The sequence below is a fragment of the Lactuca sativa genome, chromosome 5 (genome assembly GCF_002870075.4).
Source record: "Lactuca sativa cultivar Salinas chromosome 5, Lsat_Salinas_v11, whole genome shotgun sequence".
NCBI lineage: Eukaryota > Viridiplantae > Streptophyta > Magnoliopsida > Asterales > Asteraceae > Lactuca > Lactuca sativa.
The window spans coordinates 155002572-155074660 of record NC_056627.2 but is presented as its reverse complement, the minus strand read 5'-3'; the positions used below and the strand labels follow the sequence as shown (position 1 = coordinate 155074660).

The following is a 72089-nucleotide window of genomic DNA, read 5'->3' as shown; positions in this document are numbered from 1 at the left end:
TTTGGTTGGAGCAAGCCAGGCATAATTTGTAGGCCCCAGGGGCAAGACAGACTTATGTTGTAGGCTCAAGAGCAGGTCAGATATGAGTTGTGGGCCCGTTTGGCAAGCCTAACTCATACTGTGTGCTCAAGGTAATCTAGTCTCTTAACTGTGGACCCAATGCATGTTGTTATTTATATACGTTATCTGCTTGTGTGTATGTTCTTATAATTTTTTATGGTTTCAGGTTTTCAGTTGATTCGTGGCAAGGCTAAGGCATGACCATACACATCCTCGGTTTTACAACAGAGTGGATCTTAGTAGACTCTGATTTTAAATCATGTTTTAGAAACAATATTTTTATAAATACTTTTTTAATAAATGAGTTGTTTTGAAAAGTTTAAATTTGTTAGGATTTTTAGGTTGTTACATGCAACCCCTTCCCCCCACCCCCACCCAGACACACAATTAATTAGGTAAGTGGTCCACTCTTCAGCTGTATGACACTCCTATGATAGATCATAAAAGCTTAAATATTATCATAATAATAGATAGTTTCCATATTTCATTGTGTCATTGTCATTATAAACACGCATTTTTCTAATACATGAATTGTAACATTCAAACACACACAAACAAACATGTCTTGGTAATGAAAGTATCACATATTCATAAATAAAAAAACATAATTACCCAAATACACGTATACAAACGTACAAAAAACAAAATATTGTAACTTTTGAGATTTTTCATTGTCTTACCAAATGGGATATTGTATTGAATTATAAGACGGTCGTCACAAAATATTACGATAGTAAATGACTGCTCGTTCAAGATTTGGTCTTTATATTTTGATAAGCCAAATTTGATTGTTGCTGATTTCGAGCTACCAAAGGGTAGTTCACACTCTGTTAAGGCCCCGATTAATAGTTCCTATTTGGTGGCTCAGACCAACTGCCAATCCGATTGAACATGCAACAATGGAAGTAATGCCCTCACAGTGGTGGTTTTCAAGTTTTGGGCCAATAACTCACTTGATGAGTATTATATACATAACATACGTAGCTTTTACTTGGCATCATCTAAGGAAGCAATTGTTAGGTCATGTTGATATTACATATAGTAGTGCCAAGGATGTGAGCAATTGGTGTCCAGAGGAACTCAGAGTGACGAGAGGAAAAGGGTGTCAGAACGCATGCCAGATCTTTAAGTCGCGATAATATTGTCAAGATCGTGGGTTGAACATGCCTTCAAAATGCAAACCTAAAAATTACGCAAATCCATTTGACGAGGCGAGCCCGATATCTCACGTCCTCCCCTATAGTCATGATATATAGACCAAGACTTTTACATGTAAAGCTGCAGATTACACCGTTAGGTTTTGTTCATCTGTCGGAACATTTTCTATGATTCGACCCGTTGGCCAACTCAGGTCAACTGACAGACTTGTTTTCCCCAATGGCAATTTCATGGCAGGTTTCTATTGAGAAAGAAGTAGATTTTTGGGGATTTGGCACAACAATGCTCAAATTACAAAGGTGTGTATAGTTGATATATTTGGGTTAAACATACCCACCTCAAATGACCATAACCTCTCCGTCAACACCTACACCAGGGACTTGATTGTCACTGCAGGTGGGAAAACTGTATATAATATCACTGATCTTCAAATGGGTCAATAGCCACATGTGACGGCAACCTTCACGAAAGATGGTTATATTCTTTTGATCAACACAAACGGAATATTTTTTTGGAAGACTTCATTTACCACAATCATTCAACCTAATAAGTACTTGTAGTTGATTTATAATAGGGAATATGGCCTCCAAATCTAACACCAACTAATAAGAGCAGGAAAAATAATTTGATTTCCATTGGCATTCGGTTTTTCTCTAGTTATTGTTTTTATTACTGTTAAACTATATCGTCAACTAGATGGTATGCCATTTCAACCATACATTTAATGTGCTTGCGATTTTTATACTTATTTCACTCTCTAATCCATGATTTGGATTATTATAAAGAAGCAAACAATTAGGATGAAGAACATCATTTTAAAGGAAACAAATATTAGATGGCTCACCCATCATTCGATCTCGACTGTACCAGATTCTTTTTTAAATCAAAATAATATCAGAAAAGGTGGCTTCAGTCTTTGTAAATAGGGTACTTTTTATACGAGTCTTGTTTTTTTTTTTTTTGGAATTGGTAACTGTTTCACCAGAAAAAGCTATATGTTTTGTGCTTGTGGGAAGGGAACTCTTGATTGAAATGAAATTGTTGTGAAAACGCATAGTCCAAAATCATCTCAAGAGATTAAGGAATTTGAGCATGAAATAAAAGCAATCCTCAATGCCAAACATACAAATGTTGTGTCGGTTCGAGGTTATTGTGTCCATGGAAAAGAGTTGATGTCAGTGTATGAATATATGCACAACATTAGTCTTGTATACCATCTTCATGGTAAGAAAAGATATTAAACTAATTCACTATGATGAGATTAATCTGGATACAACTTTGTCTAATTTGCAAAAACATTTGTATAGATGATAGTAAGAGGGGGAGCTAAATTGGGTGATACGAAAGAACATCATTCAAATGGTTGCAAAAAGCTTATTAAATATTCACCAGGATTCTAATAAGCATATCATTCATAGAGATCTTAACCCCGAGAATATCTTGTTAGATAGAAATATGAATGCAAAATTGTATAATTTTGGATAAACCGATATTTTGGATTTAAATGAGATCGAGGCATGTGCAAACAACCCGGATGAGACATCGTAAGAACACCTTCTCATTTTTTAGATTTATTCCAAACGTTTAATGACACTTCACTTTTTGAATGTTTATATAAGTTAGTTAAAATTTTAGTTAGCTTTCTGATTATTATTGCTAGAAATAGTTTATGATATTGACATAAATAAATATTCAAACTGCTACATATATAGGTGTGAGATGTCATTATTTTATGTTTAGAAACTATATTGAATATTTGTGTATATATACACAATGCGTACCAGACTCCGGAGTATAGGAATGATCATATCGACTCGGCCAAATCTAATCTCTATAGCTTTGAAGTCATAATGCTTGAAATACTTTAGAAAACTTGCAACCAACCGTTATTTTCATAACAACGCCCTAGAAAATTATGTAAGTCAAGCTTAAATATAATTTTTATACATATGTCGTATTTAGAAAACAATTCATCCGACATCTTTTATTGATTGAATCTTAAAAATGGTTTTAGGCATGGGATCAAAAGAAACAAGGACAAAAGGATAAGTTGAAGGATCCGCTGCTACAACTAAATGATGAACGTGAAATAGGTGAATTGTCAAGGTTTATAGATATATCATACTTTTGCATCCAGCAAAAATCAAACGACGGACCAACAACGTCTGCTATCTACCAATTTATTACCAATGACGTGGTATTACCCAAACCCATGTTACCATATTATCTTGCCAAATCCTCCAGCAGATCATCCCATCTTCAGGAAAATGTACCCAACAGATCCCTTCCTCAGTCATATGTGCCTGAAGATAGTGATATCAACCCCAAAGGATTCGTATCTATTGAGCTTCAACCGTATACTAGAGAAGAAATTGAAAGTGATGACGAAGGCATATACTAGAGGAGCAACTGAAAGTGATGACGAAGGTATTTTGATGAGAGAACCATAAATTGCTAATATTAGGGATCAAAATATGTTTGATTGGGCTTAGAATTAATACATGTTTTCTGATGAGAATGTGTTTTTCCCGGATAAATTGCTAATATTATGGTTCTCACATTAGAATGCCTTCATCTTCAACTTCACTTTCAATTTCTCCTTTAGTATACAGTTGAATCTCAATAGATGCGGATCCTCAAGGGCTGATATCAGTAGCTTCAAGCACATATGACTGAGGAAGAGATTTGTCGGGTACAATGGCGTACATTTGCCTTAGGATATGATGATATGTCAGGTGATTTGGCAAGATAATACAGTAATATTGGTTCGGCTAACACCACGTCATTGGTAAGATATTGATAGATATCAGACGTAGTTGGTATGTCGTTCGATTTTTGCTGATTGCAAAGTATGATATATCTATAAACCTAGGCAATTAAATTTCTTTACATTCATCATTTAGTTTAAACAGCAGATCCTTCAACTTCTTTTTTTTTCCTTGTTTACAAATATCTCATGCCTAAAACCATTTTCAAGATTCAATAATTAAATGATGTTGGATGTATTATTTTTCACATACAACATATGTATACAAATTATATTTAAACTTAACTTACATAATTTTCTAGGGCGTTATTACAAAAATAAGGGTTGGTTGCAAGTTTTTCCACCTAGTATTTCAAGCATTTGACTCCAAAGCTATAGAGATCATATTTGGTCAAGTAGATATGATCATTCCTATACATCGGGTCCTGGTACGCTTTGCGTATATATGCAAAAAGATTCAATATAATTTTTGAACTTCAAAATAATGACACCCCACACCTATGGATGGTTTTAAATTTTAAGCATAAAACTAATGACAACGCCACCCCTCATTTTTAATATTAATTTATGTCAATATCATCAACTATTTCTAAAAATGATAATCATAAAGCTAACTAAAATTTTATAGACATTCAAAAAAGTAAAGTGACATTGGGCTTATGAAATAGATCTAGACAATGAGAAAGTGTTCTTAAGATATCCCATCCAGGTTGTTTGCCCTTGCCTCGATTTAGATCCAAAATCTCGGCTAATCCAAAATCACAGATTTTTGCATTCATATTTCTATCTAACAATACATTCTCGGGCTTGAGATCTCTATGAATGATCTGCTTATTAGACCCCTAATAAATATTTAATAAGCCTTTTGCAATTGTTTGAATGATGTTCTTTCGTATCACCCAATTTAGCTCCCCCTCCTACCATCATCTAGACAAATGTTTTAGAAAATTAGACAGAGTCGTATCGAGATTTATGTAATCATAGATAATTAGTTTAATATATTTTCTTACCATGGAGATGGTACGTAAGACTTTTGTTGTGCATATTTTCATAAACTATCATCAAATCTTTTCCATGAACACAATAACCTTGAACCGACACAACATTTGTATCTTTGACGTTGAGGATTTCTTTTATTTCACGCTCAAATTCATTAATCCCTAGAGATGATTTTGGAAAACGTGTTTTCACGACAATTTTGTTTCCAACAAGAGTTCCCTTTCCACAAGAACAAAACATATCGCTTTTTCAGGGAAGAAAACTATGAACAGTTCAAAAAAAACAAGACTCCTAAAAAGTAACAAGTACCCTATACCCTATACACACATGACCGAAGCCACCTTCTCCGATCTTATTTTTGAGCTGAAAAAGAATCTGTTGCAGTTAAGATACAGTCACAGGTGAGCCATTTTATATTTTTTTCCTTTAAAAATGAAGTTCTTTATCATAATTTCTTGCTTCCCTATAATAATTCGAATCATGGCTTAGGGAGTGAAATAAGTATAAAAACTGCAAGCACACCAAAGCAATGGTTGAAATGGCATACTTTCTAGTTAACGATAGAATTTAACGATAAGAAAAGCAATAACAAGAGAAAAATTGAACGCCAATGGAAAAGGAATTATTTTTCATGCTTGCTTTAGCTGGTGTTAGATTTGGAGGCCATATTCCCTATTATCATAAATCAACTACAAGTACTTAACAGGTGGAATGATTGTGGTAAATGAAATCTTCCACAAAATTGTTCCGTTTATGTTGATGAAAAGTTATATAACCATTTTTCGTAAAGATTGGCGTCACATTTGGTTGTAAACCCATTTGAGGATCAGTGATATTATATATAGTTTTCCCACCTGCTGCAACAATCAAGTCGTCGGTATAGGTGTTGACGACGAGGTTATGGTCACCTAAGGTGTGTATATTTAGCCCAAATATATCGACTACCCACATCTTTATAATTTCTTTTAATTTAAAAGGGACGTACATGGTCCCACCAATTTTACACAAAAAAAAATAATAAAAAAAAAAAATACAAAGTTTAGGGAAATTGCAGTTTCCGAAATTATATGGATTCCTTCTTCCCGAGTGAGTGGTGGTATTTTTGTCATAATTTTTTATTTTTTTTATTTATGGTTAAAAGGAGTGGTGTCATTCTTAACACCTTGCCACGTAAGCATTTTAAATACCACATCATTTTTCTCTTTTTAACACATATATTTAACATTTGGTAAGGAGTGCTAACTCTTAGCATTCAATTTTTTGTATTTTCTTTTTTCTAATTTAATTTACTTACTATATTTTAATAAATATATTTTTTGTATTTACTTTTTGTAAGTTAATTTAATTAATTTATTTTAATAAAAAAATATTTTTATTTAATATTAAATTATATATATATATATATATATATATATATATATATATATATATAGAATAATAATAATAATACACAAACAATTTTTTAGTTAATTAATGATATATTTTTTTTAACGAAAAATATTTCATATTAAATAAAAATGATTACAATAACTTAAAACACGATTTAATACTACTTAAGACATAAAACATGATTTAATACATAAAAAAGACACACTTCATTATTAAAACTCACTTCATAAAAAACCACACACTAAAGCAAGGGGTCTTCCTCCGAATACTGGTCTTCCAATTCGTCTACCGGTGGCATATTTAGATCAAGATTGTCCATCGTCCAAAGATGATCAGTAAAATGGCGACAAAGATCGGTATGGATTACTGCACTCTAAATTATCCTCAATCTTTACATCCATTCTTGACCACCATATTTTAGTGGTTGTGTCTCCGGGGTGACTTTATTCTCGTCGTACACACATATCGCGTTTCCTTCATGTTCTATTATCATATTATGCAATATGATACATGTATACATCACCTCTGTCATATTAGAAATATCACAAAACATGGATGGTTTTGCAACTATCTGCCAACGCTTTTTTAGCGCTCCAAATGCTCGTTCAATATCTTTTCTTGCTTTTTCTTGGACTTTTTTGAATTTGGTCATCTGAGGGTCATCCGGACATGACAAACTTTTAACGAAAACAGAAAGGTTATCATAGATCTCATCGACAAGATAGTATCCAAATTTGTATTCTATTCTTCAGAGTATAAATGACGAATCTGGGGCAGTACCGTCATACACCTTGTTGAATATTGGTGAATTATTGAGAATATTAATGTCATTAAGCGAACCGGCACTACCGAAAAAGGCATGACAGATCCATAAATCTTGTGACGCTACAGCTTCATGTACGACCGGGGATAATGATAATTGCCCTTTGTGTATTGTCCTTGATATGCGTTAGGACACGCATTCCATCTCTAGTGCATGCAATCGAAACTTCCGAACATCCCAGGCAAACCATGCACATTTACATGATGAGGATACCATTGTTGTATGTCATAAACAGTTGGCCGACGCAAATATCGTGGACCATACAAAGACATGACACCTATATGAAATTCATGGAGACTTTCTCGGGCAGTACGTGCAGACATTCTAAAAGTCTCGTCTAGTGCATCAAGGGGGTGGCATATGCAAGCATACGAAATACAGCAATACATTTTTGAATTGGATCAAAGCCTAATGTACCTCTTGCGTCTGCGCGTTGCTGCATATACTCAGACACTGAAGTCACACCTTCTACAATACGCATAAACAAATCTTTATGCATCCGGAACCGTCTGCGGAAATAATATCCTTCAAAGAGAGCATTCTCGTCAAAATAATCTTGCATAAGACATTTGTGGGTCGCTTCACGTTGTCTTCGAATATATATTCTTCATTTACGTTGATCGTTGCTTGATTCAATGTTGTTTGTAGCTTGTTACGTACGGAGGCGACCGACTGCACTACACTATCAAATACATTGTCCGATGAAGATGATGAAGACGACATTGAAGTAACATTTTTTCTTTGATACAACTTAATTCAATGTTTGAATAGTTTTGCTTTGTTTCAAGATAATGTGTTAAATAAATCAACTGATTTAATGAGAAGTGACTTGATTATATATTATTTGATTCTCTGCAAAAAAATATTCTCTACAAATATTCCATGCATATGAAGACAAATGTGCATATATTTCATGCATATGAAGACAAACTTGCATAGATTTCATGCATATGAATCCAAAATGGCATAGATTCCATGCATTGGAGCCAAAGTTGAATCAAAAAGGGTGGCATCACGTGATTACATATAAGATGATTATATATTACATTTTAATTTATATATATATATATATATATATATATATATATATATATATATATATATATATACATATATATATATAACTTGTAATTTTTATCTTTCTTTCGTATTATTGTGCTCTTTTAATTATGTATATATATATATATATATATATATATATATATATATATATATATATAATTTTGGGTTTTAGCGTGAAACCAGTGACGCATTCATCCTCGGATAAGTTACTACAATCTTGAATTAGAATTTTCATACATGGGGATTTTACTTTGTTGAACTCTTGTTTCTCGCCAAATGACTAATATTCTGTGAGATTTTAATTTATCATCGTCATCTCCACCCTCAAAATTTATATATCGTCCGAATATACCCGACACTTGTACCTTTTTGTTTTGCTTTAACACTTTCATTGGGTGGGGAGGTGGTATAATATCGACTAAGTCATCATAAATATTGAGGTCAAACCCGATATGATCATCCGACGAAGTGGAAGAGGTATTAGATGTTTTTGTTCCTTTTGTACCACATGTAAAGTTTTCTGATATGTGGACTTCATAACACTTTTTGTCATTGCTGGCCATTAAGTCTTCGGATACATCAATCCACGCCAACGCCAAAGCTTTTTTTCCGTCGAGGTCCAAGCAATGTTAGGGTATTCGGTTGGGGCTCGGGGTCCGAGTCGGATTGATGGACCCTTTAAGATGTCATGAGGGCCATGGCCCCCTCGTTTTTTTGCCTTATAATACAAAAAATATATATAAATTAGCATATTGGTTTATGGTATATACTAATGTTGACCCCTCATGATTTTTTGGTAACTCCTACTATTTTTTCAAAAGTATAACAAGAGAAAATAATGTATTCATTATAATAGCTCAGTTGATCAATATTTAAAATTAGAGTAAATTACATGAATCGTCGCTCGTGTTGGCGTCAAAAGAAAATTTTGGTCCTTATTTTTAAAACTTAACTAGGATGTAATATCTCAATATTAGGTATTATTATTATTCTTTCCCTTAACTTTATTAAAAGTTTCACAATTGCTCCCTTGAGGAAAAAGGCTTGCATTTTTGGTCGTATGTCGAGCGTACTTGAGGGTACGCCCAGCATACTCGTGCATTATGGAAAATGCGGATGATCCGCTAGGGCGTTGGGCGTACGTGTGGTACGTCGAGCGTACTAGCCTAGACTCCAAACCTTAGTTTTAAGGGTTACTCCATATTTAAACAATCTTATATCCCCTTTGGACCATCCTTATCAGCCGTCATTCCCTCTTTAAACCCTAATTCTGAGTCTAAGTTGTTTATATGAGTTTTGGGAGCTTATTGAGTCATTTTTGTGCATATTGTTGAAGAAGGAGAGTAGAGAAGAATGAGTGGTTGCTTGAAAGCATGTAGATCCATAAACCTTTCCTCTTTGTGCATCTTTTCAGGTATCAAGTTTATTCCTTGATGAGTTTTCTATTTGATCTTCATGGTTGAAGTTGAATGAGCTTTTTGTTCCCAATATTGGACCTTTATGATTTTGGAGCACTCCATGGAATTTTATCTGTCCTTTCATGCATTTTAGGACTTGTAGATTTATAAAAATAGTTGCATGATTGTTCCTTTTGGCTCATGCATGAACAAAGTAGCTTAGAGTGTGTTGGAAGTTAAAGTTTGTTGCATTGGTTGCTTCCTAGCCATGCAAAGGCTTAAAGTCGACGAATTTATGTATTAAGACTCCTTAGAATGGTCATATCAGAAGTCGGGTTCGATGTATTAAATATTAAGACATAAAGTTGGTGAAAGTGGAAACATACGGATTATGTCAGGCGTACTCCTGGCTATGCCCTGCGTAGCCAGTTTCGTCCCTAATGAGTCATTGGTCGCGTTGTATGCCCGCATAAGGAAGTGTACGTCCAGCATATGTGTTGGGCAGTTGACATTTGTTGACTTTGACTTTGACTTTGACTAGTCGGAGTCTAGTTCCGACAGTTCATGTTGAGATTTACTTGTCATCAGTATCAGGTGAGTCTCCTCACTTATTCTTTCTTATGTGGTAGAATAGTTGTATCTGTGATGATCAACAAGGTCTACTGTTATTCTGTATTATGTTGTTATGTGTGACTGAGATTGCGGATAGCCTCCATGGTTGCTGATGATCCATAGGGCGTGTTGTTGCCCACTGGGACCACCGATAGTCCCCAGGGTTGCCGATAACCCCTAACTGTTTTTTTGTGTTGTTTTCTATGTGGTATCTTGGGGAACTCACTAAGTTTCGTGCTTACAGTTATTGATTTATGTGTTTCAGGTACTTCTGAGGACCACAAGAAGGCGAATGTCTGATCGTACACACTTGTTGGGAGGATTGTTACTGGGAAAGTTTGAGAAACTCTGATATTTTGTGATAATGGTTGTTTTGGATAATTATGTGTTTGATAACTTGATTTGTCAAACTTGTTTTTGGTAAATTTAAAATGAAAATTTTGTTCTACGATTTGAGGTGTTACACGGACCGTCCTTTTTCTTTGGTTAAAAGGTGCATGTTTTATCCCTTATAATTTTAAATATAAATGCTTCCTCCTTTGTCAAACATAAAATGACTTGGCTTAGAGGGTTGTGCGGTGAGCTATGTGATGATTTCTCATGCGCTACAACTTATTGCAACAGTTAAAGTGCGATATGCCTCACGGAGGATTCGATGTTCCACGAACGAATAAAGCATATTGATATATGACGCCATTACATCGGAGATGTCATTACCGAATGAGATATTAAGGTGACAAAGATTAACACCAAGGATAACCCTACGACGAAGCCGGTTCGGACCACCAAACTTGAACATTGTTCATAGTTGGTTGGTATTTCAAGTTAAGTCCTTAGGGACTTTTGAACACTGTATGTTTCTTTTATTTCACTCGATGGATGAAAGTTACGTTGCTGAAGTTTTGGTTGCGTCTCAAGGTGGAGACCGTTGAATATGATCTGAACCAAATGCATGCATGAGATTTCTGTTTTGTGACACTTTCTAGAAACTGTCATTAGAGAGTATGGCAAGCTGTCATAGCTTCTTTGTTTACTAAGGCTGCCGCTTTTTTTCTTTGTCTCCAAGTATATTTCTATTAGGACTCTTATTAGATTCTTATATATATGGTATATTAGATACAATTTTAATTATCTTTCCATTCCCATTTTACGCAAAAACACAAGCCATTTTAATCCTTGCAACTATTGAGATTGATATAGTGTTCATTTATAGTGATTTTTCCCGATTTGAGTTTCCACTTTATATCATGGTGCTTGTGCGGTTATTCTATTAAACTTTTTGCATTAATAGTTGATCTATTTTATAACAAGAATTACAAAGATAATATGGATCAATGTAAGAATCTGAATCAATAGATTCAAAATTTATGGAATTAGAATTTGAAGGAGTAGCCATTGAAATAACGATGATGAAATGCAATAATCAGAAAAGAATTAGAAGATGATAAATAAACAAAGACGATTGAATAAAAAATCATGATGGAAGAATAAACAAAGCATACCATATTAACTTGTTTGAGAAGAAATGAGATAGATAGAGGGTTCTAAGATTCTCATTAAGCTAGCTAATTACATATTAGATCATTATATACAAGCTTATATTATGTTGTGCATGTCAAATATACCTAACAATCCGTGTACGCATGTCGTGTATACATGTCATACACAAATTTAGACGACACAACTTTGGCAACCATGATCACGACACGAATTGTAAAACATGTCTTGGGTATCAAATACGAACACGAAACACGTAACTAATTAATCTGTGTGACACGTGACACGATACAAATAAATAAGTTTTCGTGTTACATGAAAACATGGATAAACATAAATTTACACAAATTTAATTTATGTCTATACATCTTTATATGTTTTGCTTGTCAACACAAATTAAATTTGTGCCTATACGTTTTTAAATAGGTAAATTCATGTTTGATACGCGTAAGACACCAAACACAAATTTAAAATTTGTGTTGACACGAATAGACACAAAACACGAATTTCTAAAATTCATACACATGAAACCCATGTCGTGTTCATATCGTTTATCAAATTGCCAGGTCTAATGCTAACAAGATATACTCGCTCTATTACCGACTAACTACAACAAACTAATGTGACACTAACAACTAACAAAACTGAATGATTACTAAAATACCACTAATATATCTAGATTACTTTGTTCACTTATGTATTTCTCTAATCCATAAACTTGTATGCCATTTCAAAAAATTGTGACATGAAATTGATTATTGATTCAAGTTAATCTCTATTGCCAATAGTAAAACCATAATAAAATGACAATTGCGGAATAAAATAAATGACTATGAATCTCATACAAACATTAATATCAAATCTGTTGAATGATTTCAATTATGAAATTATAATGAATAGATTACAATGATAATATTTCTTTAGAATCATGTTCTCTCTATAATATTTCTATTTCTAAAATTGCTCTCATTAAAGGATGGTACATGGCATTGATAACATACATTTTTTATTTTTGACGATTTCTATTCATAGGTAAGGTATTTTAAATAGATTTTACCATATTATGTACTTTTGAAAATAATACCAAAAGATAGCAAAAACAGTTTTCAATGTGAGGAAAGTGGACCCAAAAACGTATATGGTCTAAAAAGTGTAGGTGGGACCCAACTGCTATAATTTTATTGTAATCCAAGAACGTATAGTGTAACATCCCAAAAATCATGACCAAAAATTTCTTTTAAAACATTACTAAACCATAGCATTAAATCATTTTAAACATACTAAAATCAGAGTATTTTTCCCAAAACACTTATTCATTTTATCAGAGTAAACATCCCAGGCTAAACTTCTTGGTGTGTGCCATGCGATCATCCCGAGCTCTTCTTTTCGCTATCGGAAGTATCTGAAACCAAAACTAAAAACCGTAAGCACAAAACTTAGTGAGTTCCCCAACCTACCACATAGCATACATAGATCCAAACATGCCATATACAACTGTGAGCACATAACCACATATTGGGCCCCCGACCGCTGCATTGGGCCTTGCCCGCCATCAGACCCCGTCCGTCATCAGGCCCTGCCTGGCATCAGGTCCCACCTGGCATCGAGCCCCGCTCGGTATACATATTTTTTTCCCTTAGGCATCGCCTGTCTCTGGGCCCTGCCCGCCATACTAATACATACGATCAAATAACGTACTGAAACATACATAAACATTCCCTAGCCATACCCTGATCTACGGCCTCGCCTAACTTGGGCCCCGCCCCTGGTCTGCTACTGAAGTAGTGGAACCCTGTCCACACTCCTACTAGTAGTGAGATATGGGCCCTCGCCCACACTCACATCCTTCTTATCACGGGCCTTGCCCCTATGCTGCTAATATCGAGATATGGAACCCCATCCATACTCAGCTATTGATGAGATACGGGACCTCGCCCACACTCACCTCCTTACCAGGCACATACAAGTATCACGAATACAACAAGTATAATCTAACACACTACATAAGAATAGTATGTACTTAACCCGACCCGGCATGGTCCATTTGGGTTGCACTTCACCGGCACAATTTATATGGATAGTTTTTTGAGAATAGTATATTTATGATTTATATTAATATATTATAAGTTCTAATATATTAATATAATCATATTATTTAATTAGTATTGATCAAGAATTAATTTATAATTAATTAAGTGATCAAAATGAACTAATTAAATATGGACTCTTAGATATATATGTGTAGTGGGCCAAGTTCATTTAGGTTGGGCTAAGTCTTCATGGATAGTCCATGGAGCTTTAACCCATGGATCCTAGGAAATGAAAGGTCATGGGTATTAGGGTTTAACCCTAATCCTCCACACTATATAAAGATGTCCTTGATTGGTGAAATGGGCACTAGTGTGGGTACACTAAGAGGGCTAGCCAATTTCACTAGAGAGAACCAAGTATCCATATTCTCTAAACTCTTCCAAAGTGTTTTGGTGATTTGTGATTCCATTTGAGACTTCCACACTGTTGGGGCTAAGCTCTTAAAGCTTGAAGACATCAAGCTACACCAAAAGGCATGTCATCTAACTAGTCTTTGTAGTATAGTTACCTCATAGTATGCAAGTTAGGATTAAAGCCTTGGAAAGTTCTTATTTGCATGTATAATAGAGAAAACATAGATCCAAGGTTTATAGGGTTGCATGTACACCATAGGAGTGTTAGAATGCTCAAAACCCATTAGTGGTATCAGAGCCATGGGTTGTTTTCTGTTATATTGATGCAAATGTTTTATTTTCAAAGTTGAAAAAAAAAAGGAAAAAAAACATGACGTTTGTCAAATTTTAAGATAATTACTTTTTTTGTGAAAAACTAATTATTTGTAAAATTTGAATCATTTTCTATAGGAGTTGAATTAGGTCAAATTTAGTAAAGGATAAAATGATATGATTGTTTTATTAGTTTTAAAAGTTTGATCTAAAGAGTTTTTTGAAACCTCCATAATTTATGGATATGAAAAGGTTTAAAAAAAATTGATTCAAAGTTTTTATGGAGTTACAAAATTTGGTGTTAATATTTTAAAGAATTCCATAACTTATTCTTAAGTTCTAGAACATGAAAAGTTTCATCATAAAACAAACATTTAACTCCATAAGTTATGGATTACCAAAAGTTTTATGTTTCCTTGTTTTATGAGTTATTTTTTAGATTAATGAAAAATATGTGTTAGATGTTTTCAATCCAAATTAATCTAAAAGTTGTTCATAAAATGTGTTTTCGTAACTTGTCCTCAAGTTATATGAAAAGTCACATTTATGAATCTTAAAATCTCATAAAAATGTCTTAGGTTATAAAAAAAATGAAGAGTCTTTTCTTATAACTAGAAGTTATGGATGTCCAAGAGTCTCTTCATTAAAAGTGTTAATACTTTAATTAAAACTCATAAGTTATGAAAATCCAAGAGTTTTGAATAGTTTCAAAACTTGCCCTCAAGTTTTGGAATTTCAAAAGTTTTCTTTTATGAATATTTAATTCCAAGTTAAGCCCTTAGATTTTTAAAGAGTTAAAATTCAACCCTTATACTTTATAATATTATAAGTTCATAATATTAATATATATGAATAAGAGTAAAGTCAGTCTTACCATTAGTAGGCCTCATTCACGAAGCCGGTCTATAAGGGGGGTATAAGGTTACTGCCTATAAAATGGCAGTTTAATGGGTGTCCACTCTCACCCACCGCTTCCTTGACTGGTGGAGTGTTGTTAGCCGAACGGGTTTGACAGGACTATAATTCTCCCTTCATTAAAAGTATTAATGATAAATACTAAGTAACTAAACTCTTAATAATACCCAATCTTAGTTACTTAGGAAAATGTGAATAATGTGCTAATCCATGAAATTACACTTTGCACTTTGTTTAAGTTGGTTAGTGGAGCGTGTGTGGTTAACCGGTACACTAACTCGTATTTAACAAGGTAGGAAAAGGGTAACTTAATGCTTATCATAGTATCGATGGGGCGTGTGTGGCTAACCGGCACATCGATTGAGGGGTAAACACTTAAGGGTACCAAGTAATTTGCATGGTTGCTTCACACCTTGTTTTGTGATCCTCGGCATCCCAGTCACAAAACCTGAAGGGCACACTCGAGATTGAAACATGCCATTGAAAGTTCAATGAATCTCAAAGATCTAGGAATTTCAAATCCAATTAAAACCTAATTAATTATTTCGTTTTTCATGGTGGAAATTGGTGAATCGTCATTCACCTACCTTCAAGTATTCTATAGCTTGGATTACGGCATCCCTCTTCCAAGTTATAAAATAGTTTGTTGGGTCTTAGCCTTAATATTTCATATTGGGTGTTATACTAAGGACTTTAAATTAACTATCTTGAATATCTCCAAAAAGATGTCTAGTTCAGACATCTATGATCTTCCCAAATATCTTGGAACTTCACTTCCTCCACCTCCTCCAATTATTCTCCCTAACCCACAAGTTCAAGGTCACTCAAGCCCTATTGGCAAGGCAAGGTCTAGGTGTGATCACATCTTGGAGATGAAGTCACATATTGACAAGCCGGGAGAGTTGGGTGTCAAAGTCTTGAGAAAGTTAGTGGTTCAATCACTTTCTAAGACACATAGTGAGTTACGTTGGGACTCCTATGAGATAGAATATGACAAGGACCTTAATGATCTTATCTATTTGCTTGGTTCTGCTAAATCAGAAATGATTTAGTGTAATAGTAAAGCAAATTTGATTAGGAGATCAACTTCCCAAAACTTTATGGACAGGGACAATAGTGACACAAGAAATCCAAAAATGCATTCTCTTCCCAATGGAAAAGGATTGGCCATAGTCAACTTGGTTAACCAAATGGTAAAGAGAAAGGCTAAGTCTGAGATAGTCCCATGTACTATTACCTAAGGATCCATATATTTTCTATTGCCAAAGGAAGGGGATTTGGTTATGAAGCTGCCAAACTTACCTAAGGATGATAAAGTCAATTAGTTTGACTTTATTTCAGGTAAAGTCCATGGTCTAACTCTATTAAGTTCCTACTTGGAGATTCTTATTACATGATGTGGCTGTGTCACATGTTGATCTTTTAAGAATCAAAGAATAGTAAAGAAACTTAAAGGAAGTATATGCTGATTCTGATCGCGAAGATGGATTTCGATCGCATGGTTCGATGATCAGAATTTTGAGCACGTGCTTAAGAGTTATGATAGATTGCTTAGGAATAGATGACAACAAGTTTTCATATACATCTGCATTGTAAGGATTAGCTTTTCCGCAAAGTTTTAAAATAAAAGAAAAGTTTTTAATTTTATTTATTTTAAAAAAATATCCTTACAATGGCATTTGGGAAAAAAGATGTTGTTTATATGATTCCATTGATAGCAATATTAGAAATATGAATTTGAGTCTTTCATTTGTGGTAGTGCCTAAGTTTACCAAATAAAGAAAGATTCTCATCACCCAAGTTTCAATTGGATAGAAACTTGGAATCATGCAAGTTGTATAGTATGATGAATGAGAACTTTCATTGGGAAATTAAGGCTAACTGCTTGTTCACATGGATGTGTGAGTCAAGAGAAGGACTATGGGATCAAGTACAGTTTCTTGTGCACTTGTCAAAGTCCACCACAAAAGATGGATAAGACTATTCGTCATGATATACTAAGGTTTAGTAAATATGATTATACTTACAAGCTTAAGTATAATTCTGAAGCATTGAAAAAAATTTCAATGTATGACAGAACGAATAAGAAGAATCAAATTAGGCAGAAGGATAAAAGTTTCTCAAATCTGAAAAGATGGGAGAGTCCTTTAGTATCATGTTTTAAGATCATCTTAATGATTTTGAGACCTTATCACAATTCATCCTCTAAGTACATTTTGAGAGTTAAGAAGAGGAGTTATGAATTGTTAAAGTGGTTAAATCAAGAAGATGATTCATACTTCATTCGAAAACAGTTCATAGAGTTATACTCTAAGATTGTAACTTGAGTGACATGTCTTAAAGAAGGTTTAAAACACTTGTCAAATGTAAGAGTAAAAGTTTTCTACTCTTGTACATTTGAAATTGGTAAGTTGTGATGTTTTGGATAAAACAAAGATCAACTAAGGCTAATTGTGTTAAGAGTCTGTTTTGATTAGAATCCACACACTATCTCTTGAATATTTGGCAAGAAAGTCTTATAGGTCAAGGAGACAGTGGGAGTCTAAAAGATCCTGAAAGGGTTTCAAGAAGTAATCAAGAACAAAAACCTGTATTTCATCACTAGCACACAACTAGAGGTTTATAACCTATCGTGTTGACATTTCTGTGCCCATTCCAGTTAAATTGGCTATACATTTGAGTTCTACATGTTCTCAATTGTTTGGATAACTACTTGGAAGCAATTGCAGGCCCTTGAGCTGCCAAGTGGCAAGAAGTTAAGATTGCACAAGTTCAATCCATATGAGTTAGGATTTGTCACTAACCTAGTCATGTGGAATTGACAAATTCACATGGATAGGAACGCTTACACCATAAAATCTAAGTGTCATAAGGTTTCTTTTCGATTCATGAAAATGATGGTAAGGAAACTCTTTCACTAAGTAGATATTAAGTAGATAACAATTGTGATATTTGCAGTTCTCAAAGTTGTTAGTGGAGCGTGCGTGGTTAACCGGCACACTAACATTGACTTACGAGAAATGGCAAAAGGTCTAAACAATTTAGACTATGATTACGACATCCCTTTCATAGTTCTGAAATTGTTTAGACACACATGTGAGCTATCTAAGAGAGGTGTATGATATTGATAAAGTCTTATCAAGGCAATCTAGTATTAAAAATATGAACTTCGGTAAGAAAGTCAATAAAGTACTGATTTCTAGAAGTCTAGTTGATTTTTGGGTACATGTCGAAGCTAGTGGGAGCATAAGTCATATGCTATTAATCATCATGTTAGTGGGAGCATGATAAAGGTTGCAAGTTAGCAATGTTAATTATAGAAAACAAAAGGTCTCAATTGGGAACAATTGTTTTGCTATAATTAAAGGAGAGGAAATTATACTTCATCTCAAATCTAAAAGCTTAGATTGAGGTCTTAATCGTATTTAGTCAAGAATATATATATGAATTTCATGTTAGAATGACTCAACATACGGAAATTCTATGTATGGGTTCATTATTTGCGTTCTAAAATTCGATTATGATTACGGCATCCCTTTTCATAATCTGAATTATGAGAACTTGGCAAATAGAAATTGAAATATTATAGCAAAAGGATGGTTTAGTCTTTATGTGAGACATCATGAATCGTGTCCCGTATGCTTCAGATATAGGATCAATTACATGTGCTATATTCATCCTTTCTAAAATTTTCCAAATGCCTGGGGCATTAAGAAGGGAAAAGGTCTAGAATTAGATATGACTAAAATGATTAAGCAATTGTTGAAGACAATCTAAGGTTTACCAAGGATTGGTTGCTCAAGAACAGTTGGAAGTATAGTGTTGACTTTGGAAGGACCATATTGACATAGTCTGAAAAGAGGCAACTCTTGTTCGGAAGTGATAGTCAAAATGGAATATGGAAATGGTTCAAAGTTAGAAAATATTCAATCTGTAATATTAGGAAACTTAATGCACGAAGGATGTTTCCAAGGAGTTGATCTCCGTTGGAATACTCTGTAATGATTGTTGCCAAGTCTGGTTGAATTTGTGCATAATCATTACAAGAGGATCAATGCATATAAGTTTAGAATCTAACAGATTTCAGTAAATGGCATGAATTTGAAATTCTTGCATTTGCAGTAAGGGTTTGGGACTGTGAAAAGATGATCATTGGAGTTATGCTCAATTGATCTATTTCACAAAGTAAAGATCATAGACAAACATAGTATGCATACTTTGTGTATGGCATGACTAGTGTTTAGAAAACATAGTGTACATGCTTTGAGCATGGGACAACTATTGTTTTAAATTCAAGTATAAAGTTGATAAAACCGAAACAATGAATAATGAGTAATCAGTATGGTGATAAATAAAAGTGTTTATTTATATTCATAGGGTTTGATACCATATTTGATTCATTTATTCTTGTGTTTCACTTTGCATGTTTTGACTTCCAGAATAAACTAGGTTATTCTTCTGGAATGACTAAGTTATTCAAACCATCCACAGTTGCTCATATGTTGGAAGTAGATATGAATTAAGACTGTCATGGGTTGGCTTGTAGAGGTCTAAGATGTTGGACAAAGGGCTACAACACTCGTGAGTGCTCATAAGTTCTGAGTATTGGATTCAACCCGCGCTCATTGGAATCACTTCATGGATTTTATCACGAGTGATCATGAGACGATAATATCTTATATTCTTCAAACCTAGAGATATGAGTTGTTACTATGAGTTGGTTGTACATTGATTGCGATATCTGTGGGCCCCTCGATGATTTAATGATGCTACATGTGAGTGCTTGGCCAAGCCAGGACTGATTTGATTTGTTCAATCAGTCAGTCATCATGAATCGGAAATCGGGAAACAACAAATGGACAGAGAGAATGATTATAATCCATGTCTCAGTCCATATGATATCTAGAATGGAGGAATATATGATCCCTTATCTAATGGACAAGTTCGTTGACAAGATCAGAGTTCGACAGCGGCTTTAAGAGCTACGAATGCCAGTTAGGGTTTGAAGTCATACTCAATAATAGTTTTAGACATATCCAAGTGAGAGACTGTTGGATTAATGTCTTAGTCCATAACTATATTTGGTATGTACTTGACCCGACCCGGCATGGTCCATTTGGGTTGCACTTCACCGGCACAATTTATATGGATAGTTTTTTGAGAATAGTATATTTATGATTTATATTAATATATTATAAGTTCTAATATATTAATATAATCATATTATTTAATTAGTATTGATCAAGAATTAATTTATAATTAATTAAGTGATCAAAATGAACTAATTAAATATGGACTCTTAGATATATATATATATGTGTAGTGGGCCAAGTTCATTTAGGTTGGGCTAAGTCTTCATGGATAGTCCATGGAGCTTTAACCCATGGATCCTAGGAAATGAAAGGTCATGGGTATTAGGGTTTAACCCTAATCCTCCACACTATATAAAGATGTCCTTGGTTGGTGAAATGGGCACTAGTGTGGGTACACTAAGAGGGCTAGCCAATTTCACTAGAGAGAACCAAGTATCCATATTCTCTAAAGTCTTCCAAGGTGTTTTGGTGATTTGTGATTCCATTTGAGGCTTCCACACTGTTGGGGCTAAGCTCTTAAACCTTGAAGACATCAAGCTACACCAAAAGGTATGTCATCTAACTAGTCTTTGTAGTATAGTTACCTCATAGTATGCTAGTTAGGATTAAAGCCTTGGAAAGTTCTTATTTGCATGTATAATAGAGAAATCATAGATCCAAGGTTTATAGGGTTGCATGTACACCATAGGAGTGTTAGAATGCTCAAAACCCAATACGAACCCCCGGGTCTTCCTTCTATATATAAGCATAAACATAAACATGAACATAACGGGCCGACATTGTGACCGTAGACCCATGCACACAGTGAGGAGACTCACCTCACACTACTGAAGATTCGTTGAACACTTCTAACTGCTAACCGACACTTCTGAACTGCTGACCCTTCGACTTATCGAACTATCAATACCCAAGCAACATTTAGAACATGATAATCCAAAAGTCAAGCCTGGTCAAACTTGGTCAAAGTCAACGGTCCATGGTCAAAGTCAACACTTCCAGGTTGACTTGACTCGCCGAGTTGCTCCATCAACTCGCTGAGTTCAAAAGCTCAAAATCCTACAACCGCGAACCAACTCGTCGAGTCAGCCCCTTACTCGTCGAGTTATCTGGCTAATCCAGACTCGTGACAAACCGAGTCAACCCGCCGAGTCATCCCCTGACTCGCCGAGTTCATCCGTAACCAGAAAACAGGACAACTCGCTTAAACTCATCGAGTCCCTTCCTGGACTCATCGAGTTCCTCGCCTATTGGACAATCTTAAAGGATTAAGCCCTTACACTTCATATCTGAACTCAAATCTTCATAAATACTATGGAAATGACTTATTAAGGGTTAAGTTTCCAGCTTTATCCATCCTAAGTCCTTCTTAACGGGTTTAGACAAAACCCTAGCTCATTAAGACATAGCTCCATGATCCAAAACCTTTATTACTCCAAACCAAAACAGGGAAATCAAGATCTAGGCTCTAGACATCCAATAACCTCGTAAAGTCTTGTACTTTACTTCCTTGCATGGGTTTTAGGGCTCCAAAAGGCCATGATAATCTCTTTAAGATTGCATGGGACATCCTAATGGCATAAAGCTTGCACATTTATTCCTTAGCCACACCTAGGGGCTCCAGATCTGAATAGATCTAAGTTTGGGACATCCTTGTCCCTATAGATCTAGCTTTTGAACAAAAACTCAAAAAAAAGGGACATGAGGAGATCTAAGAGGTTGATGAGCAAGGTCAAGACTTGATTGACAAAAAGTGATGGGATTAAGAAGCTACTTCTGGATCTGCAATCCCCTTCTTGGTTCCTCTAAGCTTTTCTCCTTCTTCAAGCTTCCAAGAAGACCACACACACTCCAAAAATGGCTCACAATCACAAGAAAGGCACTAAGGTTTCATGGGTGAGGGTTTGGGGTCTGGGAGCTGAAGATGAGGCTGAGGAGATGAGAATATGAGGCTTAAATAGGGCATCAAGTCCTGAAATTAGGGTTTCCCAACCCAGACCAAACTCGCCGAGGTAGTCCCCCAACTCGCCGAGTCGGCCACTTAATCCGTGACACAAAACTTGCTCCTACTCGTTGAGTTCTTCCTTAGACTCGACGAGTTGACTCCTTGACTTAGGGTTTCTCTTGTCCTTTCTTGTCTGTCCTTTCTTGTCTGTTGGATTAGGGGTGTTACATATAGCGTCTAAAAATAACAAAATTTTATAGCATTTTGGGTAGTGGTGATTTTTCATATAATGAACACACTTTAGATTGTGTAAGATTTATATATTTATGTTACAAAGGTGCACTATAAATTATTAAATTTAAACACAATATATTAAAACGGATAGGAAAATAAAACTTATGCGGAGAAAATGGTGGTATCCTTCGTAATAACTAAAGAATTTTTGCCACATGTCATCTTTTCCTTCACTTGGATATGACATTTTCTAGAATTTTTGAATTTTCTTTTTTCCACTTGTTATTTTATTGTATTTTTTATTTTATTAAATTAAAATTCCATATTTAATATTTAAGGTAAAATATATGTAAGACATTTATTAGAAATTGTTTATATATGTAATGTATTCAATACATTAAAGGCTCATTAATTTTAATAATTCAAAATTATTTTCATTTTTCTTATAAATTCAACCTTTTTAAATTGTTAAAATTTCATATTTAATTTTTTTTTAAATAAACTCATGTAATATATGGGTGTCACACCTAGTTATAAAAAATAAAGTATAACAAGTGGTTGTATTCAAACTATATAGTTTAATTCAAAACAATAATAATATGATGTTTTTTAATATATAAAAATAGAATTTAATTATTAAAATATTACAAATATGTTTTTGAATTTGATTTTTAAATAAGCCATTACAAAAACTAATCAATCATCTTATAATTCGTAAGATATTAAAAAAAGAAAAATGAGAGAATTTGGTGCTTTCTAGACTAAATAGAAAGTTAATCGTTAACCACATAAATAATCTTCGATTTACATTTATCTTTCCTAACAAATTAATTAAATTTTGAAAAAAGAAGAAATTATTCAGGATACCCTGTTTTTTGAAACGACTAACATATTCACCCACTATCGTACTCCTAAATTATTATTTTTTTTCATGACGAGACTTGAACCCTTAGTCCTTAGGAGACAGCTACATTTTCAAACACCTTGGTACTGTAGACCAAAAGCCCTTTGGTCGGATACCCTTTTACACAGCAAAATCTGCCATGCATGATTAGACTACCAACTAAAACACCCACATGCAACTTGTGCAACATTATACGATTTACCAATATTATTCAAGATCAATGTGCCATACATGGTTAAACTACCATAGAAAAAACTATAAGGACATTTTGGTCATTTCATAACAAAGTATGATATGGGTAAAGACTTTAGCCCAATAGATACAAGGAATACAATTATAAATGAGGTGTTTAATGAGTGGTAAATCTCGATATGTATGAGTAATCATATTTGCGCTTATATAAAATAAGTGTTACCATGTGTTGGTCTATGCATGCAAAGATAGATTTTTACTTGCATATATGTTATTTGTGGATATAGATAATAAGCTACACCTACATGTATGTGTGTTTAAAACTAGTATATTTGTCTAAGTAGAAGTATATTACAATTTGTTTGGAAGATGATCTTTGGCTATGGCATGATGTTGACATGTTAAATGGCTTTCTCGGTCATCCGATATATCTTAACACATCCACTCCAAAAAGTGTTATCACATCAACGTCACATCATATGTTTCTAGTAATGTTTCACACCACAATCACGTCCCTATTACCACGTAGGAGCCAAGTCATCCCACACCCTTGTTGTGGGAAGTATACAAGATGATCGGTCTATTATCCTGGTATCCTTATCCAAATTTCTAATATTTCAAATTGTTTGACTCATATCCTCAATAATAAAGTTAATGTCAGTTTGATATAAATAAATAATTATATAGGCTTTATCAAACTCTTTTTAAAGTATTTTAGTGTTTTTTTTAATATTATAAAAGAAATCTTTTTGCCTTGTTTGATGCTGGCAAAGCTTTTGATCCCAACAACATTTGTTTCCATCTGTTAAACTCTTATAAAGTGACCATTTCACACTCTAGTCTTGTGTTTAGACAAGATAAAAACTAGACAAGATTATTGTAGTGTTAGTTTCGTTGATGAGAGTGTACGTAACACCCAAATTAAAATCAAATTTCAAAAGGCAAAAACTATTTCAAATCCGATGGAACATGCAACAATGGAAGTAATGCCCTCACAGTGGTGGTTTTCAAGTTTTGGGCCAATAGCTCACCTGATGAGTATTATATACATAACATACATAGCTTTTACTTGGCAGTATCTAAGGAAGCAATTGTTAGGTCATGTTCATATTACATATACTAGTGCCAAGGATGTGAGCAATTGGTGTCCAGAGGAACTTAGAGTGACGGGAGGAAAAGGGTGTCAGAACGCATGCCAGATCTTTAAGTCACGATAATATTGTCAAGGTCGTGGGTTCAACATGCCTTTGAAATGAAAACCTACAAATTACGCAAATCCATTTGACGAGGCGAGCCCGATATCTCACGTCCTCCCCTATAGTGATGATATATAGACCAAGACTTTTACATGTAAAGCTGCAGATTACACTGCTAGGTTTTGTTCATCTGTCGGAACATTTTCTACAATTCGACCCGTTGGCCAACTCAGGTCAACTGACAGACTTGTTTCCCCCAATGGCAATTTCATGGCAGGTTTCTATTGAGAAAGAAGTAGATTTTTGGGGATTTGGCACAACAATGCTCAAATTACAAAGGTGTGGATAGTTGATATATTTGGGTTAAACATACCCACCTCAAGTAACCATAACCTCTCCGTCAACACCTACACCGGGGACTTGATCATCACTGCAGGTGGGAAAACTGTATATAATATCACTGATCTTCAAATGGGTCAATAGCCACATGTGACGGCAACCTTCACGAAAGATGGTTATATCCTTTTGATCAACACAAACGGAATAGTTTTGTGGAAGACTTCATTTACCACAATCATTCCACCTAATAAGTACTTGTAGCTGATTTATGATAATAGGGAATATGGCCTCCAAATCTAACACCAACTAATAAGAGCAGGAAAAATAATTCGATTTCCATTGGCATTCGGTTTTTCTCTAGTTATTGTTTTTCTTACTGTTAAACTATATCGTCAACTAGATGGTATGCTATTTCAACCATACATTTAATGTGCGTGAGGTTTTTATATTTATTTCACTCTCTAGGCCATGATTTGGATTATTATAAAGAAGCAAAAAATTAGGATGAAGAACATCATATTAAAGGAAACAAATATTATATGGCTCACCCATGATTCGATCTCGACAGCAACATATTCGTTTTTAAATCAAAATAATATCAGAAAAGGTGGCTTCGGTCTTAGTAAATAGGGTACATTTTATACGAGTCTTGTTTTTTTTTTTTTGGAACTGGTAACTGTTTCACCTGACAAAACTATATGTTTTGTGCTTGTAGGAAGGGAACTCTTGATTGAAACGAAATTGTTGTGAAAACGCTTAGTCCAAAATCATCTCAAGGGATTAAGGAATTTGAGCATGAAATAAAAGCAATCCTCAATGCCAAACATACAAATGTTGTGTTGGTTCGAGGTTATTATGTCCATGGAAAAGAGTTGATGTCAGTGTATGAATATATGCACAACATGAGTCTTGTGTACCATCTTTATGGTAAGAAAAAATATTAAACTAATTACCTATGATGAGATTAATCTGGATACAACTGTGTCTAATTTGCTAAAACATTTGTATAGATGATAGTAAGAGGGGGAGCTAAATTGGGTGATATGAAAGAACATCATTCAAATGGTTACAAAAGGCGTATTAAATATTTACCAGGATTCTAATAAGCATATCATTCATAGAGATCTTAACCCCGAGAATATCTTGTTAGATAGAAATATGAATGCAAAATTCTATGATTTTGGATAAACCGATATTTTCGATCTAAATGAGATAGAAGCATGTGCAAACAACCCGGATGAGACATCGTAAGAACACCTTCTCATTTTTTAGATCTATTTCATACGTCCAATGACACTTTACTTTTTGAATGTTTATAAAAGTTAGTTAAAATTTTAGTTAGCTTTCTGATTATTATTGCTAGAAATAGTTTATGATATTAACATAAATAAATATTCAAACTGTTACATACATAGGTGTGAGATGTCATTGTTTTATGTTTAGAAACTATATTGAATATTTGTGTATATATACACAATGCGTACCAAGCTCCGGAGTATAGGAATGATCATATCGACTGGGCCAAATCTAATCTCTATAGCTTTTAAGTCATAATGCTTGAAATAATTTGGAAAACTTGCAACCAACCGTTATTTTCATAACAACGCCCTAGAAAATTATATAAGTCAAGCTTAAATATAATTTTTATACCTATGTTGTATTTAGAAAACAATTCATCCGACATCTTTTATTGATTGAATCTTAAAAATGGTTTTAGGCATGGGATCTATAGAAACAAGGACAAAAAGATAAGTTGAAGGATCCGCTGCTACAACTAAATGATGAACGTGAAATAGGTGAATTGTCAAGGTTTATAGATATATCATACTTTTGCATTCAACAAAAATCAAACGACGGACCAACAACATTTGCTATCTACCAATTTTTTACCAATGACGTGGTATTACCCATACCAATGTTACCATATTATCTTGCCAAATCCTCCGGCAGATCATCCCATCCTCAGGCAAATGTACCCGACAGATCCTTTCCTCAGTCATATGTGGCTGAAGATAGTGATATCAACCCCAAAGGATTCGTATCTATTGAGATTCAACCGTATACTAGAGAAGAAATTGAAAGTGGTGACGAAGGCATTTACTAGAGGAGAAACTGAAAGTGATGACGAAGGTATTTTGATGAGAGAACCATAAATTGCTAATATTAGGGATCAAAATATGTTTGACTGGGCTTAGAATTAATACATATTTTCTAATGAGAATGTGTTTTTATCGGATAAATTGCTAATATTATGGTTCTCACATTAGAATGCCTTCATCTTCAACTTCACTTTCAATTTCTCCTTTAGTATACAGTTGAATCTCAATAGATACAGATCCTAAGGGGTTGATATCACTAGCTTCAAGCACATATGACTGAGGAAGAGATTTCTTGGGTACAATCGGGTACATTTGCCGTAGGATGTGATGATCTATCAGGTGATTTGGCAAGATAATATAGTAACATTGGTTCGGCTAATACCACGTCATTGGTAAGATATTGATAGATATCAGACGTTGTTGGTCTGTCGTTCGATTTTTGCTGATTGCAAAGTATGATATATCTATAAACCTAGCCAATTAAATTTCTTCACATTCATCATTTATTTCAAACAACAAATCCTTCAACTTCTTTTTTTTCCTTGTTTCCATATATCTCATGCCTAAAACCATTTTCAAGATTCAATAATTAAATGATGTTGGATGTATTATTTTTCAAATACAACATATGTATACAAATTATATTTAAACTTAATTTACATAATTTTCTAGGGCGTTGTTACAAAAATAAGGGTTGGTTGCAAGTTTTTCCACCTAGTATTTCAAGCATTATGACTCCAAAGCTATAGAGATCATATTTGGTCAAGTAGATATGATCATTCCTATACATCGGGTCCTGGTACGCTTTGCGTATATATGCAAAAAGATTCAATATAATTTTTGAACTTCAAAATAATGACATCCCACACCTATGGATGGTTTTAAATTTTAAGCATAAAACTAATGACGACGCTACCCCTATGGATGGTGAACGTGACAGTTTTAATATTAATTTATGTCAATATCATCAATTATTTCTAAAAATGATAATCATAAAGCTAACTAAAATTTTAACTAACTTTTATAGATATTCAAAAAAGTAAAGTGACATTAGGCTTATGAAATAGACATAGAAAATGAGAAAGTGTTCTTACGATGTCCCATCCAGGTTGTTTGCCCTTGCCTCGATCTCATTTAGATTCAAAATATCGGCTAATCCAAAATCACAGATTTTTGCATTCATATTTCTATCTAACAATACATTCTCGGGCTTGAGATCTCTATGAATGATCTGCTTATTAGAATCCTAATAAATATATAATAAGCCTTTTGCAATTGTTTGAATGATGTTCTTTCGTATCGCCCAATTTAACTCCCCCTCCTACCATCATCTAGACAAATGTTTTAGAAAATTAGACAGAGTCGTATCAAGACTTATGTAATCATAGATAATTAGTTTAATATCTTTTCTTACCATGAAGATGGTACGTAAGACTTTTGTTGTGCATATTTTCATAAACTATCATCAAATCTTTTCCATGAACACAATAACCTTGAACCGACACAACATTTGTATCTTTGACGTTGAGGATTTCTTTTATTTCATGCTCAAATTCATTAATCCCTGGAGATGATTTTGGACAACGTGTTTTCACGACAATTTTGTTTCCAACAAGAGTTCCCTTTCCACAAGAACAAAACATATCGCTTTTTCAGGGAAGAAAACTATGAACAGTTCAAAAAAACAAGACTCATAAAAAGTAATAAGTACCCTATACCCTATGCTACCCTATACACACATGATCGAAGCCACCTTCTCCGATCTTATTTTTGAGCTGAAAAAGAATCTGTTGCAGTTAAGATACAGTCACAGGTGAGCCATTTAATATTTTTTCCTTTAAAAATGAAGTTCTTTATCATAATTTCTTGTTTCCCTATAATAATTCGAATCATGGCTAAGGGAGTGAAATAAGTATAAAAACTGCAAGCACACCACAGGAATGGTTGAAATGGCATACTTTCTAGTTAACGATAGAATTTAACGATAAGAAAAGCAATAACAAGAGAAAAATTGAACGCCAATGGAAAAGGAATTATTTTTCAAGCTTGCTTTAGCTGGTGTTAGATTTGGAGGCCATATTCCCTATTATCATAAATCAACTACAAGTACTTAACAGGTGGAATGATTGTGGTAAATGAAATCTTCCACAAAATTGTTCCGTTTGTGTTGATCAAAAGTATATAACCATTTTTCGTGAAGATTGGCGTCACATTTGGTTGTGGACCCATTTGAGGATCAGTGATATTATGTATAGTTTTCCCACCTACAGCAACGATCAAGTCGTCGGTATAGGTGTTGACGACGAGGTTATGGTCACCTAAGGTGTGTATATTTAGCCCAAATATATCGACTACCCACACCTTTATAATTTCAGACTTGCTACACCAAATCACCAAAAATCTATTTCTTTATCCATAGAAACCTGCCATGAAATAGCCATTGGGGGAAGCAAGTATGTCGTTTGACTTGAGTTGGCCACCAGGTCGAATCGTAGAAAATGTTCTGACAGTCGAACAAAACCTAACAATGTAATCCGCACATTTACATGTAAAAGTTTTGGTCTTTATATCGTTACTATAGAGGAGGATGTGAGATCTTGAGCACGGCTCCTTAAATGCACTTGTGTAAATTGTAGGTTTGCATTATGAAGGCATGTTCAACCCACGACCGTGATAATACTATCGCGACTTAAAGATCTGGCATGCATAATGACACATTTTTCCTCCCCTCTCTCAGAGTTCCTCTGGACACTAGTTGTTCACATCTCCATGACAACCCGCCTTGGCACTACTATATGTATCTGAACCTGACCCACCAATCGCTTCCACAAATGCTGCCAATTTAAAGCGATGTATGTTATGTACATAATACTCATCAGGTGAGCTGGTGGCCCAAAACTTGAAAACCACCACCGTGAGGAAATTACTTCTATTATTGCTTGTTCCATCGGATTGGTAGTTGGTCTGAGCCACCGATTAAGAATTATTCATGGGGACCTTAACAGAGTGTGAAGTACCCTTTGGTACCAGAGGTTAAACTGAGTTGCAACTGAGTCAAATCGTAGTAAATGTTACAACAGACGACCATAACCTAAGAGTGTAATCCGCACCTTTACATGTAAAGTCTTTGTATGATTGGAAACCTCTCATAACTCCTTAAATGTACTTTGAATCACATGTGGAAATATGGAATTGAGATATAGGATGGAGACTAAGAGTTGTATGATGTTGGAATTATATTTGGAGAATTATTGTTAATCATTAATTCTTAATAAGATAAGATAGAAATGTCATGGAAGTCATTGATGACTTAAGGCTTGATGTGGTTAATTGATGTTTTTATGTGTTTCTTATGGAATCCATGGAGACATTAAGACTTTTATGTATTAAAAAATGAGTGAGTTAAAAGTTAATTGAGTAAGACTTAAAGTGGTTAAAACTTATTATGCAAAAAAGCATCAAATGGAAAATTTTGGGAAATATAGAAGACAAGGGAGCAAAGTGCATTGCCCAAATGAGAAACAGTTGTGTTTTTTTGGTGGTGCATAGAGGGCCTGCGCATTATGAGTTTCGTAACTAGAAAAACAAAAGATCCATGTATTCTCGTGGATACCTTCGATAAAATCCAACCTTTTGTCATATTTTTATAGCGTTTAAGCTCAAATTTCCCCCAAAACTTCCATGAGGACTAATACTAATGGTTTAAACTTAAAAATAAGGTTATGAAGTTAAGAACCTTTGTAAGGGTACTTTTGTCATTTTATAACCATGACTATAATTAATAGGTGGTTATTAAGAGGAATTATAAGCTAGAAAGGAGTGGGATACGAAGTTATTGAAGTAACTTTCTATGTGGATACACATCCATACATGGTTTTATGCTTATTTTGAGAATTGTTTTTATTATAAAACTTTGTGTGTTGTTTGTTGTATTATATGTACTTTTTTATGTATACATGAAAAGTGAATTTTAAAAGTTTAAAGTTTTTAACAAAGAGTTCTCTAGCATCAATATGTGTGTTCATATTGAGTAGGGTTTGATTTAAGAGTTTACATGACATGGGACCATGAAATTTGACTAATGGTTTGTGATGACCATGTTAATGTCTTACTTATGTATGTAGTTATGCAAGCTCATACATTTAGCACAATACCGGAACCTAGTATTTAATGAGCAAGAGGACACGTGTGTGTGTTGTAAAGTACGTTCAGCGAAACGTTCGTAAACCGTTCAGCGGTAATTTCGTTTATGTTCATTTATTTAATAAATGAACAAACATGAACACAAATTCTCGTTTGTTTAGTTAAACGAGCGAACATGAACAATGGTCTCATTCATTCATTTATGTTCATGAACGTTTGTTTATGTTAATCGTTTACGTTCAATTATGTTCGTAAATTTAAGTTTATTTACGTTCATATATGTTTAATAGTTTTTTGTTACATTACTATATTATGTGTTTTTTTATGGCCATATATGCTCAATTGTGTTTGTTTATCTTAATTCATTTATGTTCATTCATTTATTTTTATTTAGTCTGTTCACGAACATAAACGAATGAATATGAACAAGGTAATTTATTAGACGAACCAACATTAACAAAAAAAACTCGTTCTCTTATCCATTTGAATTCGTTCATTGGGTCGGCTAACTTAAACGAACGAACAGAAAAAACCCTTGTTCGTGTTCGTTCGGTTCATTACAACTCTAATCGTTAGGATTTTATGAGCAAGAGGTCATTTATGTATATCGTAAAAGACTACAATGAGTTACCATACGGTGAGCCCTTTTAGGCAAGAGGATGTTAGTACATCACATATTGAGTATGGGGTTTTAACAGAGTATATATGTATGCATATAACCATGAAAGCTTTCCATTTTTTAATGAAATACTAATTACACGAACGGTCCTTATGCTTTGCGGTAATTTGCGCATTTGGTACCTAACTTATTTTTTTAACTCGGATGGTCTCTACTATTTGTTTTTGTTACGCATTTGGTCTCTACTGTTCATTTTTGTTATGCGTTTGGTCCCTGTGTTATCTAAAAATACTATTATTTAAATAGGAAAAAAATGATGAGGTGAGTAAGATAAGATGAGAGGGGTGGAGTTGGAGTTGGTTTTATTTAAACAAGTAAATAAATCAAGAAAAACATAGTCTTTTTAGGTAAGACAGGGCCAAACGCGTAACAAAAACAAACAGTAGGGACCTTCCAATTTAAAAAAATAAGTTAGCTTCCAAACGTGCAAATTACCCTAAACCATAGGAACCATTCGTGTAATTTACTCTTAATGAAATAATAAACCTATTAACAACCAAGACAAGAGTCTCAACTAATTACACATTAGAACTAACAAAAAACGATAAATAAAAACGAACTAATTACAACTATCTAAAAATTAAAACAAACTCTAACAAAAACCCAATTTACATTCCCACTTAAATAAAAACATGGTTAAAACTAACAAATAACAACTAATACTAAAAATATGGAAATAACAATTAATAATAATATTTATTTCTTTAATTTAACAATTAATAATATATATACCGACTCCTTTCTATTTTTATGAAAAAATAATAATATCATTTGTACCAATTGTGTAGGGACCAGGTAATAACTTTATATAAAATGTTTTTTTTTTTTTGGTCTAAAATGAAAGGAAGAACCCATTTCAAATGTCTTTCACAAACACAAATTTACGGATAAATACCAAATAAACCAGCAAAATTTGAATAAATTTATAGCAAATGCATTGGCCATGATAATTAAACAAAAATAATCATTTCATTGACTTGCATGACATATAAACACAATATATATTCTACATCTTTCTAGACATAAAGAGCACATCATACAGTTTCACACATCATCATTGCACTAGCTAGTTTAATCCATATCAATTTGCATAAAATAGATATTTAGAAGATAGACCGAAATTTAGCAAAATATTTTCACCATTAATGAACATATAAAAGATAAAACCATGTGAGGAAGGAAGATAATCGACTAACCTTCAGTAAGGAGATCAAAAAGTAACGATGTCTTACTCTTTTGGTTTAGAAATATCTCAAATAGTTTATCGAACAGAAACCCGCAACTGGCTTTTTCCTACCCTCCACCACCCAAAAGAACCCAGTATTCCCAAATAACACAGAAGAATATTTGCATCAGCATCAGCTGCACCTTTAAACCTGGAGAAAAAATTTCATAATCACAAAATAACATCATCAACTTTCGCTTTAATAAAAGCATTGATTATTGTGTGTGTGTGTGTGATTATAAATTCTTGTAATAGTTACCATATGATTGGGTGCTTCCGACTTCTCCAGTTACTACAAAGAACATTTGTTTCTGAAGGTTTTTCAAATCATCAACCCGCACCAGAAGATGCAGTCCATATTTTCCAACACAATCGTTTGTTCTCCATGGATGATTCACTGCTTTCAAAGTAAATGAGAAATGTGTTATTCCACAGGTCCCCGTGAAAGAGGTCAAACCCTAAGTAAGAAACTTACAAGTTTCCATAGAAGAATCTGAGGTAAAATGGAAAGACCTAGAGAGCTATCTATGTCCGAAAAACCAACAACAACAATCAATTTAGGTAAAATGGGAAGAAAAGTGTAGAAAGAAAGCACAAAATTACCGACCTCAGAGACCAGAACCTCAACGAAGACGATGGAGAAGACGGCAATTTCAATACAATTTAGGACAAGACGGAGAAATCGTCGATCAGGAAGTGAAAGCAATCGGAGTCGGGCGACGGGAAATCGAGAATCGGGAAGTGAAAGCAACCGGCGAAGTAGATGGAGAGCAAAGAATCGGAAGCCAAAATGAAGACGAAAGCAAAGTTTGGTAATCGGTGGTCCTCAATTGTGCTTCAAAACGGTAAGACACGAGTTTTGAAAAGGGCAATACAGGGCATCAGCTAAACATAAACCGGGGCTTGAAACCAGCTAACCAAGAGAAAGGTGGTCCTTCTTCTGGACTGAGTGATACAGGATGATCAAAACGGAAAGTGTTACTTCTGTCACGTATGTTTTCTTTTAATTTAAAAGGGACGTACATGGTCCCACCAGTTTTACACAAAAAAAAAAAGAAAAAGAAAAATACAAAGTTTAGGGAAATTGCAGTTTCCGAAATTATATGGATTTTTGTCATAATTTTTTTTTATTTTTTTTTATTTTTATTTTTTTAATACATATATTTAACATTTGGTAAGGAGTGGTAACTTTTAGCATTCAATTTTTTGTATTTTCTTTTTTCTAATTTAATTTACTTACTATATTTTAATAAATATATTTTTTGTATTTACTTTTTGTAATTTAATTTAATTAATTTATTTTAATAAAAAAAAATTTTATTTAATATTAAATTATATATATATATATATATATATATATATATATATATATATATATATATAATACACAAACAATTTTTTAGTTAATTAATGATATAATTTTTTTTTAACGAAAAACATTTCATATTAAATAAAAATGATTACAATAACTTAAAACACGATTTAATACTACTTAAGACATAAAACATGATTTAATACATAAAAAAGACACACTTCATTATTAAAACTCACTTCATAAAAAACCACACACTAAAGCAACGGGTCTTCCTCCGAATACTGGTCTTCCAATTCGTCTTCGGGTGGCATATTTAGATCAAGATTGTCCATCGTCCAAAGATGATCGGTAAAATGGCGACAAAGATCGGTATGGATTACTACACTCTAAATTATCCTCAATCTTTACATCCATTCTTGACCACCATATTTTAGTGGTTGTGTCTCCGGGGTGACTTTATTCTCGTCGTACACACATATCGCGTTTCCTTCATGTTCTACTATCATATTATGTAATATGATACATGTATACATCACCTCTGTTATATTAGAAATATCACAAAACATGGATGGTTTTGCAACTATCTGCCAACGTTTTTTTAGCGCTCCAAATGCTCATTCAATATCTTTTCTTGCTTTTTCTTGGACTCTTTTAAATTTGGTCATCTGAGGGTCATCCGGACGTGACAAACTTTTAGAAAGCTTATGATAGATCTCATCGACAAGATAGTATCCAAATTTGTATTCTGTTCTTCAGAGTATAAATGACGAATCTGGGGCAGTACCGTCATACACCTTGTTGAATATTGGTGAATTATTGAGAATATTAATGTCATTAAGCGAACCGGCACTACCGAAAAAGGCATGGCAGATCCATAAATCTTATGACGCTACAGCTTCAAGTACGATCGGGGATAATGATAATTGCCCTTTGTGTATTGTCCTTGATATGCGTTAGGACATGCATTCCATCTCCAGTGCATGCAATCGAAACTTCCGAACATCCCAGGCAAACCATGTACATTTACATGACGAGGATACAATTGTTGTATGTCATAAGCAGTTGGCCGACGCAAATATCGTGGACCATACAAAGACATGACAGCTATATAAAATTCATGAAGACTTTCTCGGGCAGTACGTGCAGATATTCTAAAAGTCTCGTCTAGTGCATCAGGGGGGTGGCATGTGCTAACATACGAATATTGCAGTACATTTTTGAATTAGATCAAAGCCTAATGTACCTCTTGCGTCTGCGCGTTGCTGCATATACTCAGACACTGAAGTCATACCTTCTATAATACGCATAAACAAATCTTTATGCATCCGGAACCGTCTGCGGAAATAATATCCTTCAAAGAGAGCATTCTTGTCAAAATAATCTTGCATGAGACATTTGTGGATCGCTTCACATTGTCTTTGAATATATCTTCTTCGTTTACGTTGATTGTTGCTTGATTCAATGTAGTTTGTAGCTTGTTACGTACGGAGGCGACCGACTGGACTACACTATCAAAAACATTGCCCGATGAAGATGACAAAGATGACATTGAAGTAACAGTTTTTCTTTGATACAACTTGATTCAATGTTTGAATAGTTTTGCTTTGTGTTCGAGATAATGTGTTAAATAAATCAACTGATTTAATGTGAAGTGACTTGATTATATATTATTTGATTCTTGCAAAAAATATTCTCTACAAATATTCCATGCATATGAAGACAAATGTGCATATATTTCATGCATATGAAGACAAACTTGCATAGATTTCATGCATATGAAGCCAAAATGGCATAGATTCATGCATTGGAGCCAAAGTTGAATAAAAAAGGGTGGCATCACGTGATTACGTATAAGATGATTATATATTACATTTTACTTTATATATATATATATATAGACACACACACACACACGATTCCATATAGTATGATTATATATTTACATTTAACTTTTTATATATGTCTTTATATATATATATATATATATATATATATATATATATATATATATATATATATATATATATATATTAAATAAAGGAGGTTACAAAGACTTAAAATTTAAAAAAAAAAAAGATTACATTAATAGTAGACGAAACACACGACTTAAAAAAAACTCCGACTTAGTAATAGACGAAAACACGACTTAAAATAACTAGGAATTATTAATAGCAGAAAGACACGACTAATCCCAGTTGTAATCTTTAGCGAGATCCCGCTTGGCGTTGATAATAAACTGACGTTCCTCCTCGGACAATTGATCTCCCATGGGTTTTAAGTAAAGTTCTAACGCACGGTTTTTTTCCTTTCTTGCACGGTTTATTTCTTTTAACTTTCCCACTTCCAAAAAACCCTTAAGCTTGTCGTCTAACCCTTTGATTGAGTTTCTTATCTCCTCCGCTTCAGTCGACGAACTTTGTGCTCTTTTCAACTTTCTTTTTGTTTTGTCTTTTCCTATAGGACAAGTTGGAACTTCATAAGGACAGTCGTTATTGAGGTCAATCCCTCCGATATGCGCATTAGAAGATTGACTATGGGTAGACTCCGAAGTTTTGCTTCATTTAGACATCCCTGCATAATCGTCTGGACTTTTTAGATCTAGCCATTTTTTATTGCCCTTCACAACTCCCCAAAATGATTCATTGACAAAATGTTTTCCAACTTTCGCCTTGTAAATCTTTCGAACCTTAGCCATGACATCCACCTCAGTTGCACCGCTTTGGGGGTTTTTCATCGCGTTCATGTATATGTCGTTGAACTCTATTGCCGCTCGGTTGGTGTTCCTCCACTTCGAGTAAAGTGAACCAGGGTTGCGGTACTTCTTATTCATGCGGTTACAAAAGTTAATCCAATTTTTTTGTTTGAAGGTTGTTGAGTCTTGGTCTTTCCCGTGGATCGGGTTGTGACATCCCCAAAATCATGGCCATAAATGACCGATTTTGTTTATGCTTTATAAAAATTAGAGTACTTCATTTTATAAAAAGGTTGCGGAATTTGTTCCCAGAAAAACATGGTAAATACGTTATTAAAACATTTTCGAAGAAACGTATTTATTTCATTTTAAAATGTTTGGGATGTCATCGTTAATACCGAAACATAAGCATAAACAGAACTTACAATGATTTACACTAGTGATCTACATCTCTTTTAAATCTCTTAGTGTAATGTCACTTCACTTCGTCACCTGTGATATACATAAACTGAGTGGGTCAGGTTGGGAAACCTGGTGAGTACATAGGGTTTTCAACCCACAATAATATAATTATTATGTTCAATCAAACAATCAACCCAATTACCCATCCCCATTATCTTCTTTACTCTTTAAGGATTTAACCTAAGAGTCATCTATCCTGCATTCGTTTATTCCGAAGTCCCTTACTTCCAGGGTTATAGGACTGACACTAAATCCATAGCTGCCAATGTTCATTCATAAAGCACTAATTCAATATCTGCTATAGTCTATTCATCGGGTACTAAATCCATAGCTACTAGTCTTTATCTAATAGGTACTAAGTCCATAGCTACCAATGTTCAACATAAACTAAGTCCATAGCTACCAATTCCTACAGGTACTAAATCCTTAGCTACCAGCGTCTAACTAATAGGTACTAAGTCCATAGCTACCAATTCCCAACAGGTACTAAATCCATAGCTACCAACGTCTAAAAGGTACTAAGTCCATAGCTACAAGTGTTTGTCCCATAGGCACTAAGTCTATAGCTGCCAATGCATACTCACGTCATCTTCTATCTCTCATCATTCATCTACCCATCTCATACCCAACATTTTCATATATATAAAATACGTATACAGTTTAAGTCCTTCAAAACATGTATAAAACGTTCAACCAGCATAGACAGCAAGTATTCAGATAATATGCACACATAGCACGTAGTTTATATAAAATACTTCATATCTATGTGTAAGATGAAAGGGACTATGCACTCACCTGGTAAGGTGGTGACTCGGCACTCGGACAACTCTTCATTACTTCTTAAAATAATTTTTCCCTTGACCAAAACCTACTATTAATACCACTAGAGTTTAGTTTTAATGTTAATCACGACTAATTAATAGTCTAGCTATTATTACTATTATATAAGCGTTAAATAACACTCAATACAACTCATAATAATAGCCCAAATAATTATTTTAAGGTCCTAATAATGTTACTATAATTAAATAAAAGCTATATTAAATATAGTATAGGCGTAACTCACTTACAGCGGGTTTTTATTAAAAACCGGGCTTCGCTGGAGCAGTGTTTCCGAGCCGAAAGCTTTTCTTCTCAGAGCCGTCGGGCGCTCCGGGGCTTTCTTCTTGTGATACGGAGGTTCCCTAGACTTGGGAGGGGTTTAGGGAGGTTAGAAAGAAGTTAGAGAGAGAAAGAAAGGTTTGAAGGTGTGAGGAAATAATGAAGAGTTCATCTCTTATTTATAGGAAGTGTATAGTAAAGTAGTCTCCAAGCTTCGTCCGTAACTTTTGCATACGAGCTCCGTTTTTGTCTGTCTTTTTATTGTTGAGTTCCTATTAATGAGATATTCAACTTTCATTTAGACCTCGTTAGCTAATTCTCATTCTATCTCGGATTTACAAAACTGTATCGAATTCGCCGCGCTCGAAAAGTAGAGGCTAAGCTTCGTCCATAACTTTCGCATACGAGTTCCGTTTTTGTCTGTCTTTTAACCGTTGAGTTCCTATTAATGAGATCTTCAACTCTCATTTAGATCTCGTTGGCTAATTCTCATTCTATCTCGGATTTACAAAACTGTATCGAATTCGCTGCGCTCGAAAAGTAGGGACTAAGCTTCGTCCATATCTTTCGCATACGAGCTCTATTATCGACGTTCTTTATATCCACGCGTTGGTATTTACGAGTACTACAACTTTGATTTAGATCCCGTCGGCTAAAAATCGACCGATCTAAAATTCAGATTTCGGGCTGTGCACTGCTATGCTAAATCTTAGAAAATCATAACTTCCTCATACGAAGTCAGATTTGGGAGTTCTTTTTATCGATGTTCTTAGTTTAACATATTCTACGACTTTCTTTTAGATCGCTAAGGCTAAATCTCGCTCTATCGTAAATTCACTATTTATGCTTCCCGGTATCGTGCCGGTTCCGTCGCGAAACTTCAACGGGTCATAACTTCTTCGTTATAACTCGGATTTCGGCGTTCTTTATATGTACGAAAACCTTGTAACATACTCTAAAACTTGGTTAAGATTATTTATTCTAAATAATCTTTTGTCGAAAAGTCGTTTTCGACCCCTATTGCCTCTAATTTGACTAGCCCGGATTTGCGGGCGTTACACGGGTCCTCCGACACATCTAGCCATGATTGAGCTAGTGCCCTTACTTCATCATTCGTCCACCCTCTACATGGATCCCTCCCTTTTCCTTTTTTTTGTGCTTGTGGTTCCACTTCGGGCTCTTGAAAGGATTCTTGAACTGGATCTTCAACGGGGCCTTCATCAGAAGAATCGGATGACTCGTCGAGTAGGCAGCATGGTTGAGAGTGAAAGTTAGTTTGCGGTTGGGGTGGAAAACAGAATTGAGTTTCTTGAACTGTTTCAAATAGATCAATATCCATATTCAGACGAGGTGTTGGTTGAGATTGGTTATGGTAAAATCCCATTGGTTAAGAAGAGAATAGATTAAATGGAAACATTTGCGGAGCCATTGTAGGAAAGTAGAAGTTAGCGGGAGAGTGAATTGGGAAATCATGGTCGATAACATGGTGGTGATGGAAGATTTGGGGATGGAAGGTTTATTGATCGAGTGTTTGGTGGTGGAAGGTGCAGTGATGAAAGGTTCGAAGATTTCTTTTTTTTTTTGGTTCTTGGGGTTTTTTTGTTTGAGATGAAGACATTTTTTGTGTTGGAGAATTGAGATAGTGATATTTTGTGTGTGTGTGAAATGTTAAGAATGTGGTATGATTTATAGTAGTTGAATGGTAGATGAAATTTTTAATTTTTATTTGTCAGAAAATGTTTTATGGTAAATGAACAATTGAATTTGCATGCAAATAAAGTGGCTGGGAATTAAATGAACAATTGAATTTGCATGCAAATAAACTGCCGAAAGTAATTTGTGCAGTAGAAAGTAAATTAAATAAAGTCACTGGGACAAAAGTAAATTAAATAAAGTCACTGGGAGAAAGTAGTCAAACTGTTTGCATGCAAATATCATCAATTCCTCTGCGCCAATCAAAATCTTCTATTTTCTTCTCTCTCTACACGCCATATAATTGACGAGTGAATCTTTGCGAGTCCCTTAGCGAGAGCTAGGGGCAGTGTTTTCTTGTTTTCGGGGGGTTTCGGGGCTAGAGAGAGAGTAAAGAGAAGAAAGAATGGGAAATGTGTGAAGAAAATGACGGTGGGAGAGGTTTTATTTATAGGGTGAAAATGATTGAACATGGTGTCACATGTCACCATCTAGTGACAAGACTTGAGGAGAAAGCAATGGCCAAGATTGTGCCACATCACCAATTTTCGCACAGCACACTTCCAACTTCTAAAATCCGTAACATTCACATACGACCTCCATTTTTGACGTTATTTATATCCACACGTAGGTAAAAATAAGATCTAAAACTTTCATTTTGACTTCGTCGGTTAATTCTCGACCGATTTTAAATTTAACAGTATGAGGAGATTATACTGTTAAATGTCCGCGTAAAATTCATAACTTCTACATACGGACTCTGTTTTCGTCTGTCTTTTTTACCGTTGAGTTCTTATTAATGAGATCTTCAATTCTCATTTAGGCCGCGTAGGCCACAAACCGCTCCATCTAAAATCCGAGTTTCGGGCTGGGCACTGCTAAGCCAAATCTTAGAAAATTCATAACTTCCTTATACGAAGTCAGATTTGGGCGTTCTTTTTAGTACGTTCTCGGTTTAACGTATACTACAACTTTTGTTTTACATCACTAAGGCTAAAAAGCCCTTTATCAAAAATTCACTATTTACGTCTCCCGGTGTCGTGCCGGTTTTGCCATAAAACTTCGACGGGCCATAACTTCTTCGTTATAACTTGGATTTCGGCGTTCTTTGTCTATATGGAACCCTTGAGACATATTCTACATCTTGGTTAAGATTATTTATTCTAAATAATCTTTTGTCGAAAAGTCATTTTCGACCCCTATTATCTCTCAATTGACTAGCCCAGATCTACGGGCGTTACAATTATCTCCCCCTTAGGATGATTACGTCCCACAATCATCAACGAAACAGGGCTCACATGATGACTCCATACGTTATCTCTTCATCCTAAGTAATAATCGTAACTTCTATATTGCTTCGAACAAGTTTTTAACTCTTGTACTCCTGGACTGCAGGCGGTGCTTGATCTTGCACTTGCTCCCTATCTCACGTTAGACTCCAAATTATGACCTTCATGTCACGGTCTCAATCCGATGTGTCACGTCCTAATGACCTCTCATCGTATGTTGCAGCGCCAGACTCAGGTCTCTTAGAGTCAAACTCCAGAACAGACTATACCTTTCTTCATGTTCTAATGTGATACAATCACATTTCAACATGTAGCATTTCTCGCTTCCAACTTCTTTAACAATCATCGCGATACTTCTACTAATCGCATTGGTTAGCTTTCATTTCAATCTTCTGGTTTAAGTTAGATGCTACATCGAACTTGGTTCTCTAAACGACGTAACATACTAATCGTAGTCAGACTCAATTCGACTTTACCACTAGGGTCGGAATAACAACAATCTTCTTAGTCATTACTGAAACGATAGTAACGACATATTTGAATAAAACGGTATCAATTACTAGCTTCTTGGTAACCTTGTGACTTTCCCTGATCTAAGTGTGAGTCCTGTGCTTCCGGTAGTATATGCATCTACTACCTTTCACACCTACTCATTCTCATCCCAAGTATTGTCTCGCAGTTTTCCAAGTCACCATACAAGAAAATCACATAACAGTTTAACACATCAGATAACAAAACGAAGGCTTTATTATTTCTCGAAACTATTACATAGGTATTCAAGTTCACCTTAGACTATGCCTCTAATAGGCTACATCATATGATTCTATCCCCTTGGTTACTTCATAACTTGATCCTCGAGTATGAATTCCTCATCCTTGGTTCCTCGCATGGTTTTCTGCTTCGTCGAGGATCATGTGGAATGCCCTTGGCCTTGGTGGTGTGTTTGGTCTTCCTGCCTCGTTTTTCTTTGGGCAGTCCCTAGAAATATTGATGGGTTATGGACTATACATCATTCCTATGGTGTACATGCAAACCCTAATAGCTTTTGGATCTAGTTTGTCTAATGAACATGCAATTGAATATCCAAAGCTATAAACCCTAGATCTAGCATACAATTAATCATATTAACATAAAATAGGGTTTAAGATATTACCTTGATTGTTATGTAGCAATAACAATCTCAAATTCCCCTTGTAATGACTTTAGAAAGCTTAGAGTCACAAATGTTACTCCTCTAATGGTTCACAAACACCAAGAGCAAGAGGATGAAGAGGAGAAGAGAAGGAGGCTGCCCAAAACATGTGAAAAACCCTAAGGAACATGTCCACCACGTTTTTGAGACTTAAGGGTCCTTTATATACATTTATGCTATTAGGGTTTTGAACTATGAAACCCTAAACTGACTGCTTAAGCCCTAAGCAGCCCATGGACCCTTCTTTAATAAGCCTTGGACGATTTCTAATGGGTTTCCCCATAGAATTCGTCCAACCTTATATTATAAGGTAATACATAGCCCAATTGCAATTATCTTATAATTACAATTCCAGTCCCTTAAGTTTAATTAATCTCTTTTAGCCACAAAATTAATTATCAATTAATTCTTGACTAATATTAATTAAACAATATGATTTCTCCTTTAATATATTATTCTCATAATATATTAATAAATCATAATTAATCCTTTCTCTCCATAATTCATCCTATCAAGTTGCTTTGGTGAAGGCAACTCAAAAGGACCACACACCATCGGGTCAAGTACATACCAAAATAGTTATGGACATAGACACTAATCCAACAATCTCCCACTTGGATAAGTCTAATAACTATTATGCGTATGACTTCAGATCCCGATCTGCTATCGTAGCTTTCCAAAGCCGCTGTCAACTCTGATCTTATCAGGTACGCGTGTCCTTTAGATAAGGGATCATATATTCCTCCATTCTAGATATCGTATAGATATAAGACATGAATTCTAATCATTCTCTCTATACTATTTCCCGACTTCCGATTTATGATGACTGACAACAGACTACAATTGATCACATCAAATTAGTCCTGGCTTGGCCAAGCGCTTAGGTGCCATCACTAAATCATCGAGGGGCCCAAAGATATCACTTTTATCCTACTTTGGATAAAAGGAACGGATAAACTTTGATTCAATGCTCGCTTGCACTTACTCACCGAATAACACACAACAATATGTTTTATAACACCAAGTTACTGGTGCGTTTACATATCATCAATGTGCAACCGATTCGCAAGATACAACTCACACATCTCGGTTTCAAGAATATAAGATATTATCGTCTCACCAATCACTCGTGATAAAATCTATGAAGTGATCCAAGTGAGCGTGGGTTTAATCCAATGCTCAAATCATATTCATAAGCACTCATGAACGTTGCAGCAAACATTTGCTTATGTCTAATACACTTTAGACAATCCACACACCAATTCACGACAGTCTTCATTCATACCTACTTCCAATATATGAACGACTGTGATCGGTTCGAATAATTCGATTATTCTGAAATAATTAATTATTCAGGAAGTCAAAACATGCAAAGTGAAACACAAGAATAATACTAATCCTGTATGGTCCCAAACCCTTGAGTATAAATAAAACACCTTTTATTTATCACCATATTGATTACTCATTATTTGTTGTTTCGGGTAATCAACTTCTTACTTGAATTTTTACTACACTTGTCCCATGCTCTTAACATGCACACAATGTGAATTTTTTTACTACACTTGTCCTATGCTCTTAGCATGAACACAATGTTTACCTATGGACCTTACTTTGTGAAATAGATCAAATGAACACATTTCCAATCATACTCATTTCACAACTCCCAATCCCTATCAAAACTGTAAGAATATCAAATTCTTATTACTTATGCTTGTTTCTAACATTTTATGCAATGATTCTTTCGTAAAGTCATAGCTCAAAATCATCAAGACTTGGCCAATCTCTATAAGAAACAATTCTATAGATATGATGTCTCTCACTCAAAGTACATTCCTTTGAACATCCTTTCTTGCATAAAAGTTTCTAATCTTGATATAGATTCTCAATATCCAACTCTCAATATGGAAACATTTCCATATTTTCCATAAGACAACTCATTCTTAATAGAATCTTATCTATTCATAATAATGTCGATATGGTCCATCCAATACCATACTTCCAACTACTCACAGGCGACCAATCCTCAGCGAGCTTTGGATCATCCTTTGATAGTTGTTTAATTATCTTAGTCAAAACTGATTCTTGTCCTTTTTCCCTCTTAATGTGCTAGACATTTAGAAAATTTTAGAATGGTTGAATATTATAGCATTTGCAATCGATCCTTTACCCGAAGCGTATAGGACACGATGCATAATGTCTTACATAAATATCTGATACTTTATCAATCTTTTGCCATAATATTTTATGTGTCACATTCTCACAATTCGATTTATGAAGAGGGATGCCATAATCATAATCGAAATTTGAGAACGCACTATGTATCCTTGACTAAATTTATTAACATTCCACAACCTAAGCCTTTAGTTTTGAAATGAAGCATAATATTCTTTCCCTTAATTATAGCAAAACAACTATTCAATCCTTACAACCTTGCAAAGTATAACTCTTGTTTTCTATAATTAATATTGCTAACGTGCAATATTTGCCTTAATAATCATACAAGCACAACATTTAAGCTCCTACTATCATGATGATTATTATTACATAAGCATAACACTTATGCTCCCACTAGCTTTGACATTTATTCAGAAGACAACTTTAACTTTCAGAAAAACAATACCTATTGAATTTCTTAAGTTCATATTTCTAATACCCAATGCTTTGATAATCTTTTATCAAGGCTTCTTAAGCTTATACACCTTTGCCTTAGATAGCTCATATGTGTGTCTAAACAATTCAGACTAATTGCCAAATCTCACAATTCGAATCATGGAAAGGGATACCGTAACCATAATCGAATTCGAGAAAACAATTTTACAATCACTATCTTCTTAAAATCTCTCTTAGTGAAAGCATTTCCTCACAGTCATTTTCATGAAGGAGGGAATCTTATGACACTTAGATTCTAACGGTGTATGTGTTCCTATCCATGCGAATTTTTCAAAGCCAAAGTTTGCGATAAATTCAAACTCATATGGACCGAACTTTCTTAATTTTGACTTCTTGCCTTATGGTAACACGAGTGCCCACCATGTCTTCCAAGCAGTTAAGCAGCTCACCCTTTCCTATCAATGTACCTTTCATTGATCAAGTTGCTTGGCTTTTATGCATTCAAATGAGAACTCATACAACTCATATGCATATTTAACACAATTGGAATGGCACAGAAACAAAATAGTGTCAACACAATAGGTTGTAAACCTCAACTCGTGTGCTAGTGATTATTGATAAGGTTTATTCCTGATTAGTTCTTGAAACATTTCAAGACCATTAAGACTCCCACTGACTCCTTGACATATAACATTCTCTTGTCAATAAACATTTCTCGACAAACAAATATTCAAGATTTAGTGTAGCTTTTATCAAGACAAAACACTTCATAAAATTTGGTACTAGATGGTCTTTGTCTAATCCAAGACATCACAACTTTCCACATTTGATGAATGTTATAAACCTTCTTAGTACTTGTCACTCAATGTCACAATCTTAACTCTAAGACTGGTTTTTGGAACGAAGTATGATTGACTTCTTGATTTAACCATTTTTTCAATTCTTGATTGCTCTTCTCAGACATACAATTGTACTAAGACTCACTTAGAGGATCAATTGAGATATGGTTCTTAATCATTAAGACTTATCATAAAACATAATAAAAGGTACTCTCCCTTCTTCTTAGAATAGAGAAACTTTTATCTTTCTGCCTACTTGATTCTTCTTATTCGTTCTGCTATTGATTTAAACTCTTTCAATCAATTCAGAATTACACTTAATCTTATAAGTATAATCATATTTACTAAACTTCTAGTAAATCATGACGAATATCTTTGTTACTCTTGTGGTGGACTTGATCAACACACAATTTTGTGTACTTTATCTCCTAGTCCTTCACTTGACACTTTGTCAACGAATTAGTCTAATTTCCAAATATGAAATTTTTCATTCGTCGTGCAACCAAGTTGCATGATTCCAAGTTTCTGTCCAATTGAAATTTGGGCGATGAGAAACTCTCCCTATTTGGTAAATTCTCGACATTTCCACAAACAACATAATTAAGAATTAAATCCATTGTTGCTAATAATAGAAACATTAAAACATCATTTTTTCATACACGCCATTGCAAGGATAAAAAAATAATATAAAATCAAAATTTATTTTATTGCGGAAACATTTGTCCTTACAATGCAATTCATTGAAAAACTATGCTAATACATATTTCTTAGCAATCTTATTCTAACTATAAGTAGTAGCTTAAGAATCTAATCTTTAAGTAATGCGATCGAAATCCATTTCTTCACAGTTAGATTCTGCTCACTTCTTCCCTTAAGCTTTCTCTCTTTTCATCAATCCTACAAAACATCAATTGTAATCTTATCACATTATGTCTTAAGAATCTAGAATAGGAGCTTAAAAGAGTTAGTCAATGGATTTTACCTAAAGTAGAGCCATACATTTTGACTCTCCCATCTCTTAGATCTCTTAGGTAAATAGGGCAGCTTCGTCTCCAATGCCCCTTCTCTTGGCAATAAAAGCAAATTGACTCTTTTGGAACAGCACATGGAACTACTTCAGACATTGTCTGTCTCTTATGATCAAACTTTTCGATCATGGCATGCCTTTCGTTGCCATTGCCTATATCCATAGAGGTCTGGAAGGCAGATTCACCAATCAACTTTGCTTTTCCAGTGCGCCAAATCATTGTTGATTCAGCAGCAACAAGCATGTAGGTGAGATCTATAAGGGTCATGTCGTGGTTCATCATATAGTACTCTGTTACGAACTCACTATACGAGTTAGGAAGTGACTGAAGAACCCAGTCAAGCAGCCAGCTCCTCACAGACAATAGATCCCAACATTCTTAACCTATCAATGTGTGACTTCATCTCTAGGACGTGTGCACACACCGACTTTCCTTCTTCATGTCTACTTGCCAAAAGGGCTTGAGTGAGCTTGAAATTTTCAAGCCTTCGAACTTGTGGGTTAGGGAGAATAATTGGAGGAGGTGGAGGTAGTGAAGCATGATCTCTTGTTCCTCGATCGAATCGTGGAATATCATCTTCATGTGGAAAGCTTGTTCCACAGGATTTGAGAATACCATAGTTGTCATACTTTGACATCTACAAAATGGGAGAAAGCAAATTCAAGTTAGTTGATTGATTGAGTCCTTAATAAATCACCGAAATGACATTTTAAGGCTAGGACCCAGCACAATACGCTACAACCTAGAAGAGGGATGCCGTAATCTAGTTGCAGAATATTTGAAGGTAAGTGAATGACGATTCACTAATTTCCACCATGAAAAACGAAAATGAAATTTAAGTTTTAAATCTATGAAAATTCCTAGATCCTTTGAGATTCATTGAACTTTTTAATGGCATGTTTAAATCTCGATATGCCCCTCTAGTTTGTGACTGGGATACCGAGGATCACAAAGCGGGTGTGAAGAACCATGCAAACTTACATGGTGCCCCCACATGCTACAGTTACCTATTCGATGTGCCAGTTAACCACACACGCTCCACCGAACTATGACAAACATTGAGTCACCCTTTTCTACCTTTGCTTAGAACCATTTAGTGTGCCGGTTAACCACACACGCTCTACTAACGTCTTCGCAAGGGTACAAAGTGTAATTTCATGGAATTGCATCAATTCACTTTTGCCTAAACTAACTAAGATTGGGAATTTTGTAAAAGCATTTAGTTACTTTTGTACTTCATTATACTTATAATGGAAGGTTTATGTCCTATCCTACCCGTTCTGCTAACGACCCTCCACTAGTCAAGAGTGCGGTGGGTAAGAGTGGATAGCCATTCAATCGCCATTTTATAGGCAATTTCCTTAAACACCCCTTATAGACCAACTTCGTGAATGAGGCCTACTAACGGTAAGACTGACTTTTACTCATACTTATATAATATTAGACTTTTAATGTTATATAGTATAGGGTGTACTTTACACTTTTAAAATACTAGTTGGTCTGATTTAAAAATTATACCTTTAATTTAATTAAATGTAAACCAAAAACTATATGGATTTATTAAATCTCTTTTAATTATACACTTAATTAATTAATAAAACCATAAGGGTGTGATTTGAACTTTTCAAAACAATACTAGGGTTTTTGAATTTAACATTCCTAAATTAAACTTTTAATCAACTTTTAAATTCCAAAACTTGAGGGCAAGTTTTGAAACATTTCAAAACATTAGGGTTTAGAATTTAAATATACATCAAAATTAAACTTTTAATCAAAAATTTAAATTTCAAAACTGGAGGGCAAGTTTTGAAACCATTTCAAAACATTAGGGTTCGACTATTTAAATTTCAAAAAGAAAACTTTTAAGTTCAAATATAAATTATAAAACCTAAGGGTGCAAATTGAAACTTTTCAAACTAAATAGGTCAAATATTTATCTAATAATAATCCTATATTATCCATATTTAACCAAATCCATTAATTTTGATAAGAATAATCATTCCAAACATAAAAAATCGATTTTAGGCAATAAAACGAGTTTTGGTAATTATCCTTAACAAAGTCTGCTCAAAAAATCGAAAATCTCGTCAACAGCACTCTGTACTCGCCGAGTCCACTGATGGACTCGCCAAGTTCAGCCTACTCGCCTAGTCCAACTGATGTACTCGCCGAGTCAGGGCTAATGGACTCGCCGAGTTGGCGGCGCAGACAGCACAACTTTTTCGTTTTTTCTGATTTTTTGCATCTATTCAATAGAAAAACAACCTAGGCTCTGATACCACTGATGGGTTATGGACTATACATCATTCCTATGGTGTACATGCAAACCCTAATAGCTTTTGGATCTAGTTTGTCTAATGAACATGCAACTGAATATCCAAAGCTATAAACCCTAGATCTAGCATACAATTAATCATATTAACATAGAATAGGGTTTAAGATATTACCTTGATTGTTATGTAGCAATAACAATCTCAAATTCTCCTTGTAATGACTTTAGAAAGCTTAGAGTCACAAATATCACTCCTCTAATAGTTCACAAACACCAAGAGCAAGAGGATGAAGAGGAGAAGAGAAGGAGGCTGCCCAAAACGTGTGAAAAACCCTAAGGAACATGTCCACCACGTTTTTGGGGCTTAAGGGTCCTTTATATACATGTAGGCTATTAGGGTTTTGAACTAGGAAACCCTAAACTGACTGCATAAGCCCTAAGCAGCCCATGGACCCTTCTTTAATAAGCCTTGGACGATTTCTAATGGGTTTCCCCATAGAATTCGTCCAACCTTATATTATAAGGTAATCCATAGCCCAATTGCAATTATCTTATAATTACAATTCCAATCCCTTAAGTTTAATTAATCTCTTTTAGCCACAAAATTAATTATCAATTAATTCTTGACTAATATTAATTAAACAATATGATTTTACCTTTAATATATTATTCTCATAATATATTAATAAATCATAATTAATCCTTTCTCTCCATAATTCATCCTATCAGGTTGCTTTGGTGAAGGCAACCCAAAAGGACCATGCACCACCGGGTCAAGTACATACCAAAATAGTTATGGACTTAGACACTAATCCAACAAATATGCCCTTCTTTTTTACATCCATAGCACACCTTCTTGTTGGACGCACACTTGCTGGCGTAATGCCCTGTCCTTCCACATTTGTAGCAAGTCACCTCCTCGCTACATTTCCCGAAGTGCTTCTTTTTACACTTCTCGCACCACTTGGCTTCACCTCCTCCTCCTTCTTTAGTCTTTGAGAATTTCCCTTCTTTGTTGGATTTTGAAGATCCTTCATGCTTCCTTTTCTCGCCAACTTCAGCTCTCTCCAAACCCTTTTCCTTAATATGGGTCTCAACATTCCTGGCTGCCCAGATGGCGGCTTTCAAAGTGGTTGCTTGCTTGACCATTGGGCCAAAGTCTGCTAGTAATCCATGGGCAAACTTGTTAACCTTGGAGAGTTCGGTTGGGACTAGGTAAGGAACCAGCTTCATTTTTTCCGTAAAGCTTGCAGCATATTCTGTAACGCTCATTCTTCCCTTCTTTAGATTCTGCAACTCATTGTTTGTCTCCAGAAGATCCTGCTCAGAGCAGTACTGCATCTTTAACTATACCAGAAAATCTTCCCACGACATCTTGCTCGCTTCTCCTTTGGGCATCAAATCAGCTAGTAGCTTCCACCAGCTTAGTACTCCAGATTTCAACAGAGGAACCGTGAGAGCGGTCTTCTGCTTGTTGCTACACTCGCAACTCTCAAACATCGTCTCCATCTCGGAGATCCAGTTCATGACTTCCACCGGCGTCGGGCTTCCAGATAGACTCGGTGGTTTGGATGCCATGAAATCCTTGTATTTGCATCCACGTCCATCATTTCCTCCATCATGGTGGTTTTGCCTAACTATCGGTGGGTTGGCTTGACCAACAATCCCATTGTAGTTTCCTCCTTATGACTGCCCATCATTCAGCTCGGGTTGTTCCATTGGTATCGTAAGTTATTCTCGGTTCGGTTGAAGTGAACGCCTTGTTTCCTCCATTTGGTGATCCAACATCATCTGGATCATCGATTGCATTCCAACCATCGTTATTGGCCCAAGTGCCACTTCTTCGACAACAGGTATTTGCTGAATCACCGGGGGTTGATTCCTATTCCCATTTGCATTCCCAGCTCCACTGTGGGTTCTAGCCATTTTGATCTATACACCGAATAAGGTGAATCTAATTCTTAATTTAGGATTGACATTTTAAATCATCCTTATCACTCTGAAACATTTGTATGCTAGTTCTAATATCATATTCGTACGTTTATAATCATAAACACATAAAGTTTCCAGATCCGGTCGGCAACAGACCATAGATCCGATCAAATGAAAGCATAACAAGTCATTTAGCACGTAAAGCAATTTAGGCAACCTTCCTAAAATAAACTAGTGCTTGTGTCTATTCAGGTGTATTACCTAAATCTATTAGACACACTCCTCACAATCATTGCTTAGCATTATAAGTTTAAATCTAGAAATAAATCTATATTCCTAGTTCGCTTACACTAATGCTCTGATACCAACTGTGACATCTCCATTTTCATGGTCAGAAAAGACCGATTTTTGTTTATGCTTTATAAAAATCAGAGTACCTCTTTTAATAAAAGTGTTGCGGAATTTGTTCCCAGTAAAACATGATAAATACGTTATCAAAGCATTTCCAAAGAAAAGTATTTTTATTCATTTTAAAACATTTGGGATGTCATCGTCAATATAGAAACATAAGCATAAACAGAACTTACATTCATTCTTACTAGTGATTTATATCTCCTTAATCTCTTAGTGTAGTGTAACTTCATATCGACACCTATGATATAAATAAACTAAGTGAGTCAGGTTGGGAAACCTGGTGAGTACATAGGGTTTTCAACCCACAATAATATAATTATTATGTTTGAACATCAAACAATCAACCCAATTACCCATCCCCATTATCTACTTTACTCTTAAGGATCTACCCTAAGAATCAGCTATTCCTCGTTTATTCATTCTTAAGGATCATCCTAAGGAATCAGCACGAAGTCCATGGTTGCCACGGTTTACACGACGGGCACTAAGTCTGCATAGTCGCCAGGGTTTAGGAATCAAGTTTGCATGATCACCAAGGTTTAGGCATCAAGTCTACATGATCGCCAAGGTTTAGGCATCAAGTCTGCATGATCACCAAGGTTTGGGCATCAAGTCTGCATGATCACCAAAGTTTAGAGTACACCGGGTGAACACATCATTCACAGCACTTACAGGTTGCGAGCCTGCTAGTGTTCCACTGGACTGTCTAGAACAGTCCATGGTTGTCATCCATATTCTGCTAAATGACGGGGCCATCGTTTGGGAAAAGGCTTCTCACATCGTCCACCTGTCACCCTCACCTCGTGGTCTATAACACCTCTCAACTCATATTCCATCTATTACATCTGCCCATGTTTTACCCCAACGTTATCGTAGATATAAAATACAAATACAGTTTAAATCATTTAAAACATGTATAAAATCGTTCATCCAGCATAGACAGCAAGTATTCAGATAATATGCACACATAGCGTGTAATTTATGTAAAATACTTCATATCTATGTGTAAGATGAAAGTAAGTATGCACTCACTTGAAAAGGTGGTGATTCCGAACTTAGACAGCGCTTCGCTTCTTAAAAAAATAATTTCGTTCGGCGAAACCTAGTATTATTACCACTAGAGTTTAGTCTATTATTCGCCGAGACTAATTAATAGTCTAGCTATTATTACTATTATATAAGCGTTAAACAATACTTATATAACACATAATAATAGCCCAATTACTTATTATAAATTTTTAATAACGTTACTATAATTAAATAAAAGCTATATTAAAAATAGCGTAGGCGTAGCTCACTTACAGCGGGTTTTATAGAAAACCGGGCTTTGCTTGGAGCAGCATTCCCGTGCGGAAAAGCTCATCTTCTCGGAGCTGTCGAGCACTCCGGGGCTTCCGCCTCATGCTAGGGAGATTCGTTAGGCTTTTCGGGGGGGGGGGGGGGTCGGGGCTAGAGAGAGGTTCTAGAGAGAGAGTAAAGAGAAGAAAGAATGGCAACAAACCATTGATCCGAACAAATAACGGCATATCATGCACAAAGCATTTAGCACATAAAAGCATTTTAGGCATAATTCCTAAAATAAGCTAGTGCTCACACCTCACTATCATTGCTTAGCATTCTAAGTTTAAGTCTAGAAATCCTACAAATTCCTAGTTCGCTTAAACTAATGCTCTGATACCAACTGTGACATCCCCATTTTTAAGGCCAGAAAATACCGATTTTGTTTATGCTTTGTTTGAAAATCAGAGTAACATTTTAAATAAAAGTGATGCGGAATTTGTCCCAAAACAATTTATGATAACGATTTATCAAAAGCATTTCCATAGAAATGTATTTCATTAAAAGACTTGGGATGTCATGTTCGATACAGATCAAAAGCATAAACAATACAATATAAGTCTTACTACATTATTTCATATCTACAGGCCTATATCCGTAATCCCTCATCCAAAACATCACATCTATGCTCGAGCGCCACTACATGTAATACATGAAACTGAGTGGGTCAGGCTTGGGAGCCTGGTAAGCACATAGGGTTTTCAACCCACAATAAATAATTTTATTAATTTCATCAATCAACAATAACCCGATTACTCGTTCCCGTGATCCTCACTTTACGTCCCTAAACACCTATCATAAGGTACCTAGCCTAAGGATCATCATCGGGATGGACACTACTGCTAAGGGGATTCCTCAATAATAAATGTCCTTAAGGCAACCATGGGGGGATGGAGTACACTGGTGAACACATCGTTCACAAATGCCTACAGGTTGCGAGCCCGCTAGTGTTCTACTGGACTGTCTAGAAGAGTCCGTGGTCGTCATGCATACTCCGCTAGATGACAGAATCAACAACAACAACATCGAGGCCTCTCATCATTTTATCACACATCGTCTAATACATCTACCCATGTTTTACCCCAACTTTTTTGTAGATATAAAATACATATACAATTTAAATCATATAAAACTTGTATAAAATCGTTCATCCAGCATAGGTAGCAAGTATAAAAATAATATACACACATAGCACGTAGTTTATATAAAATACTTCATATCTATGTGTAAGATGAAAGGGACCATGCACTCACTTGAAAAGGTGGTGATTCCGAACTCAGACAACGCTTCGCTTCTTAAAAATAATTTCCTTCGACGAAACCAAGTATTATTACCACTAGAGTTTAGTCTATTATTCGCCAAGACTAATTAATAGTCTAGCTATTATTACTATTATATAAGCATTAAAAATACTTATATAACCCATAATAATAGCCCAAGTACTTATTATAGGTTCCTAATAACGTTACTATAATTAAATAAAAGCTATATGAAAAATAGTGTAGGCGTAGCTCACTTACAGCAGGTTTTATAGAAAACCAGGCTTTGCTTGGAGAAGCGTTCCCTAGCCGAAAAGCTCTTCTTCTCAGAGCCGTCGAGCACTCCGGGGCTTCCGCCTCGTGCTAGGGAGGTTCCCTAGGCTTTTCGGGGGATTTCGGGGCTAGAGAGAGGTTCTAGAGAGAGAGAGTAAAGAGAAGAAAGAATGGGAAAGGTGTGAAGAAAATAAGGGTGGGAGAGGTGGTATTTATAGGGTGAAATGTGGCTGAACTTGGTGCGACATGTCACCATCTGGTGGCAAGCCTTGGGGAGAAAGCAATGGCCAAGATTGTGCCACGTCACCCATTTTCGCACAGTGCACTTCCGACTCGTAAAATTCGTAACTTTCACATACGAGCTCCGTTTCTAACGTTCTTTATATCCACGCGTAGGTAAAAATAAGATCTACAACTTTCGTTTTGACTCCGTCGGCTAATTCTCGACCGATATTAAATTTAACAGTACTAGAAGATTATACTGTTAAATATCCGTGTAAAATTCAAAACTTCTACATACGGACTCTGTTTTCGTCTGTCTTTTTACCGTTGTGTTCCTATTAATGAGATCTTCAATTCTCATTTAGTCCGTGTAGGACAAAAACCGTTGCATCTAAAATTCGAGTTTCGGGCTGTGCACTGGTAAACCAAATCTTAGAAAATTCATAACTTCCTCATACGAAGTCAGATTTGGGCATTTTTTTTGTACGTTATCGGTTTAACGTATGCCAAAACTTTTGTTTACATCACTAAGGCTAAAAATTCCTTTATAAAAAATTCACTATTTACGTCTCCTGGTGCCGTGCTGGTTTTGCCGTAAAACTTCGAAGGGCCATAACTTCTTCGTTATAACTCAGATTTCGGCGTTCTTTATATGTACGGAACCCTTGAGATATATTCTACATCTTGGTTAGGATTATTTATTCTAAATAATCTTTTGTCGAAAAGTCATTTTCGACCCCTATTCTCTCTCAATGGACTAGCCCGGATCTACGGGCGTTACAGATACCACTGTTGGGTTTTGAGCATTGTAACACTCCTAATGTGTTCATGCAACCCTAAATACATTGGATCTATGTTTTCACTAATTATACATGCAATGGTTTTTCCATGGTATTAAACCTATAACTAGCATACAATAGTCTTACACTACACAAGAATCTAGTTAGGACAACATACCTTAATCCTAGAGCTTGAAGTCTGGATGTATCTAGCCTTAAGAGCTTTGCTCCAATAGTATGGAAGCCTCAAGTGGAATCAAAACACATCATGAACAAAGTGTGAACTTGAAAGAGAATCTCCATGTACCCAAAAGCCACCATGAACTCCAAGAATGCACTAGTTGTGATTTTGAGCAATGAAGTATGTATTTTTATGTGGGATTTTTAGCATCATGGATAAAACCCAAATCCATACCCATGGGTTTAATGATCCACGGTTCATGATCACTACTAATTAAAACATATGATTTCATATTAATATATTATAACTTATAATATAGTAATAAATCATATACAATATCTTCTCTCAAAAGTCCATCCTAACAAATTGCCCTGATGATATGCAACCCAAATTGACCATGCTACTCTTCGGTCAAGTACATACCAATAATAGTTATGGTCTTAGATATCTAATCCAACAGATCCTTCAACTTCTTTTTTGTCCTTGTTTTCGTATATCTCATGCCTAAAACCATTTTCAAGATTCAATAATTAAATGATGTTGGATGTATTATTTTTCAAATAGAATATATGTATACAAATTATATTTAAACTTAACTTACATGATTTTATAGGGCGTTCTTACGAAAATAAGGGTTGGTTGCAAGTTTTTCCACCTAGTATTTCAAGCATTATGACTCCAAAGCTATAGAGATCATATTTGGTCAAGTAGATATGATCATTCATATACTTCGGGTCCTAGTAAGCTTTGCGTATATATGCAAAAAGATTCAATATAATTTTTGAACTTCAAAATAATGACATCCCAAACCTATGGATGGTTTTAAATTTTAAGCATAAAACTAATGATGACGCCACCCCTATGGATGGTGAACGTGACATTTTTAATATTAATTTATGTCAATATCATCAACTATTTCTAAAAATGATAATCATAAAGCTAACTAAAATTTTAACTAACTTTTATAGACATTCAAAAAAGTAAAGTGACATTGGGCATATGACATAGATCTAGAAAATGAGAAAGTGTTCTTAAGATGTCCCATCCAGGTTGTTTGCCCTTGCCTCGATCTCATTTATATCCAAAATCTTGGCTAATCCAAAGTCACAAATTTTTGCATTCCTATTTCTATCTAACAAGACATTCTCGGGCTTGAGATCTCTATGAATGATCTGCTTATTAGAATCCTAATAAATGTATAATAAGCATTTTGCAACTGTTTGAATGATGTTCTGTAACGACATAAATTTTCAAAACAATTTTTCGTTTTTTTCAAACATAACATATCTCATAAAATAATCTCAAAATTCAAATGTATCAAATGTTAACTTTGTAAAACATATCCCAGAATCTCAAATACATAATACTCCATCAGTGTGTATGGATCTTGTCGGCGCCTTCCCGCGATCCTCGCTAGTACCTGAAACACATAACACATAACACAGTAAGGATAAATGCTTAGTGAGTTCCCCAAAATACCACATATAACACATATGCCAGTCGAGGCTATAACTCGGCATGACCCTCCGGTCAATGTGTCTCAGTAGGACCCTCCAGTCTCATAGCTCGTTGGACCCTGCGGTCCAATCTAGCTCAGTGGACCTTCCAGTCCGGTCTAAATCGTTGGACCCTCCGGTCTGGTCTATATCGTTGGACCCTCCGGTCCGGTCTGATCGAGGACCCTCTGGCCTCATGAGTCGTTGGACCTTTTGGTCCGGTCTATATAACACATAGCATACTTATAACACAATGCACATAAATCTCAAACATACACACACACATAAGACCCTCCGGTCTGCACATAGATACCAATCTAGGTAATGTATAGTGAGAAGACTCACCTCGGGTAATCTCGGAAAGTCTCGAACTTGAAATACTAATCTAGCCTCCGCCAAATCACATAAAGTAATTTACCTCTAATTAAAAACGACTCTCAAAGGCTAGACTAATCCCTTCCTATAGTCTCTCGGAAGGGGAAAAGACCATTTTACCCCTCCAATGGTCCAAATGCCCCATTTGTCACCAAACCCTAAAAGTCAACTTCAGTCAACGGTCCGACTTTGACCAGACTCATCGACTGCACTTGGGTGACTCGGCGAGTCCATGCTTGTCCTCTGAATCCTCCTAAGGCCTCACTCGACTCGTTGAGTTAACCTTTCACTCGATGGGTTACCACTGATCACGAATCGCGTGGCAACTCGATTTGACTCGTCGAGTTCTCTTATGGACTCTGCTAGTTTCCTCCATGGAAACACTCATTTGACCTTCTGAGGTCAGATCTATTTCTCTAACTTATAGATCTGACCTTCTAGCATCCAAAAATCATGTAAATGTTCAATCTTTATGTCCATACACCACACATCTAGCTCTATTTGATAAAATAACCCTTATAATGGTGTCTTAGGATCAATACTCTTATGCGACTGCATAAAGTTAGGTTGTTGGGACTCTCTGGACCTCTCAAGGTCCAAATCTAATGTCTATGTCTTAAAGGGACTCCACATACTCCATAACTCAACTAAAAAGGGGTAAGGAAATCCTAGATTCAAGGAATCTACTATACCTACGAGAATAGGCCTGAAATCATACGTTAAATAGCAACCCTTGATGAAATGATAACAAATCTGAGCCCCTTCTAATCAGCCTAGCTTGAATCTCCTTTCCTTCCATGTAAGAATGCATTAAAATGGTGTAATTAGCTCCTTTCTTCTCTCTCTCTCTCTCTCTCTCTCTATGCTCTCTGGTTCAATAAGGTCTCTCAAGTGTGTGTGTGGCTGCTAATGAAGGCCATAAGGACATTTAATTAGGGCACTAGCCCAAAGGTTTAGGGTTTCTGTCCACAGCGCGGACTCGTCGAGTCAACTCACCGACTCGTCGAGTCCATTCATTAATCTGAGTCATCAGTCACGATCTTACTAGACAAGTTTAGGCATCAACTCGTCGATTCCCCCTTCTTAACTCAAAATAAATACATAAATTATGATACCTGGAAATCCGGATGTTACGATTCTCCCCTACTAGAATCAGAATTCGGCCTCGAAGTCTCACTCTACAAACAGCTCTGGATGTTGCTCCCGTATCTCCGTCTCCGGCTCCTAAGTCAACTCGAACCATGTCCGATGTTGCCACTGGACCTTAACCAGGGGCACCCTCTTTGTTCCTTAAAACCTTGATCTTCCGATCCAAGATCACAAGCGGCCTCTCAACGTAATTCAGGCTTGCATCCACCTGAATATCCTCTAGCGGCACTATCGCTGTCTCATCGGCTGTATACTTCCTCAACTAGGATACGTGGATGGTACCATGGATCTGACACAACTCCTCGGGTAGCTCTAAACGGTATGCTACCTTTCCCACTCTGGCAATCACTATAAAAGGCCCAATGTATCGGGGCCCCAGTTTGCCCATCTTCCTGAATCGGATCACTCCTTTCCAAGGAGATACCTTCAGGAGTACAAAGTCTCCAACGTGGAACTCGAACTCGAATCGTTGCCTATCTGCATATTTCTTCTGGCAACTCTGGGCTATTAGTAACCTCTGTCTGACCTGATGTATCTGCTCAGTCGTCTTAAGCACTATCTCAGTGCTACCTGTCACTCGTTGCCCTACCTCTCCACAACAGATGGGAGTCCGACACCTCCTACCATAAAAAAGCTCAAAGGGAGGCATACCAATACTCGAATGGTGGCTGTTATTGTAGGAAAACTCAGCCAAAGGTAGGTATGTGTCCCAACTTCCCCCGAAGTCCATAACACATGCTTGAAGCATGTCCTCGAGCGTCTGTATCGTTCGTTCACTCTGGCCATCCGTCTGTGGGTGGTACGCAGTACTGAAGTGAAATCTCATACCCAACTCCTCACGAAACTTCTTCCTGAACCTGGAAGTGAAATGTACATCTCGGTCTGACACAATCGAGATCAGCACTCCGTGTCGTGACACCACCTCTCTCATATATATCTCTGCCAGCCTCTCCACAAAAGAGCTCTCACTAATAGCAAGGAAGAGAGCGCTCTTCATCAGCCGATCCACAATCACCCAAATTGCATCAACACCCCTCGTGGTCCTCGGCAATTTGGTGATGCAGTCCATAGAAATTTGTTCCACTTCCACTGGGGAACCTCTAGTGGCTGCAACTTGTCATGCGGACGCTGCTGCTTGTCCTTAACCCGACGACAGGTCAAGCACCTCTCTACTACCCACGCAACATCCCTCTTCATACAGAGCCACCAATAATCTCTCTTTAGGCCCAAATACATCTTAGTGGCCCTAGTATGGATCGAGAATCTCGATTTGTGTGCCTCCTCCATCAGGATGCTACGTGCCCCGCCCATAAACGACACCAAAATCCGACCATGAAAGGTCATAAGCCCTCGACTATCGGTAACAAACTCGGATACCTACCCAATCACCCGCTCTCTCTTGCGGTTCTCCGGTCTCACTGCCTCTGCCTGGGCCTCTCGAATAGTAACCAACATCGTAGTCATCACTGTCATCCTCATACATATATCTTGAATCGGGGCACTCGCCGCCCTGCGGCTCAGAGCATCAGCTACTACGTTAGCCTTGCCCGGGTGGTACAGGTTCTCACAGTCGTAATCCTTTACCACATCCAACCATCTCCTATGGCGCATATGCAGGTTGGGATGATCCATTAGATACTTCAAATTCTTGTGGTCCGTGTATATGGTACACCGAACCCCATACAAATAATGGCGCCAAATCTTGAGGGCGAACACCACTTCCCCCAACTCCAAATCGTGGGTGGGATACCTCGTCTCATGAGTCTTCAGTTGTCTTGATGCGTATGCTATCACGTGCCCTCTCTGCATGAGCACCGCACGCAACCCCGATATAGACGCATCACAATACACCACGAAATCTTCCATTCCCTCAGGAAGGGCTAACACCGGGGCTTCGCATAATCTCTGGTGAAGAGTCTTAAACGAGGTCTGCTGCTCGGGACCCCAAGTAAAAGCAACGCCCTTCCGGGTCAATCTGGTGAGGGGAACGGCAATCTTGGAGAAATCTTTGATAAATCTCCGATACTAGCCGGCCAACCCCAGAAAACTCCTGATCTCGGTGGGGGACCTCGACACCTCCCAACTCATAACAGCCTCAATCTTGGCAGGATCGACCAATATCCCATTCCGATTAACGAGCTTCCCCAAGAACTGGACCTCTTGTAACCAGAAATCACACTTGGAGAATTTGGCATAAAGCCTATCCGATCTCAATCCTCCATGGATCTCCCTCAGATGGTCCTCATGTTGCTCTCTGGATCTCGAATACAATCCTCTAAGGATCTCCCTCAGATGGTCCTCGTGCTGCTCTCTGGATCTCGAATACACTAGAATATCGTTGATGAACACAATCATCAATCGATCCAGCATCGGCCTGCATATTCGGTTCATGAGATCCATGAACGTTGCTGGGGAATTGGTGAGCCCAAAAGGCATCACGATGAACTCGTAATGCCCGTAGCGAGTCCTGAACGCCGTCTTCTGGATATCCTCATCACGCACCCTCATCTGGTGATACCCAGACCTCAAGTCTATCTTGGAAAACCAACACGCTCCTTGCAACTGATCGAACAGATCGTCGATCCTCGGTAGTGGATAATGGTTCTTGACCGTCAACTTGTTTAACTCCCAATAATCAATGCACATCCGGTGTGAACCATCCTTTTTCTTGACAAAAAGGATCGGCGTTCCCCACGGCGAGCTCCTCGGTCGTATGAATCCTTTCCCCAACAGCTCCTAAAGATGTGAGGATAACTCTTGCATCTCTGGTGGCGCAAGGCGATAGGGTGCCTTGGCAATAGGTGTCACCCGTCGAATCAAATCGACGTGAAACTCCACCTACCTCACTGGAGGCACACCCGGCAACTCCTCGGGGAAAACATCTGAAAACTCTCGCACTATTGGTACCTTATCGACAGAACGCGGCCTCACTGCGACAACTCGTGTCTCAATCACATAGGCTATAAGCCCTCTACAGCCCTGCTGTAGACTCTGTCTCGCTCTGGAAGCCGAGCAAAATGCTGACCCAGATCGGGTACCCTCGCCATACAACGTAAGTACTCCCCCACTAGGGTCTCGTATGGCCACCAACTGACACTCGCAGTCGATAACAGCTCCAAATCGGCTCAACTAGTCCATGCCCACGATGACATAGACATCCCCATCGTAATTGGTACCAGTTCTATCGGAAACTCAACACCAAAAATCTCGACTACACATCCTCGAATCACATTAGTAGCATACACCGCTCACTCGTCGGCTATAGAAACTCACAGAGGTCTACTCAACGCCTCTCGTCGGATACTGATGTGCTGGCTAAATGCTAATGACACGAAAGATCTACTCACACCCAAGTCAAATAACACTAAAGCAGGTACAGAACTCACAAGAAAAGTACCTATGCATACCACAATATAAAAACAATATCTCAAACTCAATGTAAGTAATATTGTCAAGGTCGTGGGTTCAACACGCCTTCGTAATGCAAACCTACAAATTACGCAAATGCATTTGAGGAGGCGAGCCCGAGATCTCACGACCTCCCCTATAGTGATGATATAAAGACCAAGACATTTACATGTAAAGATGTGGATTGCATCGTTAGGTTTTGTTTGTCTGGCAGAACATTTTCTACGATTCGACCCGATGGCCAACTCAGGTCAACTGACAGACTTGTTTCCCCCAATAGCAATTTCATGGTAGGTTTCTATTGAGAAAGAAGTAGATTTTTAGGGATTTGGTACAACAATGCTCAAATTACGAAGGTGTGGATAGCTGATATATTTGGGTTAAACATACCCACCTCAAGTAACCATAACCTCTACGTCAACACCTACACCAGGGACTTAATCGTCACTGTAGGTGGGAAAACAGTATATAATATCACTAATCTTCAAATGGGTCAATAGCCACATGTGACGGCAACCTTCACGAAAGACGGTTATATCCTTTTGATTAACACAAATGGAACAGTTTTGTGGAAGACTTCATTTACCACAATCATTCCACCTAATAAGTACTTGTAGTTGATTTATGATAATAACAAATATTGTTTCCAAATCTAAGACCAACTAATGAGAGCAGGAAAAGTAATTCGATTCCCACTGACATTTGGTTTTTCTCTAGTTATTGTTTTTCTTACTATTAAACTATATCGTCAACTAGATGGTACATTTGCCTTAGGATGGGATGATCTGTCGGGTGATTTGGCAATATAATACAGTTACATTGGTTTGGCTAATACCATGTCAGTGGTAAGAAATTGATAGATATCAGATGTTGTTGGTCCGTCGTTCGATTTTTGCTGATCGCAAAGTATGATATATCTATAAACCTAGACAATTAAACTTCTTCACATTCATCATTTAGCTATAACAGCGTATCCTGTTGGGTTTTGAGCATTCTAGCACTCCCAAGGTGTTCATGCAACCCGAAATACCTTGGATCTATGTTTTCACTAATTATACATGCAATGGTGTTTCCAAGGTATTAAACCTATAACTAACATACAATTGTCTTACACTACACAAGAATATAGTTAGGATAACATACCTTAATCTTGGAGCTTCAAGTCTTTATGTATCTAGCCTTAAGAGCTTAGCTCCAATAGTGTGGAAGCCTCAAGTGGAATCACAACACATCATGAACAAAGGGTGAACTTGAGAGAGAATCTCCATGTACCCAAAAGCCACCATGAACTCCAAGAATGCACTAGTTGTGATTGTGGGCAATTAAGTATGTATTTATATGTGGGATTTCTAGGGTCATGGATATAACCCAAATCCATACCCATGGGTTTAATGATCCACGATTCATGTGGCCCAATTCTTTATGTATCCATACATAAAATTGGTCCAACACGGATCATAAGCCAAACACATATAAACATAACTAATTAACATAATTAGTCCCCATAGATTTAATTAGTCTCCTTTGATCACTAAATTAAATCCAAATTAATTCTTGATCAATACTAATTAAAACATATGATTTCATATTAATATATTATAACTTATAATATATTAATAAATCATATACAACATCCTCTCTCAAAAGTCCATCCTAACAAATTGCCCTGATGATATGCAACCCAAATGGACCATGCTACTCTTGGGTCAAGTACATACCAATAATATTTATGGACTTAGACATCTAATCCAACAGTCTCCCACTTGGATAAGTCTAAAAGTATTATTGCAAGTACGACTTCATAACCCGGTTAGCAATCGTAGCTCTTAAAGTTAGTGTCGAACTCTGAACAAATCAAATGACTCGTCCATTAGATAAGTGATCATATATTCCTCCATTCTAGATATCGTATGGACTGAGACATCGATTATAATCATTCTCTCTGTTCATTTGTTGTTTCTCGATTTCTGATTTATAACGACTGATTGATTGAACAAATCAAATCAGTCCTGGCTTGGCCAAGCACTCACATGTGTCATCATTAAATCATCGAGGGGCCCACAAATATCGCTTTTATCCTGAAGGTAAAAGGAATGGATAAACTTCAACTCATATGGCTTGTTCTACTACTTGTTGAATCATACACAAAGGCATGTTTTATAACATCGAGTTACCAAATGCATTTTCGTACAATCAATGTGTAACCAACTCATAGTAACAACTCATATCTCTAGGTTTGAAGAATATAAGATATTATCGGCTCATGATTCACTCGTGATAAAATCCATGAAGTGATTCAAATGAGTGTAGGTTTAATCCAATACTCAAATCTTATTCCAGGAGCACTGATGAATGTTGCAGCAACCATTGCTATGTCTAATGCACCTTAGACAAATCTTACAAGCCAAATTCATGACAGTCTTGATTCATACCTACTTCTAGTATATGACTGACTGTGGATGGTTTGAATAACTTAGTCATTCGGGAAGAATGACCCAATTATTCTGGAAGTCAAAACATGGAAAGTGAAACACAAGAATAATACTAATCTTATATGGCCCCAACACTTTGCGTGTAAATAAAAAAACACCTTTTATCTAAGCACCATATGGATTACTCATTATTTATGTTTTGATTTATCAACTTTATACTTGAATTGAAAACAATAGTCATGTCATGCTCCAAGCATGCCCACTATGTTTGTCCAAACAATAGTCATGCCATACACCAAGTATGCATACTATGTTTGTCTATGATCTTTACTTTGTGCAATAGATCAATTGAACATAATTCCAATGATTCTATTTCACAATCCCGAATCCTTATAGTAAATATGAGAATGCCAAACTCTTGCCATTTACTATAATCTGTTAGATTCTAAACTTATATGACATGATCCCTTTGCAATGACTATGCACAAAAGTCACAAAGACTTGGCAACAGACATTTATAAAGTTTTCCAATGGAGAGCAATTCCATGGAAATGAAGTCTTAAATTCAAAGTACATTCCTTTGAACATCCTTCTTTGCATTAAGTACTCTAATCTTACATAGTTTCAAAGAATAACTTCCACCTATGGAAACATTTCCATATTCCCATTTTGACTATCACTTCTGAACAAGAGTTGCCTCCTTTCAGAATATGTCAATATGGTCCTAGCTCTATACTTCCGATTGTCCCTTAGCAATCAATCTTTGGTAAACCTTATATTGTCCTCGACAATTGCTTAATCATTTTAGTCATATCTAATACTCGACCTTTTCTGCTCTCAATTCCCTAGGCATTTGGAAAATTTAGAATGGATAAATATTATAACATATGTAATCGATCCTATACCCGAAGCATATGGGATACGATTCATGCTATAAAATTTTAATTTTCCGTGTTCTAAAAAATTTGAACTATGAGGAGGGATGTTGTAGTCATAAACAAATTCTGAGAACGCAACATATATAGAATTTCCTTATGTTGAACCATTCCAACATAACATTCATATATATCCTTGACTAAAGTTGATTAAAATCTCAATCTAAACTTGTAGAATTGGAATGAAGTATAAAATCCTCTCCCTTAATTATAGTAAAACAATTTTTCAAAGCGAATTGAACCCTTTGTTTTCTATAATTAACATTGCTAACTTGCAATTCTTAACATAATAATCACGCTCCCACTAACATAATGATTATTATCTTACTAGCATAACACTTATGCTCCCACTAGCTTTGACATCTACCCAGAAATCAACTGGACTTCTAGAAATCAATACTTTATTGACTTTCTTACCAAAGTTCAGGTTTCTGATACGAGATGCGTTGATAAGACTTTATCAAAAACATACACCTTTCCTTAGATAGCTCACATGTGTGTCTAAACAATTATGAATAGGGATGCCGTAATCATAATGTTTAGACCTTTTGTCATTCTCACAATTGTTATCTACTCAAAATCTACTTAGTGAAAGAGTTTCCTTACCATCATTTTCATGAATCGAAGAGAAACCTTATGACACTTAGATTTTATGGTGTAAGTGTTCCTATCCATGTGAATTTGTCATAACCTTAATCACAAGACAAGATTAGCGGCAAATCTAAACTCATATGGACTGAACTTGTTCAATCTTAATTTCTTGCCATCTGGCAGCACAAGGCCTACCATTGCTTCCAGGTTGTTATGCAAACAACTGAGAACTCTTAGAACTCACATGCATGGACAACTTTAACTAGAATGGTCACAAAAATAAGAATGTGTCATTACGATAGGTTACAAACCCAAAGTCGTAGGCTAGTGATTAACAATACTCTTAATTAGTTCTTGAAACTATCTCAAGTTCTTTTAAGACTCCCACTGTCTTCTTGACATATAAGATTCTCTTTGTCAAGAACCATTCCTTGACAGACAAATAGTCAAGATTTGGTGAGAATTCTTATCAAGATTAACACTTCACACAATTGATCTTAGTTGGTCTTTGTCTTATCCAAAACATCACAACCTACCAATCCAAAATGTACAAGAGTAAGAAACATGCTACTCTACATTTGATAAGTGTTAGAAACCTTTCTTAAAATTATGTCACTCAAGTTACAATCTTAGAGTATGAATCTAAGACTTGATATTGGAACGAAGTATGATTTATCTTTTGATTTAACCATTTCAACAATTCACGATTCCTCGCCTTAGCGAAATAAATGCACTAAGGTGTCCTTAGAGGATAAATTGTGATATGGTTTTTCTAAACACTAAGATAATCATAAAACATGATACTAAAGTACTCTCCCATCTTTTCAGATTTGAGAAACTTTTATCATTCTGCCAAATTTGATTCTTCTCATACGTTCTGCCTATCATTGTAACTCTTCCAATGATCCAGAGTTATACTTAAACTTGTAAGCATAACCATATTTACTAAACTTTAGTAAATCATGACGACTAGTCTTATCATTCTTTGTGGTGGACTTGACCAGCACACAACTAAGTGTACCCAATCCTTCACTTGACTCACACATATATGTGAATAAAGACTTAGTCTTAATTTCCCAAAAATGAAAATTCTCATTCATCCTACAATACAACTTGCACGATTCCAAGTTTCTATCCAACTTAAACTTGGGTGATAAGAATTTTTTCCTTATTTAGTAAATTATGACACTACCACAAACGAAAGAATCAAATCCATCTTCCAATATTGCTTATCAATGGAAACATATAAATAACAATTGTCACAAATGCCATTGTAAGGATATTTAAAATAAATAAAATCAAAACTTTTTTCTTTTATTTTAAAACACTTGCGGAAAAAATCTTATCCTTACAATGCAAATACATATGAAAACTATGTTGTTATCTATTCTTAAGCAATATATCATAGCTCTTAAGCAGCACTTCAAAATTCTGATCATCGAACCATGCAATCGAAATCCATCTTCGCGATCAGAATCAACATACTCTTTACTTTAAGCATCCTTTGACACCAAAATGTAATTAGATTACATTATGTCTTAAGAATCTCCAAAAAGGAACTTAATAGAGTTAGATAATGGACTTCTATCTAAAGCAAAGTCAAAATTTTTGACTTTTACCATCCTTATTGTTGGGTCTAGTATTGTGTTGCGTCTATTGGGCTCGTTAGCTAGTCCAATGTTTATCTCCGGTATGGGCCTGTCCATCCGTGAGTTTTGTAGGGTTTAATATCAATAGATGCTTGCATGCATCCTAGAATAAAATGATTAGTAATGATTAGAGAAGTATTGTTCAGCATATTCATCGTTCTTATTTTGTAACCCTAGAATCCTCTACAGTGGAAGTTCTTAGTCGAGCTCTGCTGAGGATCGAGTAATCTAATCATTCGACACATTCAAATCCATACTTGTGTTTTGTTTTTACTATTTTCACGTCCATTACTTACCTGTTATGAAGATCTAATCGATCAAAAAGTTTTTATAACTCATCAATTGGTATCAGAGTAGGAGGCTGTGTAATTCATACACATCTTTTCTGTGAAAGAGTTTACGATTAGGGTTATTCCGCATTAACTAATATTTACTGAGCCGTCATTCCAAAATTGACGTAACTCAGCATTTATTTGTTTTTCCCTAATATTACATATTACAAGTCTGATCTTTCAAACAGGTTAAACGATCAAGCATGGACGAGTCACAATCTAATCCCATCAACATCTCAAACAGCATTGGATCAACGAGGAAGATTCCTATTCTTTACACCCAGGATTACGAAGTTTGGGCGCATCATTTTGAAGATTATGTCATTGGTTCTGAAGACAATGGATATCTTATTTGGGAAGCAATCGTGTCTGGACCATTTGCTCACTCAGGAACATCTAAAATCATTAAAACTCAGAAAGAGTATAATGATCTGTTAAAGGACGTAAAGGACGTTGCTCAAGATGAAAAGGAAAAGTTTCAGTACAACATTAAAGCATTGAGACTGATTCGATTCGCTCTTCAATCAGATACATTCAGGTTGGTGAGTTCCTGCAGTACCGCTAAAGAAATCTGGGATAGGCTGCGAGAGCTATATTCCACAGATGAAGATTTGGAGCATTCTATTCAGACCCTGCTTTTGTTTGAGTTTGGTGAATTCAAACAGAATTCTGATGAAGCTGTTACTCAGACATTCGATCGCTTCAATCATCTTCTTAGCAAGATGATCAAACATGATATATAAAGGAAGTTGATTAAACAGAAGGTCACCTTTTTGAATGGCCTAAGATCCGAGTGGAGGGTTGTCGTGTCCACTGCTAAAGCCCATGAGCAGTTCAAGTCTTATTCGCTGGCAAAGCTGGTGGGAATCTTGAAATCCCAAGAAACGATTGTCTTGCAAGAGAAAAATGTGGTCTCAAGTTTGGGGTCCTTGGCCCTCCTATCTAAAAGCAAAAATGTGGTAGAAGATGAAGATCTCAACCTAGAAGACTATGATCTTACTTCTGAAGATTATGCTATGATGGTGTCTAATCCAAAGAGGTTCATCAAGAAAAGGTTCCCTACCAATAAGAACCGAAATTTGCAGGGAAGCTATAGTTCTGAAAAAGTTAGGGAGGAGCCGAAGACAGAGGAACCAAAGAAAGAGGCGAAAGTTGAAGGAGATTCTGGTGTGAACTGCTACTACTGTGGAGGAAAGAACCATTATGCCAAAGACTGTTTTTCAAAAAAATGGCAGAGAAGGATGAGGAAAAAGATGAAGAGGCTGTGTTGATGAAAAAGCTGGAAGAGATCAAGAGAAAGAAAGCTGCTATTAACCCTTCGATGAATGCTTTAATTGTGCAGGGTTCGGCAACGGATGATGAGTTCGGTGGCATGCAGGTCTGGTCAACCGACTCAGAGGATGATGAAGTCAGGAAGCCATCTCATGGAAAGGAGTATGTTGCAAGAGGTGATGAAAGCAGCGGGAAGTGTTTAATGGTGACAGATGTATCTCACGTGAGGGGATACAATACAGACGGTGGGAATGAGGACACCAAGGAGCGAGAGGACTTATGCTTCACAGCAAAACCTCTCAGTGTGCAAATCAATGAGCTTGATGAATTGATCAAGAAGGTACAATCCCTTTTTATTTCATTCAAAGTCGCACAGAAATCGTATGAAAACGAATTAAATAGCTTAAATTCAAGAATCCCAAATCTAGATAGCTGTTTAACTCAAACACGGGTCACCAATTCTAACCTAACCGACCAAATAAGCAGGGTGTCATCCAAGAGTGATGAACGGAGGATGTGGATAGAGCTGAAGGAGTCGGAGCTGATTAAATCTAAGGACAAAAACATTTATTTACAAAGAGACAATTTAAAACTTTTGAAACAGAGAAATGTTTTTTGTTTAATTGCTAAACGTCTTTATGCTAACATCACACAACTGCATCTAAACTGTGAAATAGGGCAGAAAATTCATCGTATGATTTTACCCTTCCTTGAGTTTAAGGAGGATGAAATCGATGCTGAAGCATATAACTGCGAAAGCGTTGTATCGTCCGATGATGTGAATCCCACCTACATGTATGGTCTGGACAAAATCGAATCTTTTATAAAGTCCAAGGACTATAAGGACATGCTGAAAAACGTTTTGGATGAAAACGATAAGCTGAAATTAAGGACCGAAACCATACAAAAATTTGACTCGTTCAATGCCAATTTAAGTTCAGAAAACAAAATTGATGTTGAAAACACATCTGAACTTAATGAGGATGATGATATGAGCGTAATTTCTGTAGAGGATGAAGTTGACTATTCTGAGTTTGTCAAGAGTGAACCCGAAAACCACAAAAATCTCATTTCTGAAAATTCTGTGGAGTTTGCTCGTTTGTCCCAAAATAAGTCCTCGATTCTAGAAGAAAAGGTTGTTGTGTATCAAAAGGTGAGAACAACACCAAATCAGGTGTATAAGGTCACAGGGGTAACCGAACATCAAACAGCCAAACTCACCGCCATAGTGAACGAAGATAATGCAGATGGCTGTGATGAGTTTTTCTGGTCTGCTCCTATTGATAATGCTGACGAAACTGTTGGTCTGTCAGAGCGGATGTCCTGGAAAACCAAAGGCAGATATGTGCCAGAGCCACTAAACAAGCCTGACAACTTTGATGTGCCAAGCATTAGTGGTACAAAAGAAGTTCCTATAGAAGAAGTCACTTGTACAAGCGAATCATCATCTGTTAAAAGTGAACCGGCTGACAGGAAGCAGAAGCAAAAGGCCAACATCCACCGATAGCCGAAACAAGTGAAGAATCAAAAGCAACAAAGGAATCTGAGATACAAAAAGAATCTCTCAGAGTGAAAACAGTTTTGGCGATCTCAAAATGCCCATTTCTCTTATCCTGATAAAAATTCAAAGTCAGAGAAAAGTGTTGTCAGGCCGCAAGAGAGTAATAACAATCGAAAGGACAGGTTCGGTTCTGAAAGGAATAACAACCGAAGGAACTGGTTCGGTTCAGAGAGCACCAGCTACCGAAAGCATAGGTTTGGTTCCGAAAGCAAAAGCTACCAAAGTTCAAGGTTCGGTCCCACTAATGACCAAAAACAAAAGGGTCACTTAGAACCTCAAGTCAAGAAAACTTCTCAGTCCAAATTCTCTCGTTCTAATTCTTCTCAACCTCATTCTAAATCCAATTCTGTTCAAACTCAAAATCCAAAATCTTCAACAGATTTGAAAGGAAAATCGAAGGTTTCCTTAGTAAAAAATGATCAAAAGCAGTCCAAGGCCCAAATGCCAAAATTTGAATCCAAACCGACTGTAACAAATCCTAACAAAATTAAAGTATTCTCTATCAAGAAGAAAGATGA

The 72089-nt window shown here is 35.9% G+C and overlaps 1 long non-coding RNA gene across 1 annotated transcript; it reads right to left on the bottom strand.

Moving 5' to 3' along the window:
• Positions 1 to 33206: 33206 nt before the first annotated feature.
• Positions 33207 to 34528, bottom strand: LOC111879194 (uncharacterized). The gene is made up of 4 exons (XR_002846016.3): positions 34089 to 34528; positions 33957 to 34006; positions 33741 to 33878; positions 33207 to 33632 (listed from the first exon to the last, which is right to left on the bottom strand). It is a non-coding gene; the product is annotated as an uncharacterized LOC111879194 (long non-coding RNA).
• Positions 34529 to 72089: the final 37561 nt, after the last annotated feature.